Source organism: Oryza sativa, chromosome 4 (assembly GCF_034140825.1).
Source record: "Oryza sativa Japonica Group chromosome 4, ASM3414082v1".
Taxonomy (NCBI): Eukaryota; Viridiplantae; Streptophyta; class Magnoliopsida; order Poales; family Poaceae; genus Oryza; species Oryza sativa.
In genome coordinates, this window is record NC_089038.1 from 29,983,926 (window position 1) to 30,035,142 (window position 51,217).

General features: G+C 45.4%; 9 protein-coding genes and 2 long non-coding RNA genes across 16 annotated transcripts; 4 read left to right on the forward strand and 7 right to left on the reverse strand.

Annotated features, from left to right (window-relative positions):
- The first annotated feature begins 7,467 nt into the window (after positions 1-7,467).
- LOC4336776 (expansin-A10-like) lies at positions 7,468-10,924 on the forward strand. Its single transcript, NM_001419823.1, has 3 exons — positions 7,468-7,736; positions 8,011-8,326; positions 10,307-10,924. The coding sequence occupies exons 1-3, from the start codon at positions 7,589-7,591 to the stop codon at positions 10,614-10,616; spliced, it is 774 nt and encodes a 257-aa protein (NP_001406752.1). The 5' UTR covers positions 7,468-7,588; the 3' UTR covers positions 10,617-10,924.
- Positions 10,925-10,993: 69 nt separating this feature from the next.
- LOC4336777 (histone H4) lies at positions 10,994-11,883 on the reverse strand. Its single transcript, NM_001419822.1, has one exon. The coding sequence runs from the start codon at positions 11,805-11,807 to the stop codon at positions 11,496-11,498; it is 312 nt and encodes a 103-aa protein (NP_001406751.1). The 5' UTR covers positions 11,808-11,883; the 3' UTR covers positions 10,994-11,495.
- A 3,831-nt stretch (positions 11,884-15,714) lies between these two features.
- Positions 15,715-21,274, reverse strand: LOC112938663 (uncharacterized). 3 transcript variants are annotated; one of them, XR_003241842.2, is made up of 6 exons: positions 21,128-21,274; positions 20,852-21,020; positions 20,572-20,772; positions 17,196-17,845; positions 16,956-17,031; positions 15,715-16,747 (listed from the first exon to the last, which is right to left on the reverse strand). It is a non-coding gene; the product is annotated as an uncharacterized lncRNA (long non-coding RNA). The 3 variants fall into 3 exon arrangements; XR_003241845.2 differs by having other exon boundaries at positions 15,715-16,750; XR_003241848.2 differs by having other exon boundaries at positions 15,741-16,715.
- LOC4336778 (PH, RCC1 and FYVE domains-containing protein 1) lies at positions 16,154-21,639 on the forward strand. Of its 2 annotated transcripts, XM_026024720.2 has the most exons (9): positions 16,154-16,301; positions 16,651-16,737; positions 17,313-17,402; positions 17,494-17,580; positions 17,680-17,874; positions 18,189-20,213; positions 20,341-20,487; positions 20,653-21,056; positions 21,148-21,639. In XM_026024720.2, the coding sequence occupies exons 1-9, from the start codon at positions 16,254-16,256 to the stop codon at positions 21,275-21,277; spliced, it is 3,213 nt and encodes a 1,070-aa protein (XP_025880505.1). In that variant the 5' UTR covers positions 16,154-16,253; the 3' UTR covers positions 21,278-21,639. The 2 variants fall into 2 exon arrangements, with proteins under 2 accessions (XP_025880505.1, XP_025880506.1); XM_026024721.2 differs by lacking the exon at positions 16,154-16,301 and having other exon boundaries at positions 16,664-16,737; positions 17,484-17,580.
- A 75-nt stretch (positions 21,640-21,714) lies between these two features.
- On the forward strand, positions 21,715-24,373 carry LOC9269592 (organelle RRM domain-containing protein 6, chloroplastic). Of its 2 annotated transcripts, none has more exons than XM_015780800.3 (6): positions 21,715-22,007; positions 22,165-22,233; positions 22,331-22,437; positions 22,574-22,617; positions 23,572-23,827; positions 23,903-24,373. In XM_015780800.3, exons 1-5 carry the CDS (start codon positions 21,791-21,793, stop codon positions 23,642-23,644), a joined length of 510 nt encoding a protein of 169 aa, XP_015636286.1. In that variant the 5' UTR covers positions 21,715-21,790; the 3' UTR covers positions 23,645-23,827; positions 23,903-24,373. The 2 variants fall into 2 exon arrangements, with proteins under 2 accessions (XP_015636286.1, XP_066165673.1); XM_066309576.1 differs by having other exon boundaries at positions 21,715-21,996.
- Positions 23,280-26,101, reverse strand: LOC4336779 (uncharacterized). Its single transcript, XM_015780798.3, has 6 exons — positions 25,857-26,101; positions 25,534-25,662; positions 25,324-25,435; positions 25,165-25,226; positions 24,618-24,983; positions 23,280-24,380 (listed from the first exon to the last, which is right to left on the reverse strand). Exons 1-6 carry the CDS (start codon positions 25,869-25,871, stop codon positions 23,673-23,675), a joined length of 1,392 nt encoding a protein of 463 aa, XP_015636284.1. The 5' UTR covers positions 25,872-26,101; the 3' UTR covers positions 23,280-23,672.
- A 3,876-nt stretch (positions 26,102-29,977) lies between these two features.
- Positions 29,978-33,596, reverse strand: LOC9267582 (probable L-type lectin-domain containing receptor kinase S.5). 2 transcript variants are annotated; one of them, XM_026025163.2, is made up of 2 exons: positions 33,418-33,596; positions 29,978-32,029 (listed from the first exon to the last, which is right to left on the reverse strand). In XM_026025163.2, exons 1-2 carry the CDS (start codon positions 33,447-33,449, stop codon positions 30,136-30,138), a joined length of 1,926 nt encoding a protein of 641 aa, XP_025880948.1. In that variant the 5' UTR covers positions 33,450-33,596; the 3' UTR covers positions 29,978-30,135. The 2 variants fall into 2 exon arrangements, with proteins under 2 accessions (XP_025880948.1, XP_015633678.1); XM_015778192.3 differs by lacking the exon at positions 33,418-33,596 and having other exon boundaries at positions 29,978-32,643.
- A 2,608-nt stretch (positions 33,597-36,204) lies between these two features.
- On the reverse strand, positions 36,205-37,047 carry LOC136356237 (probable L-type lectin-domain containing receptor kinase S.5). Its single transcript, XM_066309837.1, has one exon. It carries the CDS (start codon positions 37,045-37,047, stop codon positions 36,205-36,207), a length of 843 nt encoding a protein of 280 aa, XP_066165934.1.
- Positions 37,048-37,502: 455 nt separating this feature from the next.
- LOC9272700 (probable protein phosphatase 2C 43) lies at positions 37,503-40,783 on the reverse strand. The gene is made up of 5 exons (XM_066310023.1): positions 40,521-40,783; positions 39,958-40,422; positions 38,711-39,075; positions 38,098-38,334; positions 37,503-38,010 (listed from the first exon to the last, which is right to left on the reverse strand). The coding sequence occupies exons 2-5, from the start codon at positions 40,268-40,270 to the stop codon at positions 37,759-37,761; spliced, it is 1,167 nt and encodes a 388-aa protein (XP_066166120.1). The 5' UTR covers positions 40,271-40,422; positions 40,521-40,783; the 3' UTR covers positions 37,503-37,758.
- A 3,788-nt stretch (positions 40,784-44,571) lies between these two features.
- LOC9268164 (putative E3 ubiquitin-protein ligase LIN-2) lies at positions 44,572-49,713 on the forward strand. Its single transcript, XM_015778879.3, has 7 exons — positions 44,572-46,105; positions 46,210-46,304; positions 46,385-47,011; positions 47,103-47,250; positions 48,547-48,783; positions 48,869-49,181; positions 49,324-49,713. Exons 1-7 carry the CDS (start codon positions 44,789-44,791, stop codon positions 49,431-49,433), a joined length of 2,847 nt encoding a protein of 948 aa, XP_015634365.1. The 5' UTR covers positions 44,572-44,788; the 3' UTR covers positions 49,434-49,713.
- LOC112938605 (uncharacterized) lies at positions 47,038-49,512 on the reverse strand. Its single transcript, XR_003241771.2, has 4 exons — positions 49,371-49,512; positions 48,522-49,258; positions 47,358-47,515; positions 47,038-47,229 (listed from the first exon to the last, which is right to left on the reverse strand). It is a non-coding gene; the product is annotated as an uncharacterized lncRNA (long non-coding RNA).
- Positions 49,714-51,217: the final 1,504 nt, after the last annotated feature.

Consider the following 51,217-nt stretch of genomic DNA (forward strand, 5'->3'; position numbering starts at 1 on the left):
AGATCATTGTGAATCTCTAACAATGCATCATCGATAATTGAGTCTGATTCAACTTTATGTCTCTGAAAATAAAAAATATCATATTAAAAAAATAATGTAAATTACAAAAATCTAAATATGCATTAATCATACCTTCTTTTTATGGTCATCTGTAAATGGCCTTTTACCAAGCTTTATTTTCAATTTCTTCATATGCTCTTCTTTAGTTAAATGAAGCAAAGGATCATTTTCCTCAAAATGTTGGTCCTTAATAAAAAAACAAGAAGATTCAAAAAAAATATTGAAATAAAAAATAAACTTCCATGATAAATGAACATGACAAATGAACTTACATGATTATCAGAACTTTCATCATGATTAGATAAATGAACATCACCATCATGATTATCAGAACTCAAACTACAATCATTGTCACTGTTAGATTCACTAGAAATATTCACTTTTGATCTTTTTCTATGACCCATGACTGCAAGGAGAGAAAAAAGATCTCAAAACATAAGTATTATGGACTAAAATATATAACAAAACAGAATAAAACATACAAGTTAAATGCACCATGTCATATGAAAATAATATTACTTTCATATAGTAGAAATAATTATTTTCATAGAGTAGTGTCAAATGTGTAGCACAAACTCATGTCATATATCAGAGTATAGTGATGACTAGGAATACTATACTCTTCTCCTTCTGAACAAATGTATTAACAATACTCTTCTCCTTCTGAATACTAAACCTGAGCATGCAAAATGCAGAGACAAAAATTGACTACTATAAAAAACATTCTAGTATAGAAATCTTCAATAACTTGTGTTATTTACTCATGTAAGGTTGTCATTGAAAGATTAAAAATACCAAACTAAAATGCAAATGGCATATATTATTTGTGGATTTCTAGAAAAAAAAAAACATCCTGAATCAGTGCATAAACATCCACCTAAATAGCATATAGCATTTTCTTGCATAGATTTAGAAACTGACATCAAAGCATTACTACAAAATCAATCAGTGCACAGAACATGCAAATCAAGGGTATACAGAAGGGTCAACAAATGTACATTGCACACATCTAGTTCACAAAAGCAAAAGCACAGATCTAGTTCACAAATGCAAAAAAGCAATCACAAAAAGATATATCTAAAATGAAATGAATCACACATCTAGTCCACATAAACAATATCTAGGGCTAAGAACACAAATCACAACCATAAACATAACAGTACTCTTCTCATTTTGAATACTGAACCTGAACATGGAACATGCATCAGAGACAAAAAAAAATTAACAACCATAAATACCATTCTAATAAAGACATAAAACTTGAAACTTAGTACAAACCAGCATATCTTAGTCATGCAAAAAACAACTGATAATATCAATAACAAATTTAACTGCTCATATAAGGTTGTCATTGAATTAACATATAGCATTTGCAGATTTCTAGAATAAAAACATCCTGAATGCATCACTACAAAAACAATCAGTGCGTACAGATAGGTGAACATATGTACATTACTCCCTTATTTGCACACATCTAGTTCAAAAAAAAGCAAAAAAACACAGTTCTAGAACAAAATAAAAAAGCACGTAACTAGTTCACAAAAGCAAAAGCACAGATCTAGTTCACAACTACAACCATATCATGTTCTATAATTTTCATATAGAAGACAAAAGAAAAAGCGTAGATCTAGTGCACAAGAAGACAATATATAGGGCTAAGAACACAGAGATCACCGAGTCATAAACGAATATGAATCAAGGGGATTCACCATATCAAACACATACATAGATTCCGAGTCGAAACAAACTCAGATCTACAAGCCCCACGAATCGACGACCTAAAACACAAGGGAATATCAGAAAAACGAAGGGGAAACTCACCGAAATCAGCTCCAACTTCACAGCCGCGTCGTAGCCACCAGCAAACCAAAGACTACGAGAAGAGAAAAATGAAGAGATGAATCAACACAAGAGCAACAAATAGAAGAAGAAATCGATAAAAAATGGAAAATAAATCTGCCACCTTCACCTCCCGCAAACTGCGCAACAGGACTGCACAATCACTGGACGGAATCGCCACCGCTCCTCCCGATGGAAACGCCGCCGCTCCGCCCGACAAAATCACCGCCGCGTCGCCTGAGACGACGAGAACGAGAGAAATATCTCTCTCTCTCTCCCTCTATCTGACTCACTCTCTCTCCGTCGGCACAAAAAAGACAAGCGCGGATTTCAAAATTCGAACAGTGCCCATGGGTCCCACACGGGCTGTCGAAAAAAAATTTCTGATGTGGGTCCCACATAATTACCACACACAAAAAAAAAGCCCAAAAGCCCAGACACAAATAAAAAGCTCATAAGCCCACACACCGATACTACAAAATGAACTACAAGCCAGTACGAATCACAAAGAAATCCGACGGCTTAAAAAACGAATGATAGAGCCAAGAAAAAACATGCGACTGCCAAATAGCCATCCCGAAAAAATAAATACAGAAATAAGGTCAGGTTGAATATTATGGGCCCAAAACTGCTCATTGACCATTGGGCCATAACTGTATCTGTAGTGTTTCTACAGGAGGAGTAAGTTCACTTTAGGTCCTTTAGTTTGTTGCTCGGTCTGAAATTCATACTTAAACCGCAATACCAGATATGATAGTCCTTAATTCTCAAAATCAGTATAAATAAGATTGTGTATGTGTTCATAGGTGTGAATGTGCACGCATTGTGAGCGTCTGCGTTTGTACTGTGTTTCTTAGAAAAAAAAAAGATCCCAAGACGGTTTAGATGATGTTTTTGGTTGACGTGGCGTTTACGTGACATTTATGTGGCACTTAAAGTCATAGAAAAAGGTAGGACCCACATGCCAGTGATTGTCCAGTTAAAATAAAAAGATGTAGTGGGACCCACACCATCACAACTTTCCTCTCATCCTCCTCCTCCTGAATATGCCCGTCTCCTCCGCCGGCATCGACGTGGGCGCCTGGATCCTGCCACCGAGTCGTCGGATCCGACAAAGGCACCGTGCTCCTCCCCGAGGTCAGGCACAGCCACGTTACTTCCGGTCACCGCCGCCACACTCATCTCTCGAGAGCTCCACGGATAGCCAGGTGCAGAAGCTCGTCGCCTAACTCCTTGATGTCGTCGTCCTCGTCACCTTCGTCCTCGTCGCGCTCTACTGCTACAGCTGCACGGGCTTCCTTAAGAACTACAAGTGCTTCTCCACTTTCTTTGTCCTCTTCTTCATGGGCGGCGCCATCGCCGCCGCTGTCCTCCACCGCCTCGACACCCCTCTCGACGCCGCCACTATGCTCATGCTCCGCTGTGACGGCATCCCCAAGCGAGGGTGTTGCGTAGAATAACGCGGCGAGGAAGTCACCGAGTGGGGCCCGCATGATCGGCGGATTTCCAGGGTAGCGACAAGGAGACGCATCCCCGACGCGACACTGCGCATGGGCGGGCTCGGTGCACCGCCTTCATGTATCGCATCCTGTGCACCGCTGTGGGAGGATGGTGTGAGCAGACAAGCTCGGCGTCGGCGGCGGGACAGACTCATTGACAGCGCCCGGCTTCACCCTGAGCTCGTCATTGCGGCCTTTCCATTGATGAGCGCACTGGAAAGAGATGGGGGAAGAAAGGGGAGAGGAGGAATAGGAAGAAACTGTGGTTTCATTGATACGTTGGGTCCATATTTTTTTTACTTTTTATTTTTGTTTTTGGATCCACATCAGCTTACGATACTGTCTTAGAGCTATGTTTGTATCAGTTTTCAAGTTGAGGGATATGTTATATCTGGGATTGTGGTTGGAGGATATAATTTGAACTCGATGTCAAGTTGAGGGACCTTAAGTGAACTTAGGGTCTATTTACTTTGATGCCATTTTTAACCAACCATTTTTTGGTAAAGTTGTCAAAAAAATGTCTACGTTTAGTTTGTTGCCAAATTTGATCAATACATAAGAAATCCTGTCAAAATTTTGACAATATTATGGCATTGCCAAAACTTAGTAAGATTTATTTTGGCTATAATCTGAAAAGACCCTTAGTCCTTTAACAGGGCATATGCCCACCCATATTGTCAGCCTGACAACGGTCCATTTGGCGAACGACTCATCCCACGGGCCAACTTTTTCAGCGCTCCTCGAGCCAACTCCTCGCAACTCCAGCGCTCGCGGAGGGGGGCTGCTAGCTGGCGCGTGCTCGCCAGCAGCGAGCACCTCCCTAACTACTCTATAGTATTAGTTAGCACTCACTTAACACTAATGACGAGTAATTAGGGAAGATTCTCGAGATTTGTTTTCTTTTTTCGGGAGATTTTTTTACTAACAGATTGAAAATTTTTAAGTCAGATTTAAAAACTTTTGATTTATGATTTAAATTTTAAAGTCAAATTTTGAAAACTTTCCATTCGGATTTGAAAACTTTCAACTCAGATTCGAAAACTTTCAAGTCCAGATTTGAAAGTTTTGAAAACTTTCAACTTGAGATTTCAAAACTTTCAACTCAGATTTGAAAACTTTCAACTCGAGATTCGAAAACTATCAGGTCCAGATTTGAAAAAAATTTCAACTCGAGATTTGAAAATTTTCAACTCAAGATTTGAAAACTTTCAAGTCGATTCAAAAACTTTCAAGTACATATTTGAGAATTTTGAAAACTTTCAACTTGATATTTGAAAACTTTTAACTCGAGATTTGAAAATTTTCATGTCCAAATTTAAAAAGATTTAAAAATTACTAGTAAACTAATCACTAGTAAAAATAGGAAACTAATCTATCCATACGGCAGGAATAACAAACAGCGAAAAAAAAGAAAAACGAACAAACGGAGGCGTAAAAAAAAAAAGAAACGCAAGCGAGTACGTGCATGGGCCTTAATGGGCCGGCGTGCGCGTCGGCAATGCGTACGCGCCAATTAGCCTTTCCGCTCGCGGAGACTGTCCTGTGATCCAGTCCCCACCTCCTGCCGACCCGGCCTGGGTTTCCCGCCCGCGGCCCGCCTTGGGCGCCGATCAAACTGGCAGTTACGCAGCGCAGCAGCCCACAGCAAGCGCGACCGACCGTCGACCGAGCGGCCGCACTATCCAGCTCACTACCATACGTCCCGTGGCATCCCCCCTGCCTAACACGCAGCGCGCGCGGGTAGTGGAGGGAGGCACGCCGAGCCGCGGGTGGATGGCTGGCCGGTCAACCGGCCAACCGGGCGAGGGAGGCGAGCCAAACGCTGGCTGCCTGCCTGACGCTCCCGGCGAGTGGACGGGTGCGTCCGAGCAACATCCTCCCCGTATGCGTTCGCGGTGCGCCGGTGCCGGATCGAATTCGCTCGAGAAACATACGCCCGTGGCGGTGTGGTCACACACGCTCACACTCGCACCGTGTCACACGTACCTATTCACAAGTTACCACCGCCTGCGGCCGTGCTGTGGGCCTACGACACCCGGTGCAACACATGTACACATTAATAGTGCCGGCGAGTCGTCGCGGCCGTGGTGTACGAGTAACATGGAAGAACACAAACTGCACCACTCATCGAAGATTCTTTGACCAATCGTCTAGAAATATATATGCCCATCTTATCATGGAGCTATTATTCACTGCTGTTCGCCTACATAACCGGATCTTGCCACTGCAACTGTCCTGGTAGTTGACTGTACCCAGTTTGGATCATCAACAATCAAAATCACCAACATCAATGGCTGGTGCGTGCTTCGCGTAGAATCCCCGCGTCCGCATGAGTCGCCAGGAGACAGAGAATGAAGCGGTCACGCCACCTCACATGCACAGTTCCGCCCTCTCGAACGAAGTCCAAGCTCTGTGCCCGCCAGGCCGCCATTATTGGGTAGTCCAAAACTCCAGAAACAGCCTGAATCTGCAACAAGATGGCCGCGTGCACTGAAACGCTTGGATGGATCAAACAAAGCTTCCCCGGTGGACACCCAGATGTGTGTACTGGACTACTGGTACAAACCTCCTCTGGTTTTTGACTGCACCAGTGGACAGTGGTTGACGAAAGCTAGTTGGATACTCGAGAAACAAGTTCAGCTCTTTGATTATGTTCTTCGATCTTCGAGGTGGTTTGGATCAAGATTTGGTGATTCACAAGCGATACGTAGTAGAAAAATAAATGTAGTAAAACATAATTTATGCACAAATATCTGTGTTATTGGGTTTTAAATGTCAATGGCGGAAAATAGACATGATGTAAAAAAACCCTAAAATTGGGCTTATAAATTCAATTTTAGTTTCAGTTAATATACTAACAAGCAGACGATAAAAGGCAAAATATCTGCAACAGGTAGTCAAATAAATGTGGCAAGCAATTTGCAGTCATATGTAAAATGGACACTAATTCTAATTGTATTGGTTTTTTTTCCTTGAGTGTGAGTGTAGAATTTTAGGGTAACATCACCTAAATTCTTTTTTTTTCTTTCTTTCGAAAATAGTGTGCACACTAGCCGTAAAAGATTTCAGCTAATATTAATTGTAGGGTTCTTGGAAGGTGCTAACCATACCTCAGGGATGCCAAGTACTATCAAGTACTCCATCCTGATCTTAAAAAAGTCAAACCATATAGATTATAGATTTTGATCAATTCCTTTTCAACTTATAATCACATTTTATGCTCATAAAATATGCTAATAGACTAACATCTTATGGTTTTTAATAGAAGAGGAAATGAGAAGATTAAGAAAATATATAAAATTAAAATGGGTGAACTATTAGCTTATAATTAATTAAGTAATACCTTTTTTGAACTTGAAAAATAGATTAATATGATTTTTTAAAACGTACCATTTAGCACTTTGTGAAGTGTGCGAATGAAAAAAAAATGTGAGAAATCTTCTCACTTTCATGCATTGCCAAGCGTAGCCTAGCGAAGTTCCAAAAAATTATAGGTTTTATAGCTATTGAAAGCTCACTGTATGATAACAATCAACGATTAAAGTTTAACCTTGTTTTTTTAAAAAATAAAAGTCTCTATATAAAAATCAATAGATTTAGTGGTATAATTTACTATATCCATTCCCAAATATAATAATTAAGTATAAGATTAGATATAATCTAGTACTATAAATCTGGATAAAATGTGCTACTACGTTGCGTTTAATCCTATATTAGATTGTTATATATATTATGTGATAGAGGAATTAGCAATTACTTATATTAACAAGAAAGGGCGGTTGGAAAAACTAGTGAGCTGAGCATATTAATTAGGCATCACGTACTCTTTACAAATGTACCCTACCAAATGGAATAAAGCCCTATAATCATGGGGTGTTCTTTTCTCTGCACGGAGAGCAGAAAAAGATTTTGCATTTCATCTAGCCTTTCAATTCCTTTCTATGTCTAAATATCCACCTCCCTTTTCTCACAAGCATTCAAAAGCTACTCCTCACTAAGGGAAAAGAAAAACTCCATTAAAAATACCATTTAAAGCGTCTATAAAAACAATAAGGCCCCAGAACCTGCTACTATAGCCAAAGCAATTCACACTCGCACGGGCTCGAGACGGCAGCACAGCTCCACTCCACTCCACTCTCCCCCACCACACCACACTGCACTGAGGCATACCGACGAACACCTTTGGAGCCATGGCTCCCTGCCTCCTCCTCGTCCTCTTCCTCCTCCCGGCGCTCGCCACCGGCCACCAGCACCCGTCCACCCTCGGCTCCTCCGCCCTCTCCGAGTGGCGCTCCGCCAAGGCCTCCTACTACGCCGCCGACCCGGAAGACGCCATCGGTACGCATCCAAAGCTAGCTGGCTCTCTTTGGTCATCTCTGCATCTAGGAACGAATCTGTCCTTGCGCTTCTTTAATTCTCCATAACTACCCCTAAGGCCATGGAAGATTTCTCTTCCCGCATGTCCCGCGGACGAAATTTCCCTCAAAGCCGCACGCTCGGTTACTTGAATTATCTGCGCGTACGGTTGGTTCTTGAATTGGTTGCTTCCTCTATCATGGTTTCATCCGTAGGAGCGTGCTTGATTTGTGCCGTGCTGTTGGGCGGATTACAGGTGGCGCGTGCGGGTTCGGGGATCTGGGGAAGCACGGGTACGGGATGGCGACGGTGGGGCTGAGCACGGCGCTGTTCGAGCGCGGCGCGGCGTGCGGCGGCTGCTACGAGGTGAAGTGCGTGGATGACCTCAAGTACTGCCTCCCCGGAACCTCCATCGTCGTCACGGCCACCAACTTCTGCGCCCCGAACTTCGGTCTCCCCGCCGACGCCGGCGGCGTCTGCAACCCGCCCAACCACCATTTCCTCCTCCCCATCCAGTCCTTCGAGAAGATTGCGCTCTGGAAGGCCGGCGTGATGCCCATCCAGTACCGCCGGTACGTTCGATTCTTGGCTGCATCCTTTGATTGCTGCTATCTTTAGTCTACTTTGCACTGGATTCTAGACTAGATCTGAGGTTTATGTTTCCCATTTTCTTAATCCACTTTGTGTGGAAATGTGAAAGTGCTTAGAATTGCGTCGGTTGGTAGAATGTGGGATCCCAGAAAAGCTGAATTATAAGTGGCCGTTGTGGAGGAAAGGAAATGGGCCGTCTTCCAATACGGTCAACTTCTGTTAGAGCACCCGCAATGGTAAAGTAAGGTGCTCTCTATAAAACATGTACATCTCAGCAATAGACTAGATTAATAGTAAACCACCTCAATAGTATGTCTACATGGGTATCTATAGCTCTCTAATGCATTGCCTCGTTTTTCTCTATAGACTATCTCCAGGTTAGTAGATAGCTTTGCTCTCTCTCTTCATTTAATCTCTTCAATGTAGGAAAATATGCTGACATAGATATCTTGTAGAGAGCCTATAGATAACCATTGCGGGTGCCCTTAGGGTTCAGTTGGATAGTTTCATGGTCCTTTATGCTGTAGTGTGTTTAGGTGTCTAGGTTAGGAGAAAAAAGGGCAGTACTTTTAAAGCCTTCAGCCATTTGATGCACCATTTTCGTAAGTACTGTTAGAGTTCTAACTGTTTCAGTTGATTTGCTTCTGGCTCAGCAGCACAAGAAACTGGTTTCCAAAAAAAAAAAGCAGCACAAGAAACTTGGTGTATGCTTCAGTTAAAAATTCATATAGTTTGGAATAATATTTTGCTGGTTGGAATTAAAACGATGCAACTTACATGCACCATTGATCAGAAAACTAGCAGTAACTTACTATTGTCATCTAAATGTCGCTCGTGAGAATTCATTTATTCCATTACTCTACTAGTTTAAGGTTGCTAGCTAGAATCCGGAGGCTGTGAGCTATGGACCTGCAGGTAACAGCAACTCACACCGAATTTATGCAAACAGCCTTCCTCATATCTGAGTTAGTTTACGAGGTTTTCCCAGGCTAATCCTAATAATCAAGACTCAAAAGTACACAGTTCTGGGTAATTTCCAGCAGTTTTTTTAATCTGTATCGGTAGGCACTAAGGAATGTTAGTCTGCTCCATTACATAGACCGTTTTCCATCACGCTTAATTCCTTTCTGGGGTACATTAGATGTTCCTTTAAGCTTTCAATGACCACTAAGTTAGTCCCACAGGTTGAATTGCTGCATTATTTGTGGACTGTAGCTGTCCTTAATTTGCTTTCTGTACTAGCAATTTATACCGGTTGGTATGTCTTTCAAGTCCTTCAATAATTTGATCTGTTATCAAAACTAAAATAGTGTTAAACAGATCAGTTCATAGTCAGGCATTATCTTTTCCTGCACTAGATTTTTCTTCACATCTTAGTGCTCTAGATCTAAATAGGTTACAATCTTCCAGTTGACGTCTGTAAATTAGTGTACGTCATTTCTAGTAATATTCAAGAATTAATTTTACGAACCCCCTAATGTGATGCTGAATTAGGTTGCCTGTATTACTTTCTCAAATATTCTGAGGTATAGTTGAGTAATGCAATATCCATTATGTGCGTTTAAGTTGGCATCAAATGTGCGTCTAAGTTGGCATCAATTAGATGTTCAACTTCAAGATGGTTTCCTGAATATCATACTGTCATATTTATGTGCCTATCATACTTCCTCAAGATCGATGTTCCAGGACATTTTGTAGAGAACATCAACCTGCAGCGCTTTTAAATTATTTCAGGCTTCACCATATGTTACAGGGCTCAGTTGTTGGCAGGATTTCCATGAGAGTGACAATCTGTTTGAACGGATTGTTTCACTGAGCAGTGAACCATCACAAGGACAGCTGTACAAGGCTATCAGTAACATGATAGCCTGTAGATAGAAAGCAAAATTATTGTAGATTGTAAATTGGTCAGCAAAAATTGTCAATTGTCACTAATCTTGGCGTGTTTAATTTGTATGCAGCGTCAACTGTCTTCGTGATGGTGGTGTGCGATTCGCAGTCGCTGGTCGAAGCTTCTTCCTGACAGTCCTAATTAGCAATGTCGGTGGTGCTGGCGATGTCCGATCAGTGAAGATCAAAGGAACGGAGTCCGGTTGGCTCTCGATGGGCCGCAACTGGGGGCAGATATGGCACATCAACTCTGATTTCAGGGGACAGCCTCTCTCCTTCGAGCTCACCTCAAGTGATGGAAAAACATTGACCAACTACAACGTGGTCCCTAAGGAGTGGGACTTCGGCAAAACATACACTGGCAAGCAGTTCCTGCTCTAGAGAGGAAAGGGTACCAATAGCAGCTTACAGTTACAAATTTTTTTCTGATCCTATGAGTTGGATTGTACTATTGTATATTCCTCTGAGGAACGATAATAGTATCATTAGAGAAAGAAATGTTTAGTGCAGAGCCTCCAATAGTAGTCCAACATAGAAAAGGTGCTCATAAATGTGGCATGTACCATTTGGAACTCTGATAATTGCACTACAGAGGCTTGATGTACCATTCAAAATAGAAGGCTGTACCTGTTGTCTCGATTGTATGGTAATTATTTGTAGCAATTAAACAGTGTCATACCCTTGTCTGTAGATCTTTGTTTTGTGGAGGCTGCATTAAGACTTTATACATGTAATGTGACATGGTAACAAGGAGCAACTGAGCAAAGTACTAACTGTACTACTAGTAATTTGCAAGTTTACAAACAAGGAGCAACTGAGCAAAGTACTAACTGTACTACTAGTAATTTGCAAGTTTACATCATGCTAGACCAAACATTGTGTTGTACTACTTCACCAAGGAGTTCACAATATTCAGACTGCAATACTGCATCTCTTCAGGTACACTTTGGTCAGTTTCGATTGGCTTTCAGGAAATTACAGATGCGATGCACAAGGCATGACGCATTGAGAGGTTGGACAGATTCAAACAGATAGCCATGAAAAAATATGCATCAAACCTCCAAACCTCCATATTTTCGGTCATAAACAAGGTTTCATTGAACAGAACAAGGTATTACATCCAGTCGACCAGAAGTCGAAACTTGATGAAACACACCGACGACTAGAACACAAGGAGTCACAGACACAACGACACACACGGAGCACACGACATAATAATGCTAGCGCTGCTACGCCCAACACCATCGAATCTGTACTCGTCTAGCCTCCGAAGCCGTAGAGGGTGCGGCCCTGGCGCTTGAGCGCGTAGACGACGTCCATGGCGGTGACGGTCTTGCGGCGGGCGTGCTCGGTGTAGGTGACGGCGTCGCGGATGACGTTCTCGAGGAAGATCTTGAGCACGCCGCGGGTCTCCTCGTAGATGAGCCCGGAGATGCGCTTGACGCCGCCCCTCCTCGCCAGCCTCCGGATCGCCGGCTTGGTGATCCCCTGGATGTTGTCGCGGAGCACCTTGCGGTGGCGCTTCGCGCCGCCCTTGCCCAGCCCCTTGCCTCCCTTGCCGCGCCCCGACATCGCCGCAGCTAACCGCTCCGATCACCGAGAGATTTGGAATTTGGGTGGAGATGTGGAAGAAGCCTTGTGTGGAATTGGGGATTCGGCCATTCGGGGGATGAATATATAATGGTGGATTTGGGAGGGAATGCGAAATTTTGGGTTGGGAATTGGGAGGGCTGAGGCGGGAGGGTGGTTTCGGGGGTTGGATGGATCCGTGGGAGCGTGGGGTTGGAGCGTTGGATTGGGATCGGAGGAGTTTGATTGGATGGGGAGTGATCTGGCGCGGATCGATGACGTGGCGAGGGGAGTCGATCCGTGGGAGTGGAGATCTAGGCGTTGGATTCAAGTTGGACGGCGACGATCAACCACTCAATAGACAGCGGATGCGAGGGGGTGGGCTGGTGTTTGGGGACTTGTTACCAGTTTTGATTTGGGCCGGAACAAAGTTTGATGGCCTTGTGGACTTTTGAGTGTTTTCGACTATACTTTCTAGCCCATTTTGTTCTGATGGTAACATCATTGATTGCTCCCATCATAATCCAGTCAGTTTGTGTCTGCCCTTTGACTCGGACCCGTAATTAGGACTTTTTGATGATGCAGATCAGAGAAGCAGAATGATTTGTGACATGGTTCGAATATGGAGGTACTGGGAGTCTAGGATTGAATCGATCATCATGTTCAAGTTTTCACCAGCAAAAAGTAGCAGCCTTTAGGATCATCTCGCAGGCTCACGGCCATGTGCCTCGTGTATTCTTGAGAAACTTACTGGTTGCAAAAGGTTTCCAGCAAAAGGTTTTTATTTGATACACAGCTAGTATCAGTTTGTATTTCACAACTACTCCCTCCGTTAAACGTAGGCCGTGTTTAGTTCCAAAGTTTTTCTTCAAACTTTCAACTTTTATATTACATCAAAACTTTTCTACACACACAAACTTTCAACTTTTTCGTCACATCGTTTCAATTTCAACCAAACTTTCAATTTTTGTGTGAACTAAACACAACCGTAGTTGTGGATTTCAGGGCCTAACTTTGATCGTCCGTCTTATTTAAAATATTTTTATGATTAGTATTTTTATTGTTATTAGATGATAAAATATGAATAGTACTTTATGCGTGATTTAACTTTTAAAATTTTTTCATAAATTTTTCAAATAAGACAGACGATTAAATATTGAGTACGAAAATTTATGGCGACACTTATAATGGTACGGAAGGTGTATCAAATTATGATTTGATCTCACTGTGATAGGTGGTGCATATCTTTTCATTTCTTTTTTCGAGTAAATTATACAGTGACTAACTTTATTTTAGACCTGTCTTTTCCCACCAGCAATGTTTCTATTTGGACCAATGTCCCAGCTGTCAGTACTTCCACGAGAAAACAAAATTCAGTTAATGAAAATCCGTTGGTGGCTAGCTCCCCTAACGAAATCCTCCACTAGCAATGTTTGCCCCTATCGCGGATACGGCGAGGACGAAGTTGCACAGGTGCATCTTGAGGTCGGTGGCGTGCTAGTAGCACATGCTCCTTACCGAAGTATATAAAATCAGTATATAAAGAGCAATTTTACTGTTCTTCAAAAGGTATCATGAGGTATCATGTTTTCTATTGTAAATTTGATACCTAGATATTATAAGGTATCAAATTTTACATTAAATTTTTAGTATCTCCTCAAGAACCATAAAACTACTCGTATATAAAACTGTTTAAAATTGTGTACCGTTCAGTTTACTACTACTTATCAGATACAGGCCGGCCTTGATACATACACTACAAAAACTTTTGTACCTTCTGCCTCTCTGTACTCTTAAAATTAATCTCAAACCCTGTTTAGTTCTAAAGTTTTTTTTTTCTAAACTTCCAACTTTCCATTATATCAAACATTTCATACACATAACTTTTCTATCATATCGTATCAGTTTCAACCAAACTTACAAACTTTAGTGTGAACAACACAGCCTCAGCACCAAAACGAGCACCGGACCGGTGAGTACTGTTACTCCGACCCGAAAGGCTCAGCCCCAGGATGGCGGATGAGCAGTTAAATCATGGCCGATCAGAATGTAACTGCCCGCGGACGTGCCACTATAGTACTACACATACGTGCGCAACAGCGCACCACGCAACTGCGCAGCGCGCGTACAGGATACTACGTCCAAAGTTGTTCATCACGCACCCCATGTTCCTACCAACCAACCGTCTGAGATTTTGCACGGCTCCCCCGCCCATCGCCGCGGCCCGCGCCGTGCCTACCGCCTAGCTAGCCGCCCGTTTCCCCGCCGCGCGCCCGTGCGCGTGCGTGCGTGCGCACCAGCACGGGGGGAAGCGCGCTTGCGCTGGGCTGTCGGTTTCTCCGTCGCTTTGGCCACTTCTGCGCACCGCGGTTGGTCCGCCTGACGCCTCCTCACCCATGCACGGGGCGCAGCGCGCAGCAGCGCGGCGCGCTCGTTCTTCTCGCGGCTGATTCCGGTAGCACCTCACCTCCACCACCAAGACGCTTCACCGAGGAAAGTCAAAGAAAAACTCGGAGCGACTACGATGGAGCGTAGTACGTGTACTACTGCTAGATTTTGTTTTTTTGGAGACAGAATCGTGGCACATGGCTAGGCCGAGGGACAAACCAACCGCCCCATGCAAACGCTATTACGCTAGGGGGGCGGCGAGGGCTGTGTTACGTGCCTCGAATGATAGCAGCAGCGACCGCCGTTTTAGTTTAACCCGAGTCCTCCCAAAACAGATCCTGCTGGAATATGTTCTTCACCTACTCTGGATACGGCCTCACATGGGCGCCCTTTTTATCTGATTATGGGCCTAGCTCAGCGTAATTTCCATGCATCAAATGCACACTACTGCTATAGTAGTACTTCCCCGTCCAAAAAAAATAAACCTTGGCTTTTCGTGTCCAACATTTGATCGTCCGTCTTATATAGAATTTTTTTAATATTAGTATTTTTATTGTTGTTAGATGATAAAACATGATTAATAATTTATATGGAATTTGATCGTCCGTCTTATATGGAATTTTTTTATATTAGTATTTTCATTGTTGTTAGATGATAAAATATGATTAATAATTTATGCGTGACTTGTCTTTTTATTTTTTTTATAATTTTTTAAAATAAGACGGATAGTCAAACGTTGGACACGGAAATTCAGGTTTGTCTTTTTTTTTTTTTTTGAGACGGAGGGAGTACACTACTACGCGAGACACATGGCAATGCGTGCAGTACTTGCATACAGTCATGTCAAGTTTCTTCATTCTCGCGGTGGCATTGCACGCAAAGCAATGGTTGGCTCGTCGTAGGAAAAAGCGACCAGTCATGTGTTTTGGTTGAGGCCGTACAGTGCAGTGGTAGGAGTAGTATCCTTGCCTTCTTTTTCCCCTTGGGCATCATGCTGCCGGCTGCCCACTTTCATGCGCCTCAAATGCTCTCCTCGCTCGTCTTTTCAGCTGCAACTAGTGAGTTCACCGCTGCCAACCAACGACTTATGTCCATCACATGACGTGCCACCGTCCAGCTCTCCATCAGTTCCTTGATGACTGCAGGAACGATCACCATGAAAGTTATTTTATGGGCTCCCCGTTCTCTGCCATTACTAGTGGTGTTGCACAATGCCATCTCGATGTATTGAATCGCCGTGTTGCAAAACAATGTTCAGAACTTGAAGTGGAAAGAAAACGTTTCTACAGAGTTACTGTACAGTGCTACAGGCATCGACTGCTATAGAAACAGTCATTAACAAGAACCGATTTCTTGGTACTCGACTTTACTGACAATACCTACGCACTGCCCAACATCTCGTGAGCCATTGGAGACCTAAATAAAAGTGTCTCCTAATGGATTCTTGGACAGCATAATTGATGTAGCCTCTACATGGCACAACCTACTGTATAATGCGAGGAACCCAGAGCAGAGGCTGACATGCATGAAAATCCTACTAGTAGCAAGGACAAGCAAACATAACACATTTCTTAATCCCCTCCTTACTGACTCACGTACTGTTGTCCACACGCTAACCAAACAGTATGAGTAATGGTTGTTTTGTAGTACTACAGTACTAGCACTAGTAGAGGTAGGAGTATACAGACACAAGAATTATAATGGAGAAGGCGATAGAGATAAGGGCTTCAGAGTGTCAGAGCACCAGCTCAAAGAACGCTGATGGCGGAAGCCTTTTCCCGGTCTGAAGTCTGAACTGCACTTCAGCGTGTGTGCGCGAACAGAAGACAAAAGCCCAACGGCCAGCGACTCCTCTCTCCACTGTTTAGCTTTTTCCAGGGTCACTGAATCGCTGCAGCTCTTCTGCAAGAGGCACTTCCCCGTTGAGCCCGTTGAGCTCAAAGCCTCAAACTGCTCCATTTCTTTCCTCCTTTCTCCATTTTTCTTTCAGACGCTGCATTGCCATCCTTGGCTGAGCTACCTGTGAGCAGAGGAGAGTAACAACCTCATCTTGCTTTTGCCATGGCTGGGAGTTTTGATGGGAGGATGCCAACAAGAGGAGTTGAGCAGGTCTGTAAAAGATTTCCCCTTTCCCCCCTCCTTTCTAGCCTCTTGAGAGTAATTTTGACGCCATTTATTGATTTATTGGATTTCTTTCGATTATTTTTGGAATTGCAAGCCTTCAAATGTCTCGCTTTTATTGCTAACCCGTTGGACTACCATCGCTACATCTTCTGGGGGAAATGAAATGCATTGTTTTCCTATTATATTCTCTCTCAACCTCATGGAGTCAGCGTTCGTACTGAGAAAAACTGCTCGGATTAAATCCGAATGATCACCCATCAAATCCATGTTGCCCTGAGAGTGGAGGAGTTCTGATTTTTTTTCTTTTTCCTTTTGTTTTGTTTCTGCTATCCAGGCCATTGTTGCTCTGAAGAAGGGAGCACATCTCCTGAAATTTGGAAAGAGAGGGAAGCCCAAATTCTGCCCATTCAGGCTATCTTCAGTGAGTAATTCTGCTGTAAATATGCTCATATTATCCACGAATCCTAATCAATAATGGTGGGTTTATAAACTGGGGAGTGGAAATTCTTAAAGCCATGGGAGTGCTAATGACAGAAATACGCTGTTATTGGACCATTAGGTACTTTGTCATTCCCCTGAGTCCCTATAAGATGCATCCATGGAAAATGTTTCAAGTACAATGTGCAAGATAATACGTACCTTTTACCACTATTACGAAAATAGTGCTTGCAGCTAAAACCAGCCGAAGTATGCAATTTGTTAGTGCCTCTGTGGCCTGTCACAAGGAATTCATGAGTTATTTTATAAGACAATCTCAGAGAATTTGATATACTGTTAATCTGTTATGAACAAAACTGGAGTGCTCCATGTTAGTCTATATTAATGCTAATATGTTGGCCAGTAAATAAGTTTTGGACCGATGGGGGTATTTGTCCTTACCTTTTGGAATACCAATAATCTGTTACCACATAGAATTTTGTACCTGCAGCTTTTATGTCATGCGAAAGGATTTCTTCTCTTTGCTGTCATGCCAAAGGATTTCTTTCCTCTTTGCAGGATGAGAAAACATTAGTCTGGTACTCGAAGGACAGGGAAAAACACCTGAGCTTAAATTCCGTTTCCACTGTTGTTCTTGGGCAGAAGACTGTAAGCAATTCATTATGCCCTGATTAAGTTATGATGCTTGTCCCTTCGTCACATAGCAATACAATATTCTAAGGATTTCAGAACTTTACAGATGAATTTTCTGCGTCATCGCTGGCCAGAGAAGGAATCACAATCCTTGTCACTCGTATACAAAAACGGCGAGTGCTCAATAGACTTGGTACTCCTCTTACTAGATCTTAAATCAGTTAGAGCTGCAATCTTATAGTATATGTTTTCCCTACTCATACCACATGTTTTGAAAATTTCGTTGGCCCAGATCTGCAGAGACAGAGATCAAGCTGAATGCTGGTTTCTTGGTTTGACTGCCTTAACATCTTCTCCTTATAGTCCACTTCCATTGGCTGGCTCAAAGAGCGGTAGACAGATAAACAGTTGCGCAATCAGTCCCCGCAGCTATCTTCAGCGAAAGTGCAGGTTATCAGCTGCCCTTGACACACCAAGGCACACCCAGGTTAGTTCTGCAGCAAACCATATTTGGTTCTGTTTTTGTCGAGTAATATGAATTTCAGATTCATAACATGGCCAAATAACAAAAGCTTAAGATTCTACTGATATGTATGTCCCAGCTCTCAACTGCAAGGGTATTGAATGAGATCCACATATAAATTATTATTTGACTTTGAATTAAACTGTACAGGCATATACTTTAACAAGGGGTGTCATTTTTTTTATGTTGCTTATATTCTTAAGTAGACCTGCATTGCTACCCAAATGTTATATGTCATCAAAGAGTTGATTGTTCCTTCAATGAATTTCTTCTTGAAGGTATACCCATCATACGGGAGTCCCAAGATACAGAAAAAAATCTTTGGTGGTAATCTGGATAGCTCAGAAGCATTATTTTATCCAAGGCATCCAACCTCTTGTGACATTGATTCTTACATCGAGAAGCTTAACCCCAAGATAGCAACTCCAGTAAAACATGGTCTGAAGGACATCATGGTTGCTAACAGAAGGGCACAGAATATTACACATACACCTAAACTGAAGACTTTTGAAGGGCCCCGTGTGGCATGTAGGTTGGATTCACTTAAGGATGTTTTTCTCTGGGGTAGTGTTCTTGGCAGCATGTTAGGCAGTGAAGACATTCCAAAATCCCTTCCGAGATTGGTAGGCTCAGCTAAAATGCTTGATGTACAAAGCATTGCTTGTGGGGAGAATCATGCAGCCATAATCACTAAGCAAGGGGAGGTCTATACCTGGGGCAGTTATAGCAGTGGGAGATTGGACCAAAAAGTAAATGTCAATGCCTCCTGTCCCAAAATGGTCGAGTCTCTTGCCTCTGTACATGTCAAGGCGGTTGCATTTGGATCAAAGCACACGTGTGCAATCACGGTTTCAGGCGAACTTTTTGAATGGGGTGAAGGAGCTCATAGCTTGGGATTGATGAATGACTGGTATGGAAGGAACCAATGGTTTCCACATAAATTTTTGGGTCCTATGGACAATATTTCTGTGTCAAAAATTGCTTGTGGTGAGTGGCACACAGCTATTATAACATCTTCTGGCCAGTTATTCACATACGGTGACGGAACATTTGGTGTTCTTGGGCATGGAGATACTCAAGGAGTTGCTCGGCCAAAAGAAGTAGAGTCCTTAAAAGGATCAAGAGTGAAATCGGTAGCATGTGGTCCATGGCACACGGCTGCCATCGTGGAAGTAATGAGCAGTTTCAAGGGTAATGCTCCAAGTGGTAAGCTCTTCACCTGGGGTGATGCGGATAGAGGAAAGTTGGGTCATGCTGACAGAAAAATGAAGCTTCTACCAACATGTGTTGATTCACTTACTGCTTATGATCTTATTCAGGTATCCTGTGGGACAGCAGTAACTGTGGTACTTACTGTTACTGGAATGGTATTTACTATTGGAAGTTCTAGGCATGGGCAACTTGGGAACCCCAAAGCAGATGGTGAATCTATTTGCAGTGTTGAAGGGCCACTTAAAACTGAGTTTGTCAGAGAGATATCATCGGGGTCTTCGCATGTAGCGGTGTTGACTATGAGTGGGAAGGTTTTCACATGGGGTAAAGGTGCGGAAGGGCAACTTGGTTTAGGCGATTACAGTAATAGGAGCTCTCCAACTTTAGTAGAGGCATTAGAAGGCAGGGATGTTGAAAGTGTAGTTTGTGGGTTCAATTTTACTGCTGCGATCTGTTTGCACAAGACGATGTCAATGAAGGACCAATCTGTATGCAGCAGTTGCCAGATGGTTTTTGGTTTTACTAGAAAGGAGCACAACTGTTACAACTGTGGTTCCATGTTCTGCAGTTCCTGCACTAGTAACAAGATCACGATGGCAGCACTTGCACCAGACACAAACAGAAGGTACCGTGTTTGCGATGCCTGTTTCTATCAGTTGCAGAAAGTTGTGGATTCTAGCAAAGATAAGTCTAGGCTAAAGATCAGCAAAGGAGAAATGTTTAAATTGGAATTAAAGGCATACACACCTAAATTGTCACGCCTATTCAAGGAAGCAAACTTTTTTGCAGAAAAGATGGCTTCAGTACAAGGTACTAATCAGAGAAATGAGGAACCTGCCACTGCAGTGCAGACAAAAACTGAAAGATGGGGGCAAGTTGAGTGCCCTGCTCTATTCATATCTGCACAAGACAGTTTTCAAACTCAGCCGGTATCAAATAGTGAGGGGTGTGCTATCTCTTTTTCACAAAGAATGCATGATTCTGCGGTGCTTAAGTCTGGCGTCTCTTTACGGTTTACTGACGCTCAAAGAGAAGAAATAGAAATGATGCAAACAGAACTTCAAGGACAAGTGAAACAACTTCATTCACAGGTATTTTTTTTCCGGGAATACGCATAAGATTTGCGTATCATAGTATTAAGCTTGGAGGGTAATTCATTTATAATATCCATTACCAAATTTGGTAACTGCAAAAATTACATATTTATTGTTCAAGCAGGTAGCTGTTCTCACAGAGCAGTGTCAGCAAAAAAGTGTTATGGTTCAGCTATACAAACAAAAACTGGATGATACATGGTTAGTTGTTAGGGATGAGGCCGCAAGGTGCAAAGCTGCCAAAGATATCATAAAGGTTCTAACTGATCAGGTATGAGCTCGACGTAATCTCATTGTAGAGTACTGCTGGTACCTTTTTCTTGAGCAACAAAGAACTAATGTAATACAGCATTACCTTATATCGTGGGGGGCTGGGGCGTTCTGAACTTTTGGTTGATATATGACCTATTAACTTGGTGTATTGCGAAATGTGCAGTGCAATGCCTTGTCAGAGAAACTTTCAATTGGTCAGCTGTCAGAAAACTCCAAGATAACACCTAATAGCATCCCAATGCAACCGACGAAAATAGAATTGCAAGGGAACACCGGCCGGAATCTGGTCACACGCAAACTCGGCCAGCTGAACAATACCCAAAATCATGGCAGCAGCATCCAAACAGAAAAGGAATGTGTACCTTTGTCAAATGCTGTTGTGCCAGAAGATGTACCGTTCAGTCAACAGAATGGGGCCAGGAAATTTAGCAGCGATGGGTACACCACGGAAGCACCATTGGCTGCCCCTCCGACTGATAGTGTGACTGAACAAATTGAGCATGGTGTATATGTCACATTTTCTACATCGTCCTGTGGAAAGAAAGACATAAAGCGCATAAGATTCAGGTGAACCCTCTAAGGCCATATTAGTTTTATATGCTGAATTGCTGATTGTCTGTTCTTTTACTTGACATAACCTGAATTCTTGGCTGTGCAGCCGGAAGCATTTTGGTGAGAAGGAAGCTCAGCATTGGTGGGAACATAACAAGACCAGGGTATATGACAACTACAAGGTTGAACAAATGGCAACACCGTCTGTAACTTTGAGCTGCTCTTCAACACGGTGACCAGCAAAAGATTGTACAGGGGTAATCAGTTCTGCCAATAGTTGGAGAGATTGATCAGTTCTGCCAATGTTAATAGAGCAAACTGAAATGCGTAGTCGTCAGCCTAAAAACAACATGACATGAAGCAGATGAAATTGTGTAAGCAACCTAGAGAAATATAACCACTATTCATAATTTTCATAATTTGCTTCTTAGCATGACCAGTAATGCTGTAGATAAAAGCAAAGCATCCAATGGGTAGAGCTGATCAGCTGACTTTGGATGTACAGGCTAGGTTTCAGATCGATGAGATCATGGATGTTGGATCTCGACTGTAATTGATCAGTTTCATGAAGAAAATAATGCTGATATCGGTTTCTGAATTTCTCGTGCCTGCAATGGAAGTTTGAAACGTTGAGGATACGGTTTCTTTTCGGAGGGAGAAAACCTCCAACCCTAACCCTATCCGAAAAGGCGAAAACAACTCCTGAAAGGCTGAAACCATCAGGATACCACCCTCTCCGGGCCGGAGCAATGGCGGGAGCTCGCGCCGCCGTCATCCCCGTCGCCGCTCCACCTAGAACCATCAGCGTCTCCCTCGCTGCCTCCCCCTCATCCTCACACCCGCTTCGTCCGGTGGCCTCCTCCGGTGTGTCCTGCAGCCAGCGCCGTCTCCCCACCGCCGCCGCCGCTCGCAACCACCCGCCGCCGAGCGCCTCCCATGGCGCCGCTTCTAGGCTGTACGTGAGCGGTTGGTATCTTATCTCGACGCGCTCCCTCCTCCCTCCTCCCCGCGAAGATTTCGCAACACATATCTCTCCGTGTTCTTCAGCACAAATCTTAAAGCAATCGCTCATCGCTGTTCCTGATTTCTGCTGATTTCCTGGGCTTCTCCCTTCCACGAGCAGGTCTGTCGTTCCGTACGACCGAGGAGAGCCTACGGAACGCGTTCGAGAGGTTTGGTCAGCTCACTGAAGGTGGAGTAGATCAATGCCATGGCACAAAAATCGTAATACAGAGCTTTGATTCAGAAAATTCTTGGGCTTGATTTGATTCTGCCGTGTGCTGCTGCAGTTAATCTTGTGATGGAAAGAGTAGCGAAGCGGCCGAGAGGCTTCGCTTTCCTGTCTTATGCCAGTGAGGAGGAATCCAAGAACGCCATGGAAGGGATGCAAGGCAAGGTAAGAAGAGGGAAAAAAAGGCACTTCTGAATTTTGTTTCCTTTTGGCTGAGTTTCATCTGTTTGTCTCTGATTCTTCTGATGAAAGGGTAAAGCTAATATACTGATATTTGCAATTTCTCTGCATCTTTGTGCAGTTCCTGGATGGGAGAGTGATCTTTGTGGAGGTTGCAAGGCAAAGGTCCGAACTCTGAATTAACTAGGTTCCAAACGTTGCCCAATTACTGAATTCACCTTGGGATGAATGAGTTACTGCACATCTACTTTACTAATAGTACCTTAACACTTGAAAACAAACATGGCAAGTCTTTCCTTGTCACAGCTATCGCCTTTCCTGTGGTATCAGGAAAAGGTTTCATTTGATTTTTGATTTGTACATTTCCTTACGCAATGCTAATATCAGCCTTGGGTATTCCAGGCTTAGACTCTGTCCCCCTTGAAATCTCATCCTAACGGATGATACTGAATTTTCAATTATTTGTGATGCCAAACTTCTCAGATGATGATGCATTCTTGGTACATTTAGCGGTTTCACTTGACATGGTAATTAGATCTAGTCAAACGCTATGTCTGAATTTTATTGTGTATTTGCCAATACAAGCAACAAAAGCAAGCGAGTGCCTTTTCCGGTGCCAGGATACCAACCATCCTAAAATTCACTTCATTGAGGAATTCCGTAGAACACCTGTGCAATTGATATAGTGATAACATATTGAGTCGCATGTAGAAATTTGAAAAGATGTGTCCTATGTCCTAATTCAGCAAAAATCAGCCCAAGTACCACTGTAGCATATGGCAATATGCAAGCAGAATTTGGTTGCACTTTCACGTCAAAACAAGTACTGAACAAAGCTTTCCAACGTTGTTTTCTTTAGCTCGCCTGTTATTGTCTTACAGATAATAAGTTACTGTATAATTTACATCAGTACAACCCTTCTACAACTCTATCAAAATACTTGTCATTGCATGACAGCCATTGACCTCTGAACGCTCCCGCAATGGGAGCGAAATTACAAACACACGACGAGGAAAATGGAAACATAGAATATTTGAACTGTACATGGCCAGACAAGAACCACGGCCACTCCCTGTTTTGTGGAGTACTAACGCGGTTTCAATCTGCCTCTTGTAACAGGAAAGCAGCCCCTCCTGCAGTACATCAGTTCCTACTCATCTGTGAACAAAATATTAGTAGCAAGCATCTATAGTTGCAGTGATCTACGAGGCTCCAAAAATTTATAAGCACAGCCTCGTCATCTCTCCGTCTGCCTCCTCCTGAGGCGCCTGTGACTTCAGCAGCGCCTCACTATCAGCAACACATCTCTTGTACGGCACAAAGCCTCGCCTGCAGTTGGAACCTGGGCTCACACATTTTCTTGAATCTGGAGAAGGTACCATTTCATCTTCGTTTCTGTTTCCGTTTCTATATGATTCTGTAGTCTCTGAATTATGAGTTGCTGTTTCAGGCACACTGCTTGAGGATGTATTTGACTCCGTCCAAGATCCTTCCCTCTGTATACCCTTGTAATCTACAGCTTCAGAAGTTTGGTGTTGATGCTGTTGATCTGAGGCTACCACCTGTGGGTTTGAAAACTGGGTGCAAGTAACACCCTCATTATGGTAGGTGAAGCATGGGAGAGCAGAATGCACGGAGAAAATTTGTCCGTTAGGAAGATAATACAGAAACTGCTGTGTGTTAGTCAGCCATGGGTTCCATGTATTTGCTTCTGCTGCACCATGGGAAGAGAATTTCCCAGTTCCACTAGTTGGTGTCTCAGCTGAAGCGTCCACTTCCATGTCTGCCACAGTTTGCAGGTTCCCGGCATCAGGGGCTGACATCTGATGTAAATCATTCACCATAACCCTCTTGCCAAATAGCCTAAGGACTGGAACTCCTGATCTGTCACATGTAACTTCTTCATGATCGCCATTGCCCTTGACCTCCTGAAATGCATATTTACTATCAGGATTCAGGATTTAGAAGGCACCAACTATATATCATGTTGTGCAAGGATACATCAAGGCATAACCAGAATTTCAAGTTCCAACATATATAAAATTAAAGACCATGCTGACAAGGTGAAGAATTATTGACTTGAGCAAATAGCTTATATATTCCTGCACGATATAAAGAACATATGCCTTGCAGAGGATACTATATTTTGTCTCCTAAGAATATACCTCGTCATTTGTAGGAGGCAACTCCATAGCTAACTCAGCAGTTGCTATGCTTGGTGTAGGACATCTCTCTTCAATATCAATCGTCGAGGTTGGCGACCCACCACTCTCACTTCCCAGTGTATCAGCCCGTATCTGTGGTACTGTTAACACTGACGTCGGCGACCCATTGTCCTGGTCGTAGAGAGACTGCACCTGCAGCTGAGGCTTCTCTAGCTGTTTCAGTGCAGGGACGTTCTTGCTGGCTGTGCTCCCTAGATTGCGTGGGTACGGATGAACAGGCTTACGCTTCGGCCGCGGCGGGGGAATCTGAATTGATGATGCAGCACCCAAGCTGTTGCAATTGTCCCCAGATGATTCTTTGATGACCTGCAGCCGGAGTGCAAAGCAGATAACGGTCAGGAAACATGGTCTCGAGTGTGGCAGCATGGATTGCAAAGCAGCCTGCTCTCCATGATTGAGCAACTTACATCACCTTGCAAGCAACACAATCCATGGAGGTTTTTCAAGTCATTTAGGGAATTTTTTGTGCACGAGAAGGCTGTGAGACCTTGGAGAAGAACTTCTGTGCGTGGCTCCTGATCTGCACGGCAGTCTTGGTGCCTATGTGCTCTGCAACCGGAGCGAGGTATCCTTTGTCAGTAAAATTCTTACCAAACCAGAAACTGTGCTTCACCGTTGCAGCTTCTTGCAGCGGTAAAATTAGTACCTTGGATGCGTCGCCAGGCTCGGCCATGGAGCTGCAGGGCTTCCAAGAACAGCTTATGTTCGTCCTCGGTCCATTTCTCCCTTTGCTTCGTTATCGTGTATGGCTTCCGCGCCTGCAAGGCAAGACCCACAGCGTGAGCTTGGTGTTACAAGATCTTAACTGCACGAAATTTGCCCCCTTTTGCTGTGATTTGCAAGGAGGAGGATTTACCTTAGGAATTCGCGCTTCGTCCATCATGTCCATGCCACTGGAATCCAGAGGATCTGTGAGGTTTTCCATGAGGTTTTGGTGCCCAACATGATCAGCAACAGGTCCTTGATCATTCCTCGCCTTGGTTTCCTACAAAAGAGAGATGGAGAAGTCAATTTCAGCAACATGAGAATAGCAGCTGCTTGCTTTGCTCCCTTTTTCCAACAAAAGATTTATTACTGTGGCATCTTATTGGGGGAAAAAAATCCAATCTTTCTGCCATGAAAAGTGGACTCCAAAGAACAAAATTTGCCACCAGATAGACTGATAGAAGGATTCATTACCTGAAAACGCGCCATCTCCAGACTTGAATCGAAGATTCACCAAAGCCAAACTCCACCGAACACAAGAACTCTATCTCAGCTCACTATGTCCCAGAACCAGCCATGCGCTTGCGCCAACAAAAGCAAGAACCGCACAACCCAAACCACCAAAAACTCCAATCTTTCTCGAGACAACCTGATGGAAGCAGGAAGAGCTTGGAGAGCAGCAGAGAAGGAGACGAGGAGGCAAGGCAGGAAGGGGAAATGAGACCAAGAGGAGGCAGGAGAGAGGAGAAAAAGGGCACAGGCCAGGGCGCCACGTCGGATCGGATTTTTCTACGCTTTTTTCTCTCTCTCCCTTTCCGGCTTTGCACTTTTCGCCTCAATCCTGTAGAGAGCCCCGGAAGCCGCTCGATTCTTGTGGCTCTCGCTGCTTCACGGCACTCACTTGCCCCTTCCTTCGCCTGCTTCGCTGCTACTTGTCCATGTGTCTGGTTGCCACTAGTTGGCTACTCGCACACTGCAGCAACCACACGGCTCGCTGCTCCGGACCAAGCATTACTGCTAGTACTAGCCACATGTACCGTACTGCTACCGCTACTACTACTAGTATGTGGGTGTAGGAGTAAAACCGTGCGCTTTCGTGGGTCTTCACGAATCGATGGCATGTTCCTGTGATCCTATCCACTCTATGCGTGTGTGTTTTGCCGACGATAAGATCGAAGGATGTTAGGCTGCTATTTACTGTGTGCGTGCTCTGGAGATAGTACCATAATTGCCCTGGCAGCTGGTGGAGCATGATAGGCTGCAGTTATCAGAGTTTCAGGTAAACTTCGGTTGGTATAGATCGAATTAACAAGCAGTTCATGTTTTTTTCTGCTGATGATTTTTGGCAAGCAAAGAATGAAAATATCTTGGGGGGTTGAACTTAGTAGTGAGAACAAACTCTAAAACTGTTTTGGATCAAACTATGAGCAGAACTGCGGTGATGTCACCTCGGCTGGCTTTCGGGGTACTACACGAATTATTGAGCTTTTTCTCTTCTACTCCCTCCGTTTTATTTTAAGTGCGATCATAATTTGATCGTCCATCTTATTTAAAAAAATTTTGTAATTAGTTTTTTTTATGAGATGATAAAATATAAACAATACTTTACTCCTGACTTATGTTTTTATTTTTTTAAAAAAAATTAAATAAAACAGACGGTTAAAGTTAGACACGGAAAATCATGGCTGCAATTGAAATACTCCCTCCATAAAAAAATGTAAGCATTTTTAGCTATAAATTTGGACACATGTGTGTCCAGATTTATAGTAAAAAGTTATTATATTTTTGGACGGAGGTAGTCGAAGGGAGTACAGGAGACGTATCTGGCGACATGCAAATCTAGGCACAGGAGACAGGACTGTCCCTGTTTGGATGGATAGAAAGAAAAGAAAAGCGCAGCGGAGGAGGGGGCCCCCACCCGCTCGCTTTTTGGACACGTCAAAGCCACCGAGACACGCAGCTGCCAACTCACCGCCCGCCACATGTCGCCCAACCAGAGGCGCACAGCAGGGAGAGAACCCGCTGTTTGTTGTTCTCTTCTCCGTACCACCGTGAGAGGAACAAATGGACTATCCCTGGCCACAAGCTTACGGGTTGGCGCTGCAGGGCTCCGAGACACGCCTCGGCCACATGTTTTGCGCTCAACCGCTCATTGTTTTCTCCACTGACCTTTTTCGGGGGCGATGTGGATCGTGACCCGTGGGCCCGACCTGTCAGGCGCACCATGCCACGTGCACCACTTGGGTAGTACTAGTACTACTCCTACCTGGTTATTCCAAACAGCCATCATAGGAGCATCTCCGGTGAGAAAACCTGATCAGGTTTGAGATGATTGAGGGGCGTCGTCACACGCAATGTGTCCAAAACAGCCATGGACCCATGGTGGCACAATCACGTGCACTCCCGGCTGATCCTGATGTTCATGTGTCATCTGATGGTAATCAACTGGAGTAGTACCCACTCCTTTTAGGGCATGCATGTATAATGGAAGACATAAATAGAGTGTCAACACTGACTGAAGACACTCATATGGACACTCGTCTTTTAATTGAGGCCACAGTTAAGTAGGTTCTTCAAAACCCGAAGTAACTGAATGAAGATTCTCTATCCCACAGTGCGTATCCCAACAAAAAAAACTACAGATATTAATTCTCTCCTACCCCTGCCGGCAACGCATCTCTCTCTCCTCCCTCTTTCTTGTCACCCATCTCTATGCTCTCTCCCTCCCTCAACTTGCTCTCTGCTTTCTCCCCCTCTCTCAGCAAAGCGTACGGCGAGCGCCGCACGGGTCGCGGCGGTCGAGGCGGCGGACGACGAGCACGAGGTGGACAGCGAGCGCCGCGAGGGTTGTGAGGGCAACGAAGAGGACCACCGCCACTGTCGGAGCATCATCGGCGAGGGCGACGAGGAGAGCCGCCTATTCCGCTGCAGATCCATCGCCTCTGTCGCGGATCCATCACCTCCACCGCGGATCCGTCGCCACCGCCGCTCGCCGCTCTCTCTCTCTCTTGTAGGTCCGCCTCGGCGCCGTCTCGGCCTGGCCGCGCCGCGCTCTGGGAGGACGCCGAGGAAGCCATCCCGGTCCCGGTGGTCGTGACGAAGCTCCTCTCTCCCTCTTCGTCGTCGTCATCGGATTCTATGGTACATGCCGTTGCTCTTCTTCCGGCGATTCGTCCAGCGACGACTCCAGCTGTGCCAAGGGGTGGAATAGGAATACAAGCTAGGGAACCGATGTCCACAGGAGCCCGTCGCCTCCCCAACGCATCTCTTGGCTGTGTCGCTCGGCCGAAAAGTGGCGAGAGACACGTCCCTCAGCCGAGGGACGCGCTCCATCATAAGGAGTCGGCACAGATGGAAAAGCGGACGTTCGTCGATGAGGGAACGACCAGAGACGCATTGAACATGCCCTTACCGTCCCGTCGATGATCTGACTAATTTGCGGCGGCAGCAACAAACGAGAATACTACTACGAGATTCTTACTACGAGATTCTTACTGTTACAGATTTACAGTTAGTGGAGTACTACCTCCTTTTTTTTCCCTTTGAAAAATAGGTGCACGACTGTACTGCCTGCACACCTCATCGATCGAGCGTGCTGCATACTGCCCTGTTCCATAGTGTCACCGTTGTGACATCCTGTTGGGCCCTTTGGTTGCTAGTTGACATCATCGATGAGTCACGGCCTGAGAGCTGGAGCATACATGCCAGTAGCACTACAGTAGCAGCCCTACACACTTACGTCACCCACCTATACAAACACAAGAACGCGACGCCGTGGCGGCGATAATACACGCGAAAGTTTACCTAGTTTAGGTCTCGGATGGAGACTCTCCCGTTTTGGTTGGATACGATGACTCCGGCGGTTGCCGTTGCCCCCACCCGTTGTTCGCGAATCGCGACCACGGCAGGCAGGCACGAGGTTTGTCGCCCGCTACGACGATATTGAATGGAAAACCCGACCACGCTGACCTGTAAAGCAAACGCCCCTTCTGAATAAAGTAGTAAAGCGCCTGACCGGCCACTGCCGAGGCAACACTTGGCAGAGAACGCACGGACACCGGTGAGATCTGGACTTGTACGGCGCCCTACCACCACTAGAGGACGAGGCGACGAGCTTGTGGCCGAGAAGAGATCACCAAGGTTTAGCGAGGCCACGTCGCGACCTCATGGGCGCGCACTGACCCAGGCCAGAGCTGTTGGACACGGGGCACGTTACGTGTCCGGGGTTTCCCTTTTGATCTTGAGTAAAGGTTTGGGGAAGTCGGTGGAGCCGTGAACGCATGCGCGCAGATGCACTAGCGTTTTGTTTGGTGTTGCGGATTAGTCGTTACGGTTCGTTATAGACGTCTAGTGTTCACTGCTATTTCTTTTTAGATCCGCCAATACCAACGATGATACAGACCAGTGGATGAACACCACGTCGTCCGTCTCCACTCCGCCTGCGTACATGTTACAGGCGTCCACCATGAGGGGTAACATGGCTGATCACTGAGTTTGGACCTAATTGTGACTTGAAGGAGGAGACGGCATGGCCAAGATGGGCCTCGTTGTTGGACACGGCCCATAAGGTGGAATCATGCTGGGCCTGGGCTAAGTAGCAAGAACTGAACATGTTACACGATACGAACAAGTTACAAGAACAAGAAAGTCGTGCAACTCTGCTACACTTTTTACATACGGCAACAAACCAAATCATCGCGCGGCGGCTCGGCTCGCGGTACGACCGTACGAAGCGTACAACTCTCTGCTATACTCACCTCCCGGTGATGGAAGTGGATGTCATGGAGCAGAAACTGAGCTGCCCTCCGGTGAACAGCACGCCGACGTGCGGCAGCTCGATCTCCTGCCGCTTGCCGTCGGGAGGCCAAACAAACGCAGGCTTCTCGAACGGTGGCTCCGGCGCAGGGGCTCCGCCGACCAGCACCTGCACGGCCGTCCTCATGGACGGCCTCTCCCTCGGGCTGGGGTGGCAGCACGCCAGCGCCAGCCTCGCCGCGCGCTCCACCTGAGCCTCGTCGTACGCGCCACCGAGCACCGCGTCGGCCGCCTCCAGGACCGTCCCGTCGCCGTAGTGCCTCCACATCCAGTCCACGATGTACATCGGCTGGCGGCGGCCGTCGTGGTCATGCTCCTGCTGGCGGTTGTGGTACGTCACGGAGCTGCTCGGGCTCCTCCCGGTGAGCACCTCCATGACGAACACCCCGAACGCGTACACGTCCGTGTCGAGGCTGGCGCGTCCGGTGAAGAAGCACTCGTACGCCATGTAGCCGCGGGTGCCCGCCACGGCCTGCGTCGAGTGGTGCGTCACCTCGTCGAGGTGGATGACACGGGCGAGGCCGAAGTCGCCGAGGCGCGCGCTGTACTCCTCGTCGAGCATGACGTTGCTCGCCTTGACGTCCCTGTGGAGGATCCGGCTGCTGCTCCCGTGGTGCAGGTACTCCAGCGCGGACGCCACGCCGCAGATTATCTTGTACCGTCGCTCCCAGGTCAGCTCAGCCGGTCTAGCACCGCCATACAGGAGCTTGTCCAGGCTACCCATGGGGAAGTACTCGTAGACGAGGAGCAGCTCGCCTCCCTCGTGGCACCACCCGATCAGCTTCACGAGGTTGCGGTGCGAGAGCTTGCTGATCGTGTTCACCTCCGCGACGAACTCCTGCTCTCCTCGGTTGGAACTGGATTTGTTGTTCGCTGCCACCCGCTTGACGGCCACCTCCATGTTCATGCTGCTCAGGTAGCCGTGGTACACGGTGCCGAAGCCACCTCTGCCGAGCTTGCGCGAGGAGCTGAAGTTGGCAGTCGCACGCCTGAGCTCCTTGAGCTTAAATTTGACAGGGCCATGGGCGTCGATCATCTTCTCGAGGTTGCGGTAGGCGAGCCTTCTCTTCCGCGTCGACCTTCTCCACACCAAGAACACAAGAAACGAAGACATAGCAAATAGTATGAAGGCAACGAGAGGCAGAAGCACCTTTCTCCCATGCCTTCTTCCGGTCGTGATATCGTCGTCGATTGTGGCAAAGTTCCAAGACTTTATTTGGTTCAGCTCGGTGAAATCACCTGTTGAACCTGCAAATCCCACATATACGTCGTCGAATAGAAATTGTGATAGATCGACGGACCAAGCTTTGGAACCATAGTGCGCCCCAGTCGTGTCGAACTGGATTAAAATTGCCACCAGTACTTGCTCTGTACTATTGTAAGTGATCCTGACCTGTACATCAGCACCACTCGAGAGGATTAATGAAACATTGCTTAGAGGGTACGGATCCAAAGATCCGATGCTGTTGATGTCGAGCCCAACGTGATTGCCGTCAGTTTCGTTGACGCTCATCCTCGTGTCGAATTCCACGGCTACAATTCGGTTCTTCGGATCGCCATCTGTCCGGTTGTTGCAAATGCCGAGCCACTGCCCGCTGCTGTCGGTAGGCAGTTCCGGGTTATTCGTCAGGATGAAAGCCATTCCTTCTCCTGTCTGATTCCGTGGAAGGATGTTGAGCACGAACTCCGTCCTGAACGATGTCAGCGCCGATCGCCGGCTGTTCCACAGCTTGAGCGTCTCCCTTGCGTAGAGCACTCTTCCCGATCGGTGGCTGATGTCGCCGGTGCTCGGTGTGATCACCAGGGATCCATTTGCTATTCCGGAGCCTGCGCTGAAGTTGAAATCGGCCTTGTTGGGAGTGCCAAAGCTTGGGTAAGTGAACTGTAAGCAGCTACACGTTCTGTCAAGTATGATAAGTGCAAGGGAAGCTACAAAGGAAAAGCAAAAGGTGGTAGAGTGGAGGATTGCCATGGCTAGCAAAATGGTTCTTGGTGTTTTCTGGTAGGCATCGGCAAGAAGGCAGAAGAGATGAATTCATAGTAGTCATAGCTTCTCTGTGATGCAGTAATGCTATGCCTTCAAAACAAAGTTTTGGTGAAAGGAATTTGTGGCCAAATTGGAACTTGGAACTTCGAAGAGTCAGTCAACGGCATAAGATTGTCTAGCTGCAAGGGACTAACCATCGCAAAACATGTGTGCACTAAACAACGAAGTTGAACATAGAAAATACTCAGGTAGAGGAATCGACGTTCACATGAAGTTTAGAGAAATTAAGAATGCCATTTAAGAATTTTGAAGTGTAGTAGTAAACTAGTAATCCCCTATAAAATAGGACATCCATTGATCCATATACAAAGGACGAGGACTCAAGGAGAAGAAGATAATGTTCAGTGACATATCGCTATTGCCAAGTCTGAACTCTGAAGGACTGGAGAAGAAATTATTGAAGCTAAACAATTTCTTATAGACCAAGATTCGTCATCAATGCGGAAATGGTCTCCCGATCACTAAGGTGTTGTTCTTTTCTACTGAAGAGACGAAGATTAAGATTTTTACGCAAAACGATATGGTATTAACGTATGATTGATTGAGTTTTAATTATTACAAACTTGAAAAATAGATTTATATGATATTTTAGAGCAACTTTCATATAGAAAGTTTTCGCACGAAACGCATCGTTTAGCAGTTTGAAAAAGTGTGCCACGAAAATCTTAATCTTCATCTAATTCTCGTTGGAGAAAAGAACGAGACCTAATTTGAAACTGATGAAGATGAGGATTAAATTGGTGTATGTGAAACAAGAAAACTATCAGCACATAATTAATTAAGTTTTAATTATTACAAACTTGACAAATGGATATATTTGATATTTTAAAGCAATTTCTATATATAAAGTTTTTACACATAACACAACATTTATTAGTTTGAAAAGCATGCTAACGAAAACCAAGATAAAATATATATCTTAATGAGAAAAAAAAGTCGCATTAGTGATTCAAGTATAATAATTTGTGGGAACTACTCCATTTCTCGTAATATAAATGATTTCTCGTCATAGAAATGGAGAGCAATGTCTTTGCCTGGTGGATAGCCACAAGAAAAACTCTAATTGAACCGTAGAGAAGGAAAATGGACACGGTGGTGATAAACTGATAATTGTGTCATGGCAAATTTAAAAGGAGCGAAAAGAGCGTATCTTCTAAGCGATGGCACACTCACCTTCTGAAGTCCTTAACTGATAATTGTGTCATGGCGGAACCGGGGGCTGGATGACAGAGCCAAGGAGGACTGCGTCGGCTTGGCCTCACGGCAGCGGAGGACGAGGGGAGCGGCGGTGGCTCGGCCTCGCGATGGCTCGTCGCGGTGGGCCTCGGCGAGAGCGATGGCCTTGTCGGCTATGGCGGCCCTGTCTATTGCTTGTCCTCTTCACCCTCACGGTCACTAGCTTGGTCTCCGACGACGGCTCTGACCATCGCAAAAAGGCCAACGAGGCGCTCTTCCATCTTAGATACCATCGTCAGACCCGTTAGATTTGTGGTGATAGCGCGCGCGGGGCGGGGTGTGGGTTACGTTGGGTTGAGCAAGCAACCAGCTGATTGTGTCCACTCGATGTGCAGTGTGTCCCAGAGTGACAGCGTAACATGAGGGCGCTACAATGGCTAGAGCAAGGGTCGTTGCTGCTACTGCTTCGGGGAGAAGGAAACGAGGAATACATCAACCCGCATCGTAGTTCTTGCCGGACATGTCGACTTCTCCTCGCCCATATCCTGGGAACCCCACTTCCTCACCGCTTGCGACCCAGGTGGCAGCGGTGGCCTCCTCAGCCATCGCCGCCGCTCGGCCTCCTCGGTGAGAGACGGTGTTAATGCCGAAATTTGGTAAGCACTTAACAGAATTATCATATCGTCAATAGTCGAATTACTGCTATACGGTTAAGGAAATTAATCTATCAAAGTAAGCTTATCTAGAAGTGACCGAGTTCAAGAAGAATGTGACATGGCAAGTTATCTATTAATTAAAAATAGTTTGTTAGTTTTTTTTTATCTTTAGGAAAATGTGTTTAGTGTCCTATAAGGACTTTATGTTTTCCTTTTATCTTTAGGAAACTTTATTTCTTGTCCTACAAGGACTAGTATCCCCTATGGGTATAAATATGTACAGCGGTCATTGTAAACTATCTCACGATAAATACAATTATTCTCGGCGCATCGCCACCCTCTTTCCCGAGGTTTTTACTTATCAACTGGCGGAATCTGACACCTGACGCGGGACTGCATCGGTTCAGTTCGATCTCCGGCGAAGGGGTAAGCCCTATGTTTCGCCGGCCCTAGTGAATCTATTGGCTACATTGGTGTTGTTCAAGACTGCATCGCTTCGATCTCTTGGATCCCTCTGGTTTGGTTAATATATTTGCTTACCTGATATCTCAATTCCATCTCTAGTTGCATTGTATTTAGAGACGCATCGGTTTAGTTGGGACTGTCTCGGTTAGGTCCGATCTTCTGTCTTAGCCGATATATCTCTACAATCACAATGCTGTTATAAATAGATTTGTTATATCCATCACATTAGACAGATCTATCGGCTCATCGGGTATTAGATTATCATATACAATCTCGTGCTGCATCGGTTAGGTTCGACCTACTAGATTGTTGTTGATAATATAAGTCTTGTTAAGCCGATAGGTTCATGCTAATGTTTTATCGGGACGCTAACCGATAAGTTATCTGGAGGTTGCATCGGCTTATAAGGATAGCATATACATATAAGTTGGATTTAGCCGATGACAACAGAGGTTTCATTCATCTATCTAATCTTGTGGATTTTATGACATCGGACCTCCAGCCGATGTATTCTTTAACCTTCGGATCAGTGCTTATTCTATCATATCATTGTTAGCTAAATAGTTTCTATTGGATCATATTATTGCTATATTTTATTATCATCAGCCGATTATCTTTATATCATTATCTACATTGGACATATAGCCGATAGCTCAAAACCCTAGCGCCATCGGCTGGTATCGGCATTGACTGGAATCGCTCCATCGGCTTGTTAGCCGATCGGCTCATTGATATGCTATTTGCATATCTTGTCAGTTGCAAGATCAAACTGACTGGCACGTTCGCACCTCATCAACCTTTGAACCTACACTGGAGCTAAACAGATCTCCCAAGCCAGTGTGTGTTTTTCGCGTCAACAGACGGCTCCACCTCGGGCCATGTCGGCGCCCAGCTCCTGAACCATCGAAGCTGTCGACCGCCCTCCCCCCCCTCGAGCTTGTCGGTGTCAGCGTCGGTGCCACCATCCTCTCCCACCGACGAGGTACCAGCTAGCTCCGACTCTTCTTTCGTCAAGCACCATCTTGATCTTGTCGGTCCTCGCCGTCGCCTCGGCTACAAACAGAGAGAGAGAGAGAGAGAGAGAGAGAGGAGAAAGGGGGAACAAAGAGGAAACAATCACTTGCCCATGAGTCCCATGTATTATTTTTATTATTTTCGTTATTGTAATACCACGTCAGATCACAAAGACTAAGTCAATGCAACACATAGACGCCACATCAACGAAAACCACTGGGGAGCTATTTTACACGGTTTTAATAGTTGAAGGGGTCAACATACCCGGTTTTACAATTAAGGGATATGAATCGAATTCGACCTATAGTTAAGGGAGTCCAGGTGGACTTTTTCCAAGATCAGATGACGGTTGGAAGTTTACCAAAGCAAAGATAAGATGTCCCTTTTCAAAATTTCAAACATAGCTTTGAAAGGCTGATTTACTATTCAGATCAAATCTGATGTACACATGTGCAGAACATGCGGGAAGATATTACACTGTGGAGTATTATTCAGATCAAGTCCGATGGCGAGACATATTAGTACATTGATGGCACATAGTTCTTCGTCTCAATCTGTAGGATTCTCCGTTGTTCAAAATTTCCCCACATGTAGAGTGCAAAAACCGTACAAGGAAATAACACAACCAACATAAACCAAATCGCTTCTGTCACCTGTGACCTGTCCACTCCTGCCTGACTGCCTTACTGTCGAAGTCGCCAGCCGTGATGAACTTCCAAGATTTGATCTGGTTCAGTTCAGTGAATTCCCCGGTTGAACCCGCAAACCCCACATATATCTCCTCCGAAAGATAGCGTGATAGATCAATGGGCCAAGCCTGAACAACAACATGCAGCCCTCTGGTACTCAACTGCATCGCTTCTACTATCAACAATCGAAACCTGCTTTTGTAGCTGATACTGACGAACAAATCGAAACCACTCGAGAGGAAGATAGAAACGTTACTGAGTGGATACTGCACGACGGATCTGATGCCGTTGACGTCGAGCCCGACATGGTTGCTGTCAAGATCCTCGTCGTAGCTCTTCCTCGTGTCGAATTCCACGGCCACAATCCGGTTTGCCGGCGACCCGTCAGTCTGCTCGTTGGCGATGCCGAGCCACTGGCCGCTGCTGCCGCGAGGCGACGAGAGGTTGCTGGTGAGGATGAAGGCTAGGCCTTCACCGGTCTCGTTCTGCTGCTGGTTTGGGAGGATGTTCAGCACAAACTCTGTCCTGAAGGATGCTACTGTTCTCTTCTTGCTATCCCACAGTCTGAGTGTCTCCCTAGTGTAGCATACTCTCCCGGATTGGTTAGTGATGTTCCCGGTGCTTAGTGTGATCTGCAGGGATCCATTGGCGATCCCTGAGCCTGGGCTGAAGCTGAAATCATCCACGCTGGTTGTGTCAAAGTTGGGGAAATTGAAGTGCAAGCAACTGCAGGTGCTGCCTAGGATCTGAAGAGATGTTGAAGCTAGCAGAGAGAGGCAGAGGATGCTACTGGGAAGTTTCATGGTTCTTCTGATCAGTACAAGACGGACGGAGGAAGGAATTATATAAGTTTGTAGGAAGGAATTACTTCTCAAAGGAGGGAATTGCAGGAGTGAAAAGGTCAATCAGGGGCAGTTCTCGTGACAAACTGATCACAATCAAGTGACACAATTCACAATGGAAGAGGTCCAACAGTGCGAATTAGTGCTATTGGCAGATTGCCCATCGATGACAGAAATGAATCATGCCCATCCAATAGATGAAGGGGAGTTGTCCATCAAGTAGGATTGCATGTAATTAATGTTAGGTTAATCCCACTTGGGAGGAATTGAAATATTGCGAGTCTTTGACAGTGCCCAGCTTTGAAGCATTCAGATGGCAAAAATGTGTTACTGTAGGAAACAATTTTCTTGGTTGTTCATGCTTGATCTCTTGGTATCGATGGGCAGTTTACCACAATTGATGATCAACAAACACGTTAGAAAACAATAAAACTCAGATATATTGATAAACCACCAATCCCAACTCCCATCTGATCGGCCTTCCAATGGGTGTGCTTATTCTAAGGAGAGTACTAACAGAACCACTAAAATGTGTAGGCCAATTCCAAGAAGGCATAGGGTTAATATGTGCAAAGTATTATACTATGCAAGAAAAAAGAACCATTAGGAAACTTTGAAGTATATGATTACACTGGAACGAAAGGCATCAACATAACTAGGTTAATTAGCATGTCAAGAAATGCCATTTAACCCTGAAAAGCTCGAGGGCCCCCCTGAGTCAACAAATCCGCGAACTGAAATTTCAGGAGTAGACTCATCCCCATCTTGTAGGAGCTCATGATCAATGAAAACAACCACAACCGTGATGTCATCATGGAAGAAGCGGCGTACTCCTTTCTCAAGTTTCTTGATATCATTGTACTTCATTTCCCTCTTCCGGGCAGCTTCTTTCAAAGCTGCTTTTACTAACCTCCTTGCAATACCCTATAAAATAAGGAAAGAATAATTTAATATCTGCAAAGAGAACAAATGTCATCAGCATAACAACAAAACAAAAAGGATTGCACATACTTCTCGTGGATTGTTGTGGACAATTTCAACTGCTTGCTGGTTTGTCAAGTGCTCCCATAATCCATCCGATGCGAAGATAAAGAAACTATCTTGTGAATGAAGAACTCTCGTATATATAGACGGCTCTGATGTTAGAACAGGCCGTCGTAGAGGCTCAGAAAGGTGGAAACGGGTCATAGATGGATCAAGAGCGAATTCTTGCTTCTTCAAGTATGCATCACCTATAGACCTTGAAACCTAAGAGAGTAAATCAGAAAAATGTTTCGAAGAAGAAAATTTAATGAGATAAACAAATAAGTTTCATATGGCTATTCCATAAAATGTACTATTGAACATAGAAATGCAATTTGATGATCAGTTGATCACCTGCTACTTGTCACAATGGAATAGTAGAGATACAGTTTTAGTAACAGTTTAACATAGCGGCAGCAAACAGGTTAAACTGTTAACACTATTTGCAGCCCCTATGTTAAACTTACTAAAATCATATGAAATTAACTCTATTCCACTACTATAATTGAGTTTATTTTATCTGCCTGCCACTACAATTCTTGCTTTTACCACAACAAATAAGCAGTCATGAACAGAAACATTCCATAAAAGTTTTGCCTACCTGTATTATGCCTTTGATGCGCCATACACCATTCTTAAGAACAACAATTTGCGAATCGTCGGGATGAAGGGATCGAAGTTCCTGCCTCACTTCTTCCATGCTTGCATTGTGGTCTCTTGTTAGCTGCTCAGCAACAATTTTGTTTGACCCGGTTAAACAACCAACAACTGCCCGAGAATCTCCAAGATTGGCCAGGTAGAGTGTTCCTTTCCATATGATACCTACTAGACAGCAAGACCCAATAGAGGCAATAGAAGGCTTTATTAAATGTGTCCTGCGCACAAGTGACAAGAAGCCTTCCTCTGTAGCAGAAAAGGCATTTCGAACAATATCCTCCGAAATTGTTCCACGCTCTTGAGCCAGACCTGGAATACAGTAACAACATGAATAAGTCAAGTTCCTTAAGCACTCCGTCACAAGTAGCGAGTTGAACAAAGAAATGAAGGACAGAGACATACTCGACCACTCCTTTTTTTTTCTTTTGGTTGGAAAGATCCGATTAGTCACATTACTCTATGAAGTATAATGATAGAAGTCACAGAACCAAGATAGTATATTCCCTTCTTTTTAGAGTAAAGTTGGTAATAGAATTACATTAGTAATTGCAGGGAAACACAAAGAACAAACATAGGTCATTTCATTACCCATTGTATTCATGATAAAAGGGTATATTACCTCTGGGCCAGCATAAGCCGGACAAGTTTTATTAAGAAGGGAAGGGTTTTAAATTGACATGTGGGCCGATAACTATTGCAGATACAATACTGCAAACAATCTCCACCATGATAATTCGGACATAAGGAATATCTACATCCATTGTGCATTTAACCTCAAGATTAATAATGACATAAATAGACAAAGTTTTGACTTTTAAGAAGGTTTTTTTTTTAGAAACGGGACTTTTAAGAAGGTTTGACTATATAGATACACCAAGACACCCCTCTTTTTTTTTAACTGCCGGAGTGTATGGTACACTAAAACAATTGAAAATTCAACGCTAATGATCCAAGACTATCAAATATGACAAATTTAAACCTATAATTCCAGAAAAGAGGTGTACCAGTGCACATGCAACCCTGAAAAACAATTGAAGAAATGAACTATACTAACTACCAAAAATTCAACGCTAATGATCCAAGACTATCAAATATAACAGATTTAAACCTATAAGCCTGTGAAACATCCTGCAATCTACACCCAGCTGAAATGAGTAAAGTGGATTCATCAGGAGAGAGGAGCAAACGTACGGACGAGGTGCGCGGCAAGGTGGTTGGAGATGAATCGGGAAGCCTCCGCGCCGCCGTGGCCGTCGTAGACGCCGATGAAGGTGGCGGCGGCGCCAGTCTCGACCTGGCTGTGGTCCTCGAGCACGTCGTTCGCCTGCACCACGGCGAAGGAGAACTCGCCCGCCGCGTGGCGCACGAGGTCCCGCGACCACAGCAGCAGGTCGTCGGCGTCGCCGCCGCTGCCGCTGCCGTCTTCCTCATCCCTCCTCGTAAGCGCGTACCTCCGGACCCGGTCCCAGCACGCGGACGCAATCCTCTCCAGCCACGGCCACATCCCTCATCTCCCTGCTAAGCTTGCCCCCTGTGTCACCGCCACCCCTCCCCAAATCAACTCGGAAACCCCCCCCCCCCCCCCCCCCGGCGCAAAGATGCGATGTTTTTGTTGCCTATTGCACAATTCCAAGACCAAGAATCACTCAATTTCACCTGAAAAGGTAGCAAAGAATTGTACATTCGGTTAGATTTCACCACTCAATACGAAATGCGGCGGAAACCCTGCGTTAAACATTCAACTCCTCTCCCACCTTTAGCAAGTGAAATTTGCACCTAACGGCCAAGAAAAACAATCGCAAACTCCTCAAGACGCGCCACCTTTTGTGGCAGCAACCGCCGCTCGGTTCCCCGGGATACTACGTGAGTACGTAGGATCTAATAAGGATTGGCCGGAGAAGCCGTGGGAATCGGTGGTGCTCGGATGCGAATCGCGATTCGCGAGGTTGGAGGAGGGAACGAGTTGTCGAAGACGAGGAGAGAGAGAGAGAGAGAGAGCTCCTCCCGTCCTCCGCTCAGTGTGCGTTAGTGGGGGCCCTGTACCGATTTTATATAAGAGTTTCGCGAATATGTCCCTGAGTTTTTAGCTATTTTTGGAGAGCTTCACTGATAAGAGAAAGTGCAAAAGGCACAAGGAAAAAAAAAGGGTAAAAGTGCACCTTCTGATCGTGATTGGTTCAGGATGCCTTTGACTTTCGCCTATCTTTCACCTTTTTTTCTCCCTTTTGGATAGGACAAGCATTTGCAAAACACTGAAATCCAGTGATTTTCTTTTTTGCGTTTTTCTCACTTTGGTGAACTACATCGTTCATCAAAGAATAGTCAGCAGGAGTCAGGTGATTTCTCTCCTACACATCTCCAGATACTGTAAAGCGAGATTACAGCATCAAAAAAGCTCAGGAAAAGGGGTTAATGGACAGCTACATTAATCCAACCAAACCGTGCCCACTCCATGGTAGTCGGAAGAAGTAGTAGTAAAAAAACACGAAAAGCAGTTCTAGAACTTGGCATACAGATTGACATCAACCGCACCGAGGCAGATGAAACGAGAGGTTGTATATATTCGCGCCCAGCGCACAGTACAGCTCCGTGTATCACGATAAGTACGTAAGCGATCGATAGCATATCTCGCTTTACAGATAAAAAGCGCAGGAAAAGGCTGGCCGAGGGGCGCGCTGAAAGATCAGTCAAACAGTTTGCATCACTGAGAACCTGTGACACCGTTGCGCTCGCGGCCGGACCGTCTCGATCGCTAATTGTATGCCGACCAGAGCGATCAGCACTAGCTGATGTTTACATCAGCGACCCTGCGTGCGTTACCCTGTTCTTCAATCACGGTATCGATCCGTGATCTCTGTAGTACGATCTCTTCGCTGCAAGTTCAGGCTTAGAAAGCACGTTACTTCGTCTTTTCCAAGCGGGGCGAGCTAGTAGCTAGCTAGTTGTATGATGCTCTGATCCTCATGCATTAAAAAGGACAGCCAAGCCAAGATTGTGGAATGTGATCTCCGATCATCAAAACCGACTATAAGCGCGTTCGTCTTTCACTCACCTTGTGTCCTTGTGTGACAATTGAATGCGGATCGATAGAATCATTGCACATGTCATCAGCGACCGGTGTGCGGTGGGGCTATACCCTAGCCGAGTTTAGTTATAAACTTTTTTTTTTCAAACTTCCAACTTTTTCATCACATCAAAATTTTCTTACACACACAAACTTTTAACTTTTCCGTCACATCGTTCTAATATCAACCAAACTTTCGATTCTAGCGTGAACTAAACAAACCCCCTGTCTACCGATGTAGCATATGCAACCAGCACTCAGCAGCCAATCAGCTTGACTTCCGGCCTTCAGAGTTCAGAAAGTCCATATCAAAAGTCCACGCATGGCATGAAACCCTCGCCTCCCGTGTGCTTTTCTCTCTTTTAGGTAGGTATCAGGTGTGTGAATATGGATGGTTGGTCGCGCTTTTCACGGTGGCGGAGAAGCGCGCCTGCCGATGATAAGGGTGGAGAGATCGATCGATCGATCGGTGATGATGTGTAAGCCAGGATCAGAACGTGGGTGGGGTGGGTGCCGTCAGAAACCACCACGGAGTCTCGTGGACTTCCTCACACATGGCACGGCCGATCTCTCGGGGAGGCTGCGCAAATCGTGCATCAACAGGAGGATGCCGGCTAATCGCCGGCGTGGTGGAGGTGGTGGATGTGTGCGTAATTAGGTCGGCAATGAGTGCTCCAAGTAATAAAGGGGGCGAGATGACACGGAAAGCACTACCGGCGGCGGAGAGTTCGCGGGTGACGCGCAGGACGGCGGCCCAACTGGCTGGAAGGACTGGCTGGTGGGCGTCGTGGGTGAATTGGGCCTTTCGCATGCTTCGCGGCCCATATTTACCCCTAACTCGCGTGTGATCCGCAACTGAATAAAGCCCGTAGTGCAGTGCAGCCTGAACAAAAAGGCCGGAAGAATCAGTAAAGCACCTGACGCAGAGAAATCATACAGGTTCTCAAATCTGAACCTGCTCTCTAATCTCTATGGTGGAAAAGGTCCGGGGATAACCACTTTTTTTGTAATTTTAGTGAGAGAGCGACGCTCATGTGAATATATATGGCTGTAGCAATCAGGATTAACGACATACACTAGAGAAAGGTTGGCTAGTTTTGGCGCCATTGGAGCTGTCAAAGTCGATACTCCGAACCTGCAATCTCAACAAGAGGGATAATGGGATATTCCGGATGGGATCACCCCTTCTCAGGAGTCAGGATGGGATCATCTGCAGACGGACCGCTGTGCGAGACATCCATTATCACCAACCGCGTGGCGGATTTAGAAATTTTCTTAAACTCGGACAAACTAAATAATGGATAACTAGTACACACGTTAATCCATATAATTAACCGTTGACATGAACACATCCGATGTAGTGAGGCTTAATTGCTTTGCTAATTTCATTGATAGCACGGCTTCTTTAGATTGTACAGGGGTTTGATTAGCTAGTTTTTCTAAAAAAACTACTGAGTATTACATACCTGCCAAATGGTTGCATATAGCGGAGCCCGGGCACATTGCCCGTGCTAGCCGGGCTTTGGCTCCACTATTACCACCCGCACATACACCATCCGTGCAATAAAAATGAACTTCTGACAAAAGTTAGTTTTTTTTAACGAGGGGAATACATCTTACACGCCCTTCGTCCTATGAAACCTAATCTTACTTATGAATCTAGACGTGTGTGCCTAATTTATTGTTAGGATTTGTTTTTTCTTTGAGATAGATTGTTAGGATTTGTTTTTTCTTCGAAATTGTTTTACTATATATAAGTGGTGTAAATTGTTCACTACTCTCTCTGTCCCAAATTATAAGGGCTATATTTTTTTCATAGACTTCAATAACATACTTTTGACTAGTGCCTTTTTTGGCAAAATTGGTTATATAGTATCAAAAGTTTACGTTTTTTGTTTTATAGCACCGAAAGTTATCGGTTCACTTTAATAGCACCCAAAGTTCACCATGTTCCCATTTTTAACACTTCCGTCAATTCTCGATCGTTTTCCGTCCGTCTTGATCCAGCCACACACATGATACGACGTTTCTACCCCTCACAAGTACAAGTATAATGCATGTCAATGAGGGGTAGAAATATCATATCATGTGTGTGGCTGGATCAATAACCATCAAGACGGACAGAAAAATTGACGGAAGTGCTAAAAATGGGAATACGGTGAACTTTGGATGCTATTAAAGTGAACCGGTAACTTTCGGTGCTATAAAACCAAAAACGTGAACTTTCGATGCTATATAACCAATTTTGCCTGTTTTATTTCATTATATGATCCCATCAAATATAAATTAGCATCACATAAAAGTACTTCAAAATATAAATCTAGTGATGTAACATATATAATACTTAGTATAGATATACTTTCTCCGTTTCACAATGTAAGTCATTCTAACATTTTCTACATTCATATTGATATATATATGTCTAGATTCATTAACATCAATATGAATATGGAAAATGCTAGAATGATTTATATTGTGAAACGGAGGGAGTCATTAGTATGATTACTAGTCAAAAGTTACCGAGTTTGAATTTGGGACGGAGGGAATAGTATGGATCTACATGTTCAAATTCACGTATTGTAATTTTTACCGTTGTCATACGACAACCATTTTGCCTGGCCAAAAATACGACAGCCATTTTGACCCGTGATGTGACAGCAAACATTTGACGCAGTAACACAGCCAACACTTTTGAGCGTCAAAGTGGTGCACACAAGAAAACGCCTCTATACTTTCGTAACGACCAAATCAGAAAATCTTAAAACTTCGCCGGCCGGAGAGGCGCCGGAGCTAGGCGCTGCGTGCCAAAGCACCATTTGGCACGGCCCGCCTCGTGCGACTTTTTCCTCTTGTCCCCTCGACAAATCTATGCACGGCCCGTCACCATGCAAACCACAACGAACAGTGATGTGCCACTAGCAGCAGAGACCTGTCATCCACACGCCCCCGCCGGCGACAATGGCGCCGCCGCCGTCGTCATTGCTTCGCGACCTCCTCGCCGCTGATGGCTTCAGAAACCGTCGCAAGCCGCCTGACAGTAACCCTCCGGCCGCCCCAAGGACCACGAGCATGCCCCTCCAGCACCGGCGGCCGAGTAGGCCAGCACGGTCGCAGTCCGACGTCCTCACCCGCAGCCGCCTCAGAGAAACAAACAACGTCGGTACTAGCGATGGCGACGGAGTCGACGCCGGCGAGGAGCAGCGGACCGCCACACGGAGGTCATCGGCGTCGCTGATGAGCGCGAGGAGCTACAACAACAACAAGGACAGCGGCGGCGGCGCCATGAGGGGCGGCTCAGCTGCCGCGGTACCGGCTCTCGACGAGTCCGTGCTCACCGCGTTGATCTCCCTGGTCGCGGGAGCCGTGAAGCGGTTCGTCAGGGACGAGGGCTTCCGCGCGTCGCTCCGCGGCGGGTGCATGTCGTGCCTCGGCGGCGAGTCCAACCACCGGGCGGTCCTGGACCTCCGCGTGATCGTGCACACCGTCGAGAGGGCCGCGAGCGAGGGGCTCGACGACCCGCGCGACCTGAAGCGCGCGTCGCTCAGGCTGCACGCCATGGCGTCCCTCGACGCGAAGGAAGCGGACGCGGTGAGCGCGGCCGGCGTGCCCTACCAGCGCCTCGCCGCGTGCGCGCACCTGTACATGTCCGTCATCTCCAAGCTCCAGGAGAAGGACCACTCCTCCGCGGTGCACGTGCTGGAGGCCTTCTGCTTGGCGCCGCACGAGGCCCGCACATCCCTGCTTCCCGCGCTCTGGGACAGGCTCTTCCGCTCGGGCCTCTCGCACCTCAAAGCGTGGCGTGACCGCGAGTCGGCGACCGCGGCGAGCTCGGATACGAGGGTGAAGGACGTGGAGAAGATGTTCGTAGAGGCAGTGGACGATGGCACACGCGCGCTCGCATGCTACTACAGAGATTGGCTTCTGGGGCGCAGCCAAGCCATGTCTCTCCCGGTTGTTCCTGCTCCTCCCAGCACCGTTCTTGCCAGCGCGCTGAGGTTCTCGACGTCGACGTCCTATGACATTGGCTCGGATGTCGCTTGTAGCTCCGGGAGTTACAGTCCAGCTGTAAAGTTTGCGCTCGACGAGACTCCATCACAATATGATCGAGAGATCGAAGAGGAAGAAGAAGCAGAGGTGGACGAGAAGACAGCAGATGCAGAAAGCGTGTTCCATGAGTGCGATGGCACTGAACCGAAGAGCTACACTCACTCACTTCAGACAGAAGAAAACGAGCTAATGCCTGACAAGCTAGCCAACGAGGCATCTGAACGAAAGGTCAGCATTTTTTTTTTCTGTGGAATTAACTTTTCTTGCATGCGCAATTGATCATGCGCGGGAAAAAGATCAAAATTCTGATGGTTTACGCCTCAAAATCTTAGAGTGAAGATGAACGGAGCAGACAACCAGATGAGTCAACGAGTTATGTGCCAATTTCTGATATCACGGCTATTGACCTTCCTACACTCGAGTTCTGGTGCGAACCTCTCTCTGCATTTTCCAATCTTTTCATGCATGTCATACTGATCTTTGCATAATTTCGTGTAAGCTTCTCAGTGAAGGGCCTGATCTCCAGAGTGACACAGATGGCAGTCAAATATCCATTTTTGCCACCATTCCTAGTGATTTCCTCTGTCCACTGACGAGGCAGATCTTCAACCGTCCGGTGACAATCGAGACAGGTCAGACGTTCGAGCGGCATGCTATAGTTCAGTGGTTCGATAAAGGCATCAGAATGTGCCCAATTACAGGTCAAGAACTTGAAAGCCTGTCGATTCCAGACATAAACCGTGTGTTAAAACGCTTGATCGATAACTGGAAGTCCGAACACTGCAAAACTCTGAACTCTGAAAGTACATGTCCTGAAAAGGAGTTAACTGCAACATTCGTAGAGAATGTCCTTTCTTCTGAATGCGAGACGTCTGAAAAACTTGAGAAGGCAAGGCGTCTTATGGCAATCGGTGGCATAGACTTTCTTCTGCATAAATTTCATGGAGGAGGAGAAGATGAGAAGGCACAAGCAGCTGAGCTCCTTTTGCTCTGCATCAGGGCAGAAGGAAGCTGCAGAAACTACATGGCCATAAGGATTTGTAACTCAAGTGTTGTTCAGCTTCTCCACAGTGAGGTGATTTCAGCAAGGAGTTCTGCAGTTCGTCTGCTTGTTGAACTGCTCTGCCTGAAAAGGTTCTGTCTCCTGTTCGTAACACCAAATGCATCCAAATATGTCTTGTATGTACATGCGCTTCCATCTCACAAAATATTTCAATTGTCACAGAAGGGAAATAGTTGAATTGTTCCTACGTGGATTGCGCACAGAGTTGACAATGGAGACTATGAATCTACTACTCGAGCATCTCCGACGCTCGCCAAACGAAGAACAAGCTCTGGGTGCTGTTCTACTCCTGCATTTTGATCATGCATTGGTATGCTGCTTTAGTCCATCTTCTGTTGCTCCTAATTGCATTTGAAGTGCTACTAACATAGGATAGAATACCAAAAACTAAAAACTTTTAGCGGAATTAAAAATTACCTTCAAACCTTATGGAGATCGGTCTGATCGGCATGTATGCACCTGTCTGATTGTGCTTGTTCCACCAGTTTGACTGGTGTAGAAGATTCGGCCTGATCGCTCACCGAGTCACCGTCATCGGTCTAACCGTTGTGTACTCTTCGGTGTAACCGTTGAACCTAAGCAAAAACACAAATCGAAAACATCTTAAAAGTAGATCAACTTTATTACTTCTAATTATGTTTATAAAGTGCAATAATAATATTTTTCTCTAAAAATTTGACTACTATTTAGGTTAAACCCAAATTTTCTCTCAGCTAAACTCTCACGAAAATCGAAACTGATAGGTCTCAACCCCTCTTCTATTCATACCCTTAGGTGGTTGCACAGAAACCATGAATCCAACTTGTACAAATGTCTTAATCCACTAAGAATCCTTCCCGTACAAGTATCCAACTTATCTCATTAAAATTCAAACTCCAATCTTCCCAAATTTGAACACCCCACAAATCTGACTCCGCTTTCCATACACACAATCCCTCTCGTATGCTTTATGGAATCTTCATTAACCACGTACATTGTTTTTTAGCTTAAGCGTCCGCATGATCTCCCAATTGTCTAGACATCAACTTCTCCCAAGTTAACTCTAGACCCATCGCCGGCAACACTCTCCCAAGGCATTAGGACACACATACACATGAATCAAACAAGAAACAATATCTGAGCACTATTTTTTTCCCCAATTTGACTTCACAGTAGCACACAATAGTATTACACATATATAAAAATCATCTAGAAGTTATAAACATGATAAAATCACAAGTATTCGAAGAAACAGCCGAAACCGATTCCGAGCAGGAGCCAGCCGGTCGGATCATTGGGGCGGCCGATCTGACCACACACTACACGCTGGTCTGACCGGCCTACTCCACCCAGTCTGACCAGTCCCACACAGTCAGTACAACTTCACCAATAAACCACCAATTATCTCACAAAGTCAATTATTTATCATAATAAAATAATAATCAAAACACTCTGATTTCACACTAACCACCTAAATTTCTTGCCTACTTTCTCTGCGTGATCTATGATATTGCTAAATTCCTACCCTCGGAGGAAAAATGTCTCTGAATAAATAACCAAGACTGTTACACAATTCAACTATGACAAAGCAATATACTGAACCTGTAGTCTGTAAATAATCTGGCAGGTGGAGCCACACAGAGATAGCGTATACAGAGAAGAGGCTGCCAAGATCATCACACATTCTCTGAGATGCTCCCTGTCTGAAGAAAATGTCGTTGCCAACATCAGGAAAGCACTGCTGCTGCTGGGAGGGCATTTCTCCTTCTCGGGCGACCTCCTTGCAGAGGACCGGATGCTGAAACAAGCCGGCTTCGTCGACGGCTCACGTGTCACGCGTGCCGATTCTGACGCTGCCGTACAGGTAATGTATCGCACAGATACAAACAATAATATATCCAACTAAAAATTTTCCAAGTTGCTCAGAGAAATTCCTCTGCGTCGATCAGGACAAGGGAAGAGACGAAGACGAGGTGTGGCTGAGGGATGTGACCGCGGCGCTACTCGGCAGCGGGAGGAGGCCGTTCCTGGAGGCGCTGTCCATGTGCATGAGCTCTCCCAACCACGACCTGGCGGCCGTGTGCCTGACGACGGCTGCGTGGCTGAGCCGGTCGCTCGCGTCGATCGACGCCGCCGACGTGCAGCTCGCCGCGTTCTCGGCCCTCATCCCGCGGCTGAAGCAGCGCCTCGCCGGCGACCGGTCGCAGGCTCAGCATCGGGTCCTCGCGTCCGTGACACTGTACAACTTCAGCAAGATCCCAGGTAATGATGCGAAAAAACTTAGCCGCACCGGGACGGCATGGAGTATAATCCGTCTGCGACGCGAGAGAAGTCAATGCCTGCATTGATTATGAACACGAGAAATCCAGTTAGGCGGCTAATGATGGATTTGGATTGCGCGCAGACTGCAGGGCCTTGCTGATGCTGCTGGCTGACGGCCTTCGCGATCACCTGGTCGAGCTCGCGGAGCTGACATGGACGGCCGGTCAACTGATCACCGAGCTCCAAGAGTGACGTTAACCTCCGCCACGACGCCCAGCGTACGCTACATGCAAGTCGCCGGAGCGCCTCTCGTGTTCGTGGAAGATTCAGCGGATGGAGCCCGCTGATTTTCTTGCCCCCTTCAGAGTTCAGAATCGTCTCAGCTCCAAACAGTTATCGGACAGAGACGGCACGCTATGTAAATGTTGATGCGTACGGTAGATTATACTATACCTTGTTTAGTCGTTTTCTCTCTTCTTGGGTAACATATTCGACGAGCCGGCCGCTGTGAATATAATTTGATTATGCCTGACGGAGTCCTTGACGTTTGTACTTCTGAATATTTTTGGGGGGCAAAATCCAGTCTTTCAATTGGTTATTTCCACTTGCAGAACTTTAGTGGTGGATTAGGATATTTTTGTCAGGCACTTATCAGTGATCACAAGTCCCTTTAGGTGCTAAGATTTTGAACAGCAGCACTTGATAAAGAGATTTCACTAAGGTGAGACCTATAAGTATGTGCTATGGGCTAGGAGTACATGGTTTTAGTGTCCCTGTCCTTTGCGTGCACGCCAGTTTAATCTATTTAGCTTTCATAATATTGTAAGCTTACGAATTTCGTGTTGGTCCTGAACTCCTGATTACCTTTAAGTAGTGTTAATCCTTTCTTTGCGAGGAATTAATTAGTGTTATAATCAAAATTTATCGAGCAATTAATTCAAGCATAATCCCGTTACAATTCGTCAAGCAAAATTGGACGCCAATTTGCAACCCCGGTAAGGCATTAATTCAAGCTTTAATCTGCTTTTCAGACGGTCATGCTTTAATCTGCGAGGTTAATTAAGCTTTTTTAAGAGCATACAAACATTATTAAGCGGTTAGTTTAATGCATTTTCATTAATGTTGATCTTTTTGGCGTATACTCTCTACAAATATAGCTTGAGATAAACTGGAGCACGTCATGCCTACAGCCTACTTCTATCCACAACACTATTCGTGACAGATTCGAACCATACTCGACAAGAGGCTAATATGGACGAACATACCTAAGCAGATACTAGTGCGTGCCAGCAGATAAATGAAAAGAAAAAAAAAATCCAACCTATCCCAAAGACTTGGATGGCTGTCAGGCTGTTCGTCACCGGGTGATTGATTTTCCTTTGTTCGGACTAAGATTCAAAAAGGAATTTTTGTACTCCCTCCCTCCCAAAATAAATGTAGTTTTACACTATTCACGTCCAACGTGTGACCGTTCGCCTTATTTAAAATTTTTCTATGATTAGTATTTTTATTGTTAGTAGATGATAAAATATAAATGGTATTTTATGTGCGACTAAATTTTTTAAATATTTTCATAAAATTTTCAAATAAGACGGACGATCAAACGTTGGACGGTTAAACGGATTCCCACAGCTGCATTTATTTTAGAACGGAGGTAGTATAACCTAGATTCAGAGAGATTCTTGTTCGGACTCTTCACATGCAAGGCCTTGCTTCAAGCTAAGTCTGCAACGGTCTCTTTCTCTTCAGCAGCTCAATTTGCAACAACTGGACGACTATTTCGTGAAATTAAGCCGGCCAGCATGACAGGATTGTCAGTCTATTATCAGCGTATACAGGACGGGCAAATTTTCGTGGGATGGATTCTGCATACGGTTTGCAAGTAGTAGTGTAGTACTAGTACACGATCCAGGAATCCATCTTTTTCGGCAGCAACGTCTAGCGTCAGTTGCTGCACATGGCGTGGTGCATAATCAATCCATGTGCGAAGCCGCAGCGACGCCGGCCACGATTTGCGAGCATGATTTGGAACACAG

What these genes read in the sequence shown, in the direction of transcription:
- LOC4336777 (NM_001419822.1), bottom strand. Translation starts at nt 11,807, where the DNA reads ATGTCGGGGCGCGGCAAGGGAGGCAAGGGGCTGGGCAAGGGCGGCGCG.
- LOC9267582 (XM_015778192.3), bottom strand. Translation starts at nt 32,169, where the DNA reads ATGGCAATCCTCCACTCTACCACCTTTTGCTTTTCCTTTGTAGCTTCC.
- LOC4336779 (XM_015780798.3), bottom strand. An exon ending in ACGAAGCGCGAATTCCTAAG is followed by an intron (nt 25,436 to 25,533) that starts GTAAATCCTCCT and finishes CTTGCCTTGCAG; the next exon opens with GCGCGGAAGCCATACACGAT. An exon ending in TGCCTCCTACAAATGACGAG is followed by an intron (nt 24,381 to 24,617) that starts GTATATTCTTAG and finishes TATGCATTTCAG; the next exon opens with GAGGTCAAGGGCAATGGCGA.
- LOC9272700 (XM_066310023.1), bottom strand. Translation starts at nt 40,270, where the DNA reads ATGTGGCCGTGGCTGGAGAGGATTGCGTCCGCGTGCTGGGACCGGGTC. An exon ending in CCTTGCCGCGCACCTCGTCC is followed by an intron (nt 39,076 to 39,957) that starts GTACGTTTGCTC and finishes ACTGTATTCCAG; the next exon opens with GTCTGGCTCAAGAGCGTGGA. An exon ending in GCATCAAAGGCATAATACAG is followed by an intron (nt 38,335 to 38,710) that starts GTAGGCAAAACT and finishes TTACTCTCTTAG; the next exon opens with GTTTCAAGGTCTATAGGTGA.
- LOC136356237 (XM_066309837.1), bottom strand. Translation starts at nt 37,047, where the DNA reads ATGAAACTTCCCAGTAGCATCCTCTGCCTCTCTCTGCTAGCTTCAACA.
- LOC9268164 (XM_015778879.3), top strand. Translation starts at nt 44,789, where the DNA reads ATGGCGCCGCCGCCGTCGTCATTGCTTCGCGACCTCCTCGCCGCTGAT. An exon ending in ACGAGGCATCTGAACGAAAG is followed by an intron (nt 46,106 to 46,209) that starts GTCAGCATTTTT and finishes TCAAAATCTTAG; the next exon opens with AGTGAAGATGAACGGAGCAG. An exon ending in CAACTTCAGCAAGATCCCAG is followed by an intron (nt 49,182 to 49,323) that starts GTAATGATGCGA and finishes GATTGCGCGCAG; the next exon opens with ACTGCAGGGCCTTGCTGATG.
- LOC9269592 (XM_015780800.3), top strand. Translation starts at nt 21,791, where the DNA reads ATGGCGGGAGCTCGCGCCGCCGTCATCCCCGTCGCCGCTCCACCTAGA. An exon ending in TTCTAGGCTGTACGTGAGCG is followed by an intron (nt 22,008 to 22,164) that starts GTTGGTATCTTA and finishes TTCCACGAGCAG; the next exon opens with GTCTGTCGTTCCGTACGACC. An exon ending in GTGGAGGTTGCAAGGCAAAG is followed by an intron (nt 22,618 to 23,571) that starts GTCCGAACTCTG and finishes CTCTTGTAACAG; the next exon opens with GAAAGCAGCCCCTCCTGCAG.
- LOC4336778 (XM_026024720.2), top strand. Translation starts at nt 16,254, where the DNA reads ATGGCTGGGAGTTTTGATGGGAGGATGCCAACAAGAGGAGTTGAGCAG. An exon ending in TGAAACAACTTCATTCACAG is followed by an intron (nt 20,214 to 20,340) that starts GTATTTTTTTTC and finishes TTGTTCAAGCAG; the next exon opens with GTAGCTGTTCTCACAGAGCA. An exon ending in TAAAGGTTCTAACTGATCAG is followed by an intron (nt 20,488 to 20,652) that starts GTATGAGCTCGA and finishes CGAAATGTGCAG; the next exon opens with TGCAATGCCTTGTCAGAGAA.
- LOC4336776 (NM_001419823.1), top strand. Translation starts at nt 7,589, where the DNA reads ATGGCTCCCTGCCTCCTCCTCGTCCTCTTCCTCCTCCCGGCGCTCGCC. An exon ending in CGACCCGGAAGACGCCATCG is followed by an intron (nt 7,737 to 8,010) that starts GTACGCATCCAA and finishes GGCGGATTACAG; the next exon opens with GTGGCGCGTGCGGGTTCGGG. An exon ending in ATGCCCATCCAGTACCGCCG is followed by an intron (nt 8,327 to 10,306) that starts GTACGTTCGATT and finishes ATTTGTATGCAG; the next exon opens with CGTCAACTGTCTTCGTGATG.